Source organism: Helianthus annuus, chromosome 4, assembly GCF_002127325.2.
Source record: "Helianthus annuus cultivar XRQ/B chromosome 4, HanXRQr2.0-SUNRISE, whole genome shotgun sequence".
Lineage (NCBI taxonomy): Eukaryota > Viridiplantae > Streptophyta > Magnoliopsida > Asterales > Asteraceae > Helianthus > Helianthus annuus.
Genome location: NC_035436.2, coordinates 163196239 through 163268327, shown reverse-complemented (window position 1 = coordinate 163268327; position 72089 = coordinate 163196239). Strand labels below are relative to the sequence as shown.

Here is a 72089-nt window from a genome sequence, read left to right as displayed (position 1 = left end):
CACAAGAATCACCTTGAGATGGATTGAGGGGCTTAGTTGGTATCTTAATAGGTTTAGCATTTAAAGATCCCGGTTCCATACCAGAAAACTATCGAATAGAAATCCATTCTGAGTTAAACTTGCGTCTAGCCTAGGTAGTCTTCATGGCCACTGGTCAAAGCCTTCGTTCGAGTTCGTGTCTAGTCTTTTAGCATTATTTCAATATTTTATTTAGGACTTTTAGAAACCCCCCTTCATCAAATAAACAAATTAGTTAGTCGTGTCAGTCTTAGTCTAAAAAGAGTCTTAGTGTAGTCTTTAGAGTCTCGTGGGTTCGATACTCGGACTTACTTTAGTTATTCTACATTGATCGGTACACTTGCCGGTTGTGTGGTTTTAGTTTTAGATCGAGTCTAAGTTTATAAATTTAAAACTTAGAGAGTCTAGTTTAGGGTTTAATTTAGTTAATTTAATTAGACCACTTTCAGCACATCACCGCTAAAGGGCTCGATCTGTGTGCTTCTTCCACATTTGCTAGGGACCATTGATTAAAAATTGATCCAATGGCCACCGTCAACCTTCTGCTCAAACACAAACATACTCCCCTTATCTTATCCTCCTAAAAGACAAACCCATCTGAACACCCCTTTCAACCTTCATGTTCATCAAACTCCACCATTCACCACCAAGCTACAACCACCACCTTCAGCCACAAACCGCCACCATCAACCTCCGGCTCTCCATCGTTCACCACCCAGCAAAGTTGCTGTCATCTACCACCATCAATCACCGCCGTATCAACAACCGCTGTGACATTTGAAGCTCCACCAATCTCACCGAGCATCTTCTTCGTCACCGAGCATCTTCACAACCGAGCATCTTCTTCGTCACCGAGCATCTTCACAACCGGGCATCTTCTTCGTCACTGGTGCTCTGGCCGGTTTTTTAGTTTTCCGTGGAAAATATGCAGTGTGTAATGTTATGTAAAATGTTTTGTTTCAGTTTAAGGATGTAAGAGAGTTGAATGAAAATAGTCCGACGAGCTTTCCGACAAATTGTAGTTTCAGAGTTTTTTTGTTGAGTTTATGAATGTTTCGGTTTTTTTTTTGTTTGAGTTTATGGATGTTCAGTTTTTTTTTTGAGTTTATGAAAAATTGTAGTTTATGTTTTGTCTCCGACGAGCTTTCTAGCAATCCTCCGGCACAGGTAATAGTGGCGACAAAAAGGGCAATACTGGCCCATCAATACCGGCGACCCTTTAGTGGCCACGTGTCGCCGCTAAAGGTCAATACCGGCGACAATTGTATCAATACCGGCGACACCTGTCGCCGCTAATGGTGTCAGATTCTTGTAGCGTGAAACGGAATGTCAATATCACTTTAATTTTATTTACATACTAGGTTAGAACCCCGTGTATTACACTGGTTGAATAAATATAACTTTATATACTAAGCAATAAAATAGTTACATCTTTTAAAAACTCGTGTATTGCACAATTTGGATAAACACATCTCTTACACGAATAATGTAATCTGTTAAAACATTTAGTCATCAAAATGTGTTTTCTAACAAAAGGAACTTTGAGGTATTATTTACTTATTGTAACATCTCACTTTATTTTTTATTAGGTTAGAGAGTTGTGTATTACATGGTTTTTAACATTTTACTTTGTTTTTTTTATTTATTATTAGGTTAGAAACTTACGTATTACCTGATGTTGGATAATCAGCAGAAAAAAATGAAAAGAAATATTTTAGTAAAAAATATTAAATATACAAGAGATAAGCTGGATATTATGATTTAATATTATTATTTCATTGGAGTGTAAAACGGGATAATGGGATCCTTTATTAGAAATATGATTCTAAATATACCATGTATAAAAAATATATATATTCTACATGTATTGAATAAATTCTTTTAACGAAATAGTTGATTAAAATAATTATTTTTATTTTAATATGTGATTATCAGTTATACTTATCTTTATCATCAAAATATAAAAACAATTAAAACTACCAATTAAATAAAATCTTTATCTTTATAAATATTTAAAACGCTAATATATTTTTTTAGATTTTAATAACTAATAGATGATTATAATAATTAATATATTATTATCAGTTACCTTTGTCTTTATCATTAAAATCTCTTCTACAAATTTTAAATTTAATATTATCAATAATTGATTTTCCATAATAAATATTTAGAAAAAATAATTAAGACTGACTTATAGAACGCCATGTGTCCCTAACATGGTTTCTTTTATTATATGTATAGATATAGATTATTTTTGTTTTGTATATCATAAAATTAAATAAGATAAAATAAGTTATATGCAAATTATGTGGAGAAATAGTGGTGCGGATAACAAGATACCAATTTTCGACATCATATGAACTCAATGATTTCTATTTTTATGTCCCAAGTTACATATCGTTCCCTAGCCTTAGTTTATGTCGGAATAACAGACACAATGTAATTAACTTATCTAGATGATATATTTGTAATATGCAATGAGGACAGATACCCCTATGGAAACCTAGTCTTGTACATCAATAACACAAATCAATACAACTTACCTTTTTGAGAATATCTTGGTATCATAGCCTTCTTTTAAAGAAGGCTCTACAATTGTCAGAGACACCAGAGCTCTTCATCACGATCACGATCATAATACTACTAGAGTTTACAAAGCCATTTCATTAGAAGTCACAGTTAACCCTCTGATTTGGTTCTCATCAGAGCATACAACACTCAATTTCTACATGTTTCGGGGTTTCATCACTCTTTGGATAACATCAGATCACTAACTATTACATCAAATCGAAACCGAAACAATGGCCCTTTTGTCAACTTGATGTTTAAAATGCATTCTTACATGGAGAACCTACAGAAATAGCTTACCCTAAACGACCACTAGGCATCTTTGTCTGTTACACAAGTTGTTATATGGTCTCAAACAAGTTCCACGGACTTGGTTTCATCGTCTATCACATGCTCTTCAATCTTTGTGGTTTCTTGGTTCAAAAAGTGACCATTCTTTCTTCACTTACAAATATGGGAGAGCTCGTCTATACGTTCGTGTTTACGTGGACGACATTATGTCACCAGTAACAACACCATTGTTGTAAATCATGTCATACGATTGCTCAGCAGAGCCTTTGCTGCCAAAGAACTTGGTACACTTGACTACTTTCCGGGTATTGAACTTGTTCCCCATGACAATAATATTCTTCTTTCACAAAAGAAGTACCTCTTTGAACTCCTTTAATGCACTGATTTTGCTGGCTTTAAACTGTTTCATCCCCTATAAACACCTCACAGTCTTTGTATCTTAAAGGTAGTCCTCTTATGTAACATTTTCCAGACTTGACATCACCTTTCTAGTAATTGTTAGAAAAGTAATGGATAATTCATGTAAGCTAGTATGCTAACATCAACTTACTTGAGTTCCAATTAACCCACTTTAACCGTGTCACGTATATAACAGACTTCTTTTCAATATTCAAGCGAATAGATATGTAGCCATATTTTCATGGCATACAACTCCATTTCTATCACATGTCCACTACAAAGTTAAGTTTAAGTAATACTACAGTAATAATTTAATACGATGGAAATGTATTAAAAAATTATACGAAAACAATTGTTGTTTATGTTAAAGAAATGTTGAATTATGTAAAATCCTGTAGAAATAATCTAAAAAATCATTTTTTCAGCTACTCTTTCGACCTATTTATTCTTCCAACTACATCTACAAGGAAACTATATATTTTGATTAATAGTTTTGGCTTTAATTTTGAATCTATTATATCAATATATATTGCTTAATTATTGTGTAATCGATTGTATAGGAATAAGGAAATTATAATTGTGAAATTGATTAAAAAATTCGGTCACAATCTAAATTTTAAAGATACAAATGAATTACACCATAAATAGAAAAATCATATAGGGAAAAGTTGTTAACGAAAATTAAAAAAGGAAATTATTGTAATTGTGAACGAAGATTGAAAAAATAAATTATTAAGTATGCAATTACTTTTTTAGAATAACGCCCCATTATTTTTTCGCAAAAAGCTAAATTTAGAGGCCCTAAAAATATGACACGTGTCTCACACTTATTTTCATTTATTATATATGATAATAATAGATAATAGATAATAGATGTGTGCAATTTATATATGTCGGAGCTCAAATTGTAAACATCTTCACAAAATTGTTATTAACACAAAGATTTTGGTTTTACATTCCAAGCTACATGTCATTCCCTGACCCTAGTTTGAGAAAAAAATATTAGAAAAAATTAGGGTTGTCCAAACTGCTCGACGCTCGAGGATCGCTCGAAAAGTGCCCGAAAAATGTTTGTTCGATTCACGCTCAGTTTGTAAACAAGCCGCTCGGCTTGGTTCGATTTGAAAACGAGCCAACCATGAGCAAAGGTCCGCTCGCTCGTCGATCGCTCAGTTTCGCTCGAATTGTTTTTATTTAATTATATATATATATATATATATATATATATATATATATATATATATATATATAGGGAGCCTCTAAAATAGAAACCAACTCCAGTTGTAAGAACTGCGAGAACCACTTTCAACCAATCAGATTTTGCCACTCAAAAGGTTATTTTGGTTATTTAACACCAAATATCATTTCATCTACCTCTCTCCTCATTTAAATTTGTCAAAAGTGTCTCTCCTCTCTCCTCTCATTTAAAATTGTCATTTAACACCAAATGTCTCTCTCCACCTATTTAAAACCCCATCTCCTCTCTCCTCTTAAACCATACCTAAATTCAAACGAAACCCCCCACCATCTGATTTTTCTTGCCCGCGACCACCCCTGTAATGAAAAGAAAACCCACGATGATGATGATCGACGGTGATGATGAAACCGCCGCCCACCACTGTTTCTCTCTCTCCCACACTCGTTCATCCCTGTTTCTCTCTCTCTCTCTCACCCCTGTTTCTCTCTCTGTCACACTTGTTCACCACCATGAAAACCCTACATTTGCCCTCTAGATAACTTTGGACTAAACTGGTAAAATGGCCCAAACCACAGAATAAATAGATGAAGTTAACCAAGTGGACTAAAATGGCAACTGTGAAACCTTTTTGGACCCACAGGTTAAAAATAAAACGTTTGGACTAAACTGGCAAAATGGCCCAAACCACAGGGATTAAAATGGCATTTAACTCCACAATGTAATTAAGTTATCTAGAGGGTATATTTTATAAATATATAATGAGTGTTGATCCTCGAATACAAGCCTAGTCATGTACACCAATTACACAAATCAATACAACTTACCTTATAAGAATCTTGGTTGATGTTCTAAAACAACATAGACACAATTTAAGAGTTGTCTATATAAATACTGCCAAATTATAAATACTGCCAAATTAATAGTAAGTTCAAGTTGATAAATTTAAGTTTAGACTTTTTATTTTATTGTCTTACATAAAAACACTATATTAATAAAAAATGATATTTCTTAAATAAAGTTATAAGTTATGTATGTTTAGACATTTACACATTACTAGAAAACTGCTGCTATTTACGCGTCATTTTTTTTGTAGAAAATCTGTGGATAACTGCAGTTACCCACAAATTTCCCATGAAAATGGGATGTAGGAATTCTACTCGTGGGTAATCTTCTTGTGACGCATTTTCTACGGATTCCTACTCCTTTCCCACAAATGTTTTGTTGGAATTCTCCTATTTATTTCTCACAGAATTAATTTTCTTAATTTTCCAACGCATTTCTCACGGAAAATTTATTTTTTCAAATTTTGTGCTTAAATCAAATATAATTATATTTATTATATTTTAATTTTCTTACACAGTTCTTACGATTTTTTTTCTTGCTACACAATTCCAATGGAATGTATTCATTTTCCCTACACAGTTCCTATGAAAAATATTTTTTTCCCTACACAATTCCAACTGAATGTATTCAATTTTCCTACAAAATTAGTTTTTTTCCTACACAATTCTAACGGAATGTATTTCCTTTTCCTACACAATTTCCACGAAATTAGTTTTTTTCCTACACAATTCTAACAGAATGTATTCTTTTTTCTTACGCATTTCCTACGAAACTATCTTTTACTTCTACACAATTTCAACGGAATCTGACGAAACCTGTTTAGTATTTTTCATACAGATTTTTTACGTATACATTTAATAAAATAAAAGAAAAAATACCTGTTTTTTTTCCTGCTGAAAGATGCATATTGATAAATATGATTCGAAACATAAATTTAGCAAAAAGAAATAACATAAATTCGGAGCACGTTTAAATTACAAAATCATCCATTGTTAAACATAAAGATCCGGAATAAATAACAAAAATTCCGAGCCCGTTTCAATCACAAAACCACCATTGTTAAACATAAAGATTCGGAATAATTAAAAACTTCTGCTAATGTCTAACGGGAGGCTAAAATTTTTTCATAAAGTCTTCAAACTGTTTTGCCTCTTTTCTTCATTTTCTTTCATTTCTTTTTCCATCTGTTGCACTCTTTGCTTAAACTCTTGTCTAGCATCCCTTTCATTTGCAAGTTCATTTTCCTTTTCAACTCGAACTTTTTCAACCTAAATAATAGGTCAATAATCTATGTTATTGTTTTCTACTAATTAATTGTTAAAAACTCTATAATTTGTAGAATTGCAGTACTTTGATGAGATGTAAACAATACCTCCTCTTGTGACCTTATGGCATCAAAATATAATTTAGAATCGGTAGATGTAGACAATTTCCCAGTTATGACGAAACTAGGATCCAAAGATACTACCCCGAACATCCGGCCCTTGTTACCTCCTGCCACTCTCACCCACACATCATGATCATCCGGATGTTAGTTGAGATCCAACCCATGCAACTTGATCATATCACTTTTTTTAACTACAATTTATGGAAACAAATTTTTAGTTGTTGTATAATACACTAATGCTCTAATTATTCAAAAACAATAAAGATAACTTACAGGTTAAAAATATAAGAAAGGTACGTGAAAATCAAATTATATGTACTTATCTAATGAATGTCGATGGATGTATTTGGGCCACTAGGCATTAATTAGTTTCAGAATGATCCTGCAACATTATTATATAACATACACTCCAACCGTCCAAAACAAACTTTCGAAAATATATCCAAAACTATGATTTTAATATAAGAAAGGTACGTGAAAATCAAATTATATGTACTTATCTAAGGAATGACGATGGATGTATTTGGGCCACTAGGCATTAATTAGTTTCAGAATGATCCTGCAACATTATTATATAACATACACTCAAAGAGAAAGCAGTATGAGGATAAGAGATCGAGAAGAAACAATTTTTCTGACCTTTTAGTCGTCGGAGCGAGGGTCGGTCATGGAGCAACTAAGGATCAGTCACCGGAGCAAGGGTTAGTCATCGGAGCGGGGGTCAGTCACCGGAGCTAGGGGCGGTCGCCGGTAATCTTTCAATCGTCACTCAAGTCTCCGTCTTCACTCAATGTCGCAGACTGCAGAGTGCAAAGACACAACGACTTAGGGGGTGTTTGGGTTAGCTTATTTTGGAGCAACTTATGACTTATTGACTTATAAAAGTTAATTAGTTGTTTTTTAAGTGTTTGGGTTAGCTTATTTTGAAGAGTTTTGTGTGTGAAGAAGTCATTTCTGAGAAGTTAGAATTTCTAACTTCTCACTTATGAGTTATATAAGCTAATAAGTCACTTTTGAGAAGGAATCCCAAACACCCCCTTAGAAATTTTGGAATGGGGATTTAGTAATTAGGGTAGAAAAGTATTGAATTGGATTTGATTCTTGGGCTTTGTATTTTTATGGGCTACTTATACTTATAACTATATAAATCTTCAAAATCTTTATAACATATATATATATATATATATATATATATATATATATAGAAAGAGAGAGGAAGGTTAACGTAAATTACGGCTTAACGTACATCACGTACGACAGGTAATTACGCACGTTCATTTTAAAATCACGCACGTTATAACTCAAAAATCCAAAATCACGCATGTTGAAATACAATAATTACGCATGTTGAAAACGTTAATCACGCATGTTATATAACAAATAATGCATGTTGTTGTACGTGACGTACGTTAAGCCGTAATGTACGATATACTTTTTCTATATGGAAAACCCCATCTTTTTGAGAAAACCCTGAAAACCCATTCTCATCCATTGATTGTCTTTCATCCAAGAAGATCTATGGCTCTCATATTTTGTGTGTATATTAGATTTAAATATAATCAAAGAAGGGCATTTCTGGTAGAACAAAAAGACTTTTTGGCATTGAAAATGACAAACCCCACTTGTGTAGTACTAGTATCATCATCTCTCTCCTCTTTCTTCTAGTCAGATCTTTCAAAACACTATTATCTCTCTCCTCTTTCTTCATCATGTGAAAGAGAAAAGCGTCATGGTCTTCAATGGTGATCCTTCAATGGTGATCTGGTGCATGCTTGTGTATTTGGCAATTGCTACAACCAGCTATTCCGCTGAACCAAAATCTTCATTTGAAGATAATTTCAGCATCATGTGGTCTGAAAATCATTTCAAAAACTCTAAAGATGGTCAGATCTTCATTTGAATATTGTTGTTTTAGAGAGAGAATGACGGCAGGATGAAGGTTTTTAGAGAGAGGAATTTGTTGGTTTAGAGAGAGAAACAACAATCTTCATCATGTTCATCTATAAACACCAAGAACACACATACAAGTGTGTGAGAGAGAAGAAGTTTGAAGGTGGTAGGCGAAGGGATTTCTTTTATGTTACATTTGTGTGGTAAAAGGGATTTCTTTCCTCCTAATTCATACAGTAGGTATTTAATAATAATATATATGGCAGTAGGTTTTTGAATACAAGTTAATTTCGTCCATTCTTCTGTAAACCATGAATGCCATATCAAGTACATAAATGGCCGGTTTCATATTATACCTTACATGCTTGAATAGTTTGAATCGTTCAATTTCATTTTACACATTTCACCTTTTTTCTTTTCAGCCGATTATAGAATATGGGTTTTGAAACACGAACACCAAGTATAATAGTTAATAGTTATGTCTGGTTAACGACTTAACGGTTATCTTATCTTTTTGTTATTAGGATGGTGATGCATACAAGGGAAACAAGATCCAATTCTCGGGACCGTTGGTTTCGTCAAACGTGGATCAGATGCTTAAGGATCATGACCATGTTTATGTTACAGCACAACACAACTAACACGTGTTATAGTTTGAACTTCAGGACATGCATGTGTTACATGTGACATGAAACCCATGTATAACATAACACGTGTTAGTGCTATGTATTTTTGTTTACTAGTAATATGTAATGTGAGACTCTTCTTGTTTTCTCTAGTACACGATGTTAAAACGGTCTAGACTTAACACATTTTCTGTTGGAGGCGCCCGTATTTGTACCTCTACTGTTACAGTTACTATTAAAGTTTATGCATCCATTCTGGAAGTCTTTACACATGTTATAATAGATGCTTGACACACGTTATATCAGTATATGCACATCATAGTGTTTTGCAAACCACTTTCATATACATGAATACAAGTCAGGTTACAACAAGATTATAATGGATGCTTAACACATGTTATCATATGTATACAAGTGGGGTTACAACATTACGATATTAACTAAACTCACCATTAAACCCATCGCCTCCGTCAACTGTTTTCACCCTTATCACATGTTAAGCAACTACATGTTCCAAACAGACAGTATATACACATCATGGTGTTTTGCAAACCACTTTCATATACATGAATACAAGTCGGGATACAACAAGATTATAATGGATGCTTAACACATGTTATCATATGTATACAAGTGGGGTTACAACATTACGATATTAACTAAACTCACCATTAAACCCATCGCCTCCGTCAACTGTTTTCACCCTTATCACATGTTAAGCAACTACATGTTCCAAACATACAATATATACACATCATGGTGTTTTGTAAACCACTAGCTTATACTTGAATACTGTCACACCCCCAAAATCCACATGCGGAACACCACCGCTTGGAGGCGTGACCGACCAGGATCCAGCCACCAATTATACTGAGCAATTTAATTCATAACATAAGCAATACTCACCAACCACAAGGTTAGCAAATATCATAGTCAAAGTTCCAAAAGTTTTAAGTTTAATTAACAGTTCAGATAAGTAGCGGAAGCGTAGACAAAACAGTTTAAAACAAGTTTCTTAGTTCAAGTTTGTTAAGAACCCAACACACGGGTTAGACGACCACTACACATCCGCACGGTGCAAGCTCCTGAGTCACTGGGTACCTGCAAAGCATGCAGTAAGGTGTCAACATAAAGTTGAGCGAGTTCACTAGTTGTCCAGTTTTAGTTTTCGAAAACATAAGTGGTTTAGATAAAGCATTTATAATCACGTTGTGGGGAGCTACCCCATCTGTAAGCTCACTAAATTGTAGATACCGAAACTGTTGACGGAAAGTTGTTGTGCCCCGAGTCAATGTCTATCGTCATTGACCAAGATGCAAGGTCTACTAGATCACGCCCGATCTCCCCCGGTCACAGTGTGAGGTTGTCAAACCTAATAGCGCTATCAACTAATAACCCGTTCGCCCCCGGCGATTAATCGGTACTGTAAGCAGGGACTTAAAGTGATAGAATTTCGTTTAGCATGGCTAGTTGTGATTTATAAATAATATCCAAACGTATCTCCCCCGGAGATAGTAATTACCCATTCTGATTTCCCCCGGAAGTAATGGTTCAAAAGTATTTTTCCCAAAGTTGGCAGTTGGTCCGTGTCCCTCCACGGGACGCATGCTTTTAGTGTGTGAACTCACCTTGGGTTGCTCGGCAGATTAGGTTACTTGTCAAACGCGCTGGTCACCACGTCCTAACATGGTTACCAGTATGGGTCAGGTTTGGTGTACAAGTAATCACGTATAATCTACACATAACTAACACGTAGCATGCATACAAACATACATAGGGTTATTGGGCCGGCCCTAATATTTACACAATCAAACAGAATTTCAGCAACACATAGTCCAGTCAACAGGTAGCCCAAACTAAACATATTGTGGCCCAATAACCGAAGTGGACAGCCCATTCGAGACAAGGTGGTCTCGACTCGAGATCATGCGGTCTCGAGTCGCAACCAGGAGGTCTCGGCTTGTACTGGCTGGTTTCGAGTGGTGTAGGCTTGACTCGCAACCTCAGAGGTTCCGAGTCTGGTCTCAAGTTGTCACGAGGAGGTCTCGAGTCGCAACCGTTGCGGTCTCGAGTTGTCACGCTGTGGTCTAGAGTCGCAACCGTTGTGGTCTCGAGTCGCAATGCTGTCCTTGTCTTGTTCACGTGCAGATTCAGACATATCAGGCTAAATTGTACTATGCAATCAGGCCCCAAATCAAGAAATAACCAATGAGGTTTCACTAACAAGTTTTCCTAAACTGTGAATTAGTAAGAATGGATCAAACATTGCCCTTTTTAAATCTTCAAGTCATATTCAACAAGTTCATCTTTTAGGGTTTTCATATTCAAAGCAAACATAAACCAAATAGTCATAAATTACACACAATCATTGGTTCACCATCATATATATACACTTGTTATAACAATCTTGCATATCATCTTTAAACAACATTTCCCTACAAGAATATGTTTTGCATAAGAATCAATCATTCATCTCCAAATTACCCACCATATAGTTTAAACATTCAACTAGTCATTTTTGAACATTTTATCAAGCATCATCATATCATGGTTTACACATATTGTTAAACTCACAAGTTATACGAAAATCATGTATAACACTTCTAACTAAACACTTTCTAGTTCACTAAACACACATATATCCTATACACATAATAGAACACTAACCGGTTATGAAAAAGCACTGAATCAAGGAAGAAAATGAGAAAATGAAGTGTCCGGTTTGTAGTGATGATCTTGACCGAGTTTCTTGACCGAGATTCTTTGTTGTTGCCGGTTAGATCCAAGCTTGAACCGAGAATTTTGGGAGAGAAAGTGGTGTTGTTGAGGGTTTCTAGTGAGAGAGAAAGGAGTGTGTTTGTGTAAACAAATGAAGGAAGTGAGGAAAGGTTTGGGGTTTTATACAATGGTTTCGAATAGGCTAGGGGGTTTTCGGCCCAACCGGCTACGGCCCACTCGAGACCGAGTGGTCTCGAGTCATGGTCTCGACTCACTAGTATATACGCATAAACTTATATATAATACATACATACAACACATATCATGCAAAAAGTCACGTTTCCATTTAATAATATATATATACACAATGATATTACAAGATGTTTGTTCGGAAAAACCTAGAGTGTCACATTATCCCCAAGTTTTAAGAACTTTCGTCCCGAAAGTTAAGGCAGCCACTGTCAAGCTAGTACGTGTAAGAGTGTTTCAACGGGGTGTCATATCATCCCCCCGTTGGTTTGGAATTTCGTCCTGAAATTCGGTTGTAGCTTCAGTGCTGGGGGTTTCGTTTGGGAAAAACTGGGGATACTTGCACTTCATCTGGTCTTCCCGCTCCCAGGTAAACTCTGGGCCACGTCGTGAGTTCCAACGAACTCGCACGAGAGGTATTTGGCTACGTTTGAGGGTTTTGATCTCTCGATCCGTGATCTCTATCGGTCCCTCAGTAAAGTGTAGTTGTTCATCAATAGTGAGTTCCTTGAAGGGAATTATGAGTGTTTCATCTGACAGACACTTCTTCAGATTAGAGACGTGAAAAACATTATGCACTGCACTCAGCTCTGCAGGCAGGTTCAATCTATAAGCAACCTTACCGATTTTCTCAGTAATTTCGAATGGTCCAACATATCGCGGATTCAGCTTGCCCCGTTTACCGAAACGAACCACACCCTTCCAGGGTGAGACTTTAAGTAGAACCCGGTCCCCGACCTGGAATTCTAGCGGTTTCCTACGCTTATCAGCGTAGCTTTTCTGACGGTCACGAGCTGCCGCCATGCGTTGTCTGATCTGGGCAATCTTTTCCGTTGTATCTACCACCAGTTCTGGGCCTGTGATTTGACTGTCACCGACTTCCGCCCAGCAAAGAGGTGATCGGCATTTACGACCGTACAATGCCTCAAAAGGTGCCGCCTGAATGCTAGTGTGGTAGCTGTTATTGTAGGAGAATTCTACCAGCGGTAGATGCTTCTGCCAGTTCTTGCCAAAATCGATCACACATGCTCTAAGCATGTCTTCCAGGGTTTGGATGGTGCGTTCAGACTGCCCATCCGTTTGTGGGTGATAAGCGGTGCTCATGTCCAAACGTGAGCCAAAGGATTTGTGCATAGCTTGCCACAACTCGGAAGTAAAACGAGCGTCTCGGTCGGAAATAATGGAAGTTGGCACCCCGTGTCTCGAGACTACTTCCTTTAAGTAGACTTCTGCCAAGGTAGAAAACTTGTCTGTTTCCTTGATGGCCAGAAAGTGTGCAGACTTAGTCAATCGATCTACTATTACCCAAATAGTGTCATTCCCGCGTTGGGATCTAGGTAGCCCCGTAACAAAATCTATGGAAATTTGTTCCCATTTCCACTTCGGGATTTCTGGTTGCTGGAGTAGGCCTGCTGGTTTCTGATACTCGGTCTTGACTCTTGCGCAGGTCAAACATTTGCTAACGTATGCTGCTATGTGGGCTTTCATGCCAGGCCACCAGTAAGTGGTCCTTAAGTTGTGGTACATCTTATCTGAACCAGGATGTACTGAATAACGGGACTTATGGGCTTCGTCCATCACAAGCTCACGTAGGTCTCCGTAGAGTGGGACCCTAATGCGCCCTGCCACATAGTAAGCGACATCTTCTTTTTGTTCTAGTCGCTGTCTCGATCCCCGCAGGGACTCAGCCCTGATGTTTTCCGGTTTCAGAGCTTCGATCTGAGCATTTCAAATCTGAGTGGGGATGTTAGACTGGATGGTAAGTTGCAGCGCTCGCACGCGCTTGGGCGTAGTGTCTTTTCGGCTGAGGGCGTCTGCCACGACATTGGCCTTGCCCGGATGGTACTTGATGGCGCATTCATAATCATTCAGGAGTTCGACCCATCGACGTTGCCGCATGTTTAATTCCTTTTGCTTGAAGATATGCTCGAGACTCCTGTGATCGGTGTAAATGGTGCACTTGGTACCGTACAGGTAATGTCTCCATATCTTAAGCGCAAAGATCACTGCTCCTAGTTCCAAGTCGTGCGTTGTGTAGTTCCTTTCGTGAGTCTTAAGTTGTCGAGAGGCGTAGGCAATGACTTTTTCGCGTTGCATTAACACGCAACCGAGCCCATGAATGGATGCATCGCAGTAAACCACAAAATCGTCGGTACCTTCAGGTAACGATAGGATAGGAGCACTACAGAGGTTATCCTTTAGCTTCTGAAATGCGGTTTCCTGAGCTTCACTCCATTTATAAACCATACCCTTCTGAGTAAGAGCCGTGAGAGGCTGAGCAATCTTTGAGAATCCCATGATAAATCTTCGATAGTACCCCGCTAGTCCTAAGAATTGGCGGACTTCTGTCGGAGTCTTAGGGGTAGGCCAATTCTTTATAGAGTCGATCTTAGCTGGGTCGACGTGAATTCCATCCTTGTTAACCACGTGCCCAAGGAAATGGACTTCTCGAAGCCAGAAGTCGCATTTCGAGAACTTGGCGTACAGTTGCTCATTGCGAAGGAGTTCGAGGATAAGGCGTAGGTGCTGTTCATGCTCTTCTTGACTTTTCGAGTAGATCAGGATGTCGTCGATAAACACAATCACGAATTTGTCGAGGTAAGGTTTGCACACTCGGTTCATGAGATCCATGAATACCGCGGGCGCGTTGGTCATTCCAAAGGGCATGACAAGGAATTCATAATGACCATAACGAGTTCTGAATGCAGTTTTGGAGATGTCTTCATTACGGACTCTTAGCAGATGATAGCCTGATCGTAAGTCGATCTTAGAGTAGTAGCTCGATCCTTGCAATTGATCGAATAGGTCGTCGATTCGCGGGAGAGGGTAACGATTCTTGATGGTAACCTTGTTCAGCTCACGATAGTCGATGCACATTCGGAACGTGCCATCCTTCTTCTTAACAAAGAGTACCGGTGCTCCCCAGGGTGATGAACTAGGGCGGATAAACCCTTTATCCAATAGTTCCTGTAGTTGTGTAGAGAGTTCCTTCAATTCTGCGGGGGCTAGTCGATAAGGCGCACGAGCTATGGGCGCTGCTCCAGGAGCTAGCTCGATTTGGAATTCGACCTGACGGTGGGGAGGGAGTCCAGGTAGTTCTTCAGGAAATACCTCGGGGTAGTCACGCACTACTGGAAAATCTTCAATCCTCTTTTCCTTTTCCTGCGTGTTGGTGACAAGTGCTAAAATAGCGGTGTGCCCTTTTCGTAAACACTTCTGGGCCTTCAAGAATGAGATAACGCCTGAGATTTCTCCGCCTTTGCCACCTTGTACAATGAGGGGTTTGCCAGAACGGCGGGGAATGCGAACCATCTTTTCTTGACAGAGGATTTCCGCGCGATGCTTGGATAACCAATCCATACCGATGACGACGTCGAAGCTTCCAAGTTTGACAGGGAAAAGATCGATACTAAACGTCTGACCCGACAGTTCTAGTTTGCAGTCGTGGATCACGTGCGAGGCCTCGATGTTTCTACCATTAGCTAACTCGACGATATGATGAGAACTTAGTAACGAAAGCGGACGCTTAAGCTTCTTACTAATACGTAGGGACACATAACTAGCATCGGCTCTAGAATCAAATAATACAGAAACATAACGATCATCGAGTAGGAACTTACCCGCCACGACATTGGGATCATTCCTCGCTTCTCCAGCTCCAATCACAAAAGCCCTTCCCCTTGCACCGTTCCCAGCATTGTTGTTCTGATCGTTGTTTCCAGCTCCCTGATTGTTGTTGCGGTTCTGGTTCAGTTCAGGGCAATTCTTCTTAAAGTGCCCCTCAGCTCCACACTGGAAACAACCCTTGACGTTCCCGTGATGCTGTTGCTGCTGGTTCTGCCCCACGGGACGTGGACTCCTACAGTCCTTGGCCTCATGCCCCATCTTGTTACATCGCTGACATTGACTTTTCCCACAAGGCCCACTGTGATGTCGATTGCACTTGTTGCACTTGGGGTGGTTACCGCGATAGCCACCCTGTTGTTGAGTGCCCTTGTTGTTTTCAGTTTTCCTTTGCTGTGCTGGGGCCTGAGTGGGGTTAGCATCCTTACTTTGATTTCCTTCCCACTTACGCTTGTTGTCACTAGAAGTTCCGACAGTAGCACTGATCCTTTTGGGCAACCTGCCCTCTTCTACGGCCTGATCAGTGAGTTTGTGAGCAAGACGAACGACCGGCTGAATGGTAGTGAGGTTGGCTGCAGTCACATGGCTTCGAATTTCTGGAGCCAAACCCTTGATGTACAACTCGATTCTTCGATACATAAGTCGAGACATGTTTGGGCAAAGAGCAGCATAGTCATTGGATAGCTTGGTGTAGGTCTCAATCTCTGACCCAACCATCTTAAGCGCATAGTACTCGTTCTCAAGTTTGTGGATGTCATCCCGGTGACAGTACTCCTCCTTAATCATGTCCTTGAAATCCTCCCACGCAGTAGCATTAGCAGTTTCCAATCCAAACATCTGAATTTGCGCCTTCCACCAGGAAAGCGCGTTTCCTTCAAGCGTAGCAGTAGCAAACTTTACCCAATTCGCAGGGGGACACTCACAGACAGCAAAGACAGCTTCAACTTTCTCAATCCAGTGCAGAAGACCTATGGCACCCTCAGTGCCATTGAAAGGGAGAGGCTTGCAATCCATGAAAGTTTTGAAAGTACACACGGGTGGTTGCGCAGGTGCATGCTGACCTGTTTGTGAGAAGCGAAGCGTATAGATTTAGGGATAAAAGGCGATGCGGCGGTAGGATCTAAACATCCTAGGATAACGAGTTTACCTCCAGGGTGAGCTGCGAAAGCTGCAGCCACCGTGTTAAGCAGGTTAGTGAATTGAGCCTGAGTCATGTTAATGTTTCCTCTTCCACGTCCACTCATTGTCTTCATAACCAGAAAACACAGTATGAGTGTGATGTCGTAATGTAGCGAGAATGAGATAGAAGAGAGAGGTGTATCTATCTAATTAGACACACTAGTACGTATAGCAAAACAGGAAACATAAGGTAAGCAAACAAGTAAACACTAGTCCGAGCTATGAGGTCTAATGTGTTGAGCCTTGCACTTGGAGTGTAGTGTCGTCGCGAGTCACAGGTTATAGTCTGTTTTTTCCCAAAAAGATTTTCCCCTTTTTAAAACCAAGTTCACTATAACCAATGGCTCTGATACCAATCTGTCACACCCCCAAAATCCACAAGCGGAACACCACCGCTTGGAGGCGTGACCGACCAGGATCCAGCCACCAATTATACTGAGCAATTTAATTCATAACATAAGCAATACTCACCAACCACAAGGTTAGCAAATATCATAGTCAAAGTTCCAAAAGTTTTAAGTTTAAGTAACAGTTCAGATAAGTAGCGGAAGCGTAGACAAAACAGTTTAAAACAAGTTTCTTAGTTCAAGTTTGTTAAGAACCCAACACACGGGTTAGACGACCACTACACATCCGCACGGTGCAAGCTCCCGAGTCACTGGGTACCTGCAAAGCATGCAGTAAGGTGTCAACATAAAGTTGAGCGAGTTCACTAGTTGTCCAGTTTTAGTTTTCGAAAACATAAGTGGTTTAGATAAAGCATTTATAATCACGTTGTGGGGAGCTACCCCATCTGTAAGCTCACTAAACTGTAGATACCGAAACTGTTGACGGAAAGTTGTTGTGCCCCGAGTCAATGTCTATCGTCATTGACCAAGATGCAAGGTCTACTAGTTCACGCCCGATCTCCCCCGGTCACGGTGTGAGGTTGTCAAACCTAATAGCGCTATCAACTAATAACCCGTTCGCCCCCGGCGATTAATCGGTACTGTAAGCAGGGACTTAAAGTGATAGAGTTTCGTTTAGCATGGCTAGTTGTGATTTATAAATAATATCCAAACGTATCTCCCCCGGAGATAGTAATTACCCATTCTGATTTCCCCCGGAAGTAATGGTTCAAAAGTATTTTTCCCAAAGTTGGCAGTTGGTCCGTGTCCCTCCACGGGACGCATGCTTTTAGTGTGTGAACTCACCTTGGGTTGCTCGGCAGATTAGGTTACTTGTCAAACGCGCTGGTCACCACGTCCTAACATGGTTACCAGTATGGGTCAGGTTTGGTGTACAAGTAATCACGTATAATCTACACATAACTAACACGTAGCATGCATACAAACATACATAGGGTTATTGGGCCGGCCCTAATATTTACACAATCAAACAGAATTTCAGCAACACATAGTCAAGTCAACAGGTAGCCCAAACTAAACATATTGTGGCCCAATAACCGAAGTGGACAGCCCAGTCGAGACAAGGTGGTCTCGACTCGAGAACATGCGGTCTCGAGTCGCAACCAGGAGGTCTCGGCTTGTACTGGCTGGTTTCGAGTGGTGTAGGCTTGACTCGCAACCTCAGAGGTTCCGAGTCTGGTCTCGAGTTGTCACGAGGAGGTCTCGAGTCGCAACCGTTGCGGTCTCGAGTTGTCACGCTGTGGTCTCGAGTCGCAACCGTTGTGGTCTCGAGTCGCAATGCTGTCCTTGTCTTGTTCACGTGCAGATTCAGACATATCAGGATAAATTGTACTATGCAATCAGGCCCCAAATCAAGAAATAGTTTCACTAACAAGTTTTCCTAAACTGTCAATTAGTAAGAATGGATCAAACATTGCCCTTTTTAAATCTTCAAGTCATATTCAACAAGTTCATCTTTTAGGGTTTTCATATTCAAAGCAAACATAAACCAAATAGTCATAAATTACACACAATCATTGGTTCACCATCATATATATACACTTGTTATAACAATCTTGGATATCATCTTTAAACAACATTTCCCTACAAGAATATGTTTTGCATAAGAATCAATCATTCATCTCCAAATTACCCACCATATAGTTTAAACATTCAACTAGTCATTTTTGAACATTTTATCAAGCATCATCATATCATGGTTTACACATATTGTTAAACTCACAAGTCATACGAAAATCATGTATAACACTTCTAACTAAACACTTTCTAGTTCACTAAACACACATATATCCTATACACATAATAGAACACTAACCGGTTATGAGAAGGCACCGAATCAAGGAAGAAAATGAGAAAATGAAGTGTCCGGTTTGTAGTGATGATCTTGACCGAGTTTCTTGACCGAGATTCTTTGTTGTTGCCGGTTAGATCCAAGCTTGAACCGAGAATTTTGGGAGAGAAAGTGGTGTTGTTGAGGGTTTCTAGTGAGAGAGAAAGGAGTGTGTTTGTGTAAACAAATGAAGGAAGTGAGGAAAGGTTTGGGGTTTTATACAATGGTTTCGAATAGGCTAGGGGGTTTTCGGCCCAACCGGCTACGGCCCACTCGAGACCGAGTGGCCCACTCGAGACCGAGTGGCCCACTCGAGACCGAGTGGTCTCGAGTCATGGTCTCGACTCACTAGTATATACGCATAAACTTATATATAATACATACATACAACACATATCATGCAAAAAGTCACGTTTCCATTTAATAATATATATATACACAATGATATTACAAGATGTTTGTTCGGAAAAACCTAGAGTGTCACATACTAACTTATACATTTATTACTTGTACAAGTGTTATGCTCAGTATCCACATTATCGGATATTTTAAACATCAACAAAAATAAATAGATATTACTTGTTTTTTTTTTAAATTAACAAAGGTTAACACACGTTATATGTCATTCTAACGAGGGCTTAACACATGTTATACATGAACACATGTCAGGTTACATCATGGTAACTCATGTACCGGTAATTTTGGAATATATAATATGAAACGGGTCGTTTGTTGTGCATATTTTGAGATTTATAACATGTGTTAAGCCTCTGTTATAATCTTTTTGTAACCTGTTTGAGCTATATGGCTCAAATTGTCACTAAATGTTGTTGAAAGTTTATCAGTAGACTCATAAACTTATTGACTCCATATAAATACTATATTGAAGACTTACTGTGAAAAGTCAGCTACCTTATTTCCTCGAACAGTAACAGTTCGAGAGGTGCTGCATTAAACTTCGATACAAAATTATTGTTCGTTTATGAACAGAAGAGGAAACTATTTATTTGTATCGAATACATTTACATTCATGATATGTTTATGGATCCGATAACTAAGGTCTACACCCAAAGTCTTTTTAAGAGCTCATAATAAAGACGGGTTTTACTAAAGGCCTTACATAATAGCATATCGTACATAAGAATGATTAGTTATTTTTTCCTCAATTATACAATTTGTTTGTCTATAAGTACGTATGTGCACCTAATGACGTATAGACAAGAATTATACAAATTAATTCAAAGGGCTTACCTGAGTCATTTTGGTCTTAAATTTACGTATGTTTTGATTTGGGGTTGTAACATGATTAATGGGGGTCTTGAGTTGAAAATAACTCAATGACTGTATTTTTCTGTTATAGTTTCAATTTGAAACATTAATTAATGTTATAACTTGGCCAAACTTACTTATACTTATCATAAATAATCACTCGGCCAAGTGGGAGAATGTTAGAAATAACTCGTTGATGTGGCCTTACGGATCATTTGGAAACATTACCAATATGACATAACTAGTCCCCGACAATTATTTTATGGTAGTAATTGCAAATATTGATTAGTTCAAGGGGCAATTATGATTTCCCTTTAGGTACCATTAATAGAGAATACATAGAGTTTTTATAACGGATCACCATTCATGACCATTATTCATTGATCTTTATATATTGATGATAAGTGGTGATCAAAAACTCCAGTAGAACACCAATACAAAAATTCTCTCCAGTGTGATCCATCAACACAAGGTACCATAACGGGAATCATGGCTTCATCATCATCGTCTGCGAAGATAATCATCCCCACAAGTAAGTGCCTATAATTTCATGTTCATAATTATGTAAGGCTTGAATAAACATGATCAGGGTTCTATGTTTTTAACCCATGTTTAAAGGTATAATCAACATTTTACTCTAAGTAGTTTGCTGAATTCAATGGTATTTGCAATGTTATGGTGTCTTATATACGTTCATGGTAATTTATTGTAAAACACAACGACTTGAATCACTATACATAGACAAAACACCATGAACTAAAACATTCGATCGATATATAATTTTTTCTCTATATAAGTATAGCAATACGGTACTCATATTAAAGATAAAAAACACTCGTTATTAACGCGCCATTTTTTCAAGCGTCGATTTTACTTTTTACGTTTTACTTAAAAGTTTTTACGTTTTACGTTTTTACGTTTTACGTTAAAAAGTTTACGGTTTACGTTAAAAAGTTTACGGTTTACGTTAAAAAGTTTACGGTTTAACTTTTTTTTACAAAAACTTTTTTATGCAAAAACGAACGCAAGCAGAAATCGCAAACTCGGGAGGTGTCTCAGATATATTGTTATCATCATCGACTAGGGGGAAAAAATAAAAAATTAACATCATCAAAACATAGTGTATCTCAAAAAAAAAATATATCAAACTAATTCGTTCATCGATGATTTCGATCTCCGTCAATCACAACACGAGAACATCAAATCCACATAGATCTAAACTGAAGATTGCAATTATGTTGATTGAAAAATCAGGAATAAAAAAGAGTACAATAGAAACCTCAAATAATCCAACGAAAAAACCGCAGACCCACAGCTATATTCACAGATCCAGATTCCCACACGGTGGATTCCAAGTTTATCCAAGAATGAACACCTAGTCTCCACCTTTTCACACACCTGAAACAATTCAATCACTTAAACCAATTAAAATCATCCAAAACCTTGAAGGACTGTAAACAACTTTGAACCTACATTAGAGCTAGAAGGACCGTCAACAAACTACCTGGATTTTCGGCAGCAGAGCTAGAAGGACTGCCAACAACTTTGAACGACTTTTGGAAAACCGAGGGTAGAGCAAGCGGATGATCGAGACGGCTGTTCTGTACTTCACTGTAGATGATGAAAGACGGCGGTGACCGAGGAGACCACCCGACGGCGGCGGTAGCCGCCGGAGCCTCGTTTAGGTTCAGATCTGAGGTTTGGGTATTCAGATTCAGTCGCGAGTCATGGTTCAAGCTCAGATATGGGGCGCCGCCGTCACAGGTGATAGGGGTGTGGGTGTAGGTGACCGGCCGGAGGTAATAGGGCTGGGGGTGTGGTTTCAATTCTTGGATTTTTAAGAGAGAGGTGAGAGATAATGGGAGTTCGGTTGTTCGTCTTCAACAGAGAGGGGGAGGGAGAGGGGGTGGGCTCGAGTGGATGAAGATGATGGTGGTGAGTTATGGCTTGGGTTGAAGAAAATCTCTGGTTTTTTACAATGAGGAGAGAGACTGAAAATGAGAAATGAAAAGGAGACAAAATAGGAGAGAGGGTCTGATAGATTTAAATAAAGAGAGAGAGGGTGGGATTTGACATTTGGGATAAATGACTAAAACACCCTTTAGGTTGGCATAATCTTATTGGTTGAAAGTGGTTCTCATGGTTCTTACAACTGGGGGTGGTTTTCATTTTAGCGGCTCCATATATATATATATAGGGTAAGGTTCATGCGAGAACCACCTTTATTGCGAGAACCGCGAGAACCAATGTGAACACAACCTAAAATAGCTGAAAAAACCTAACCCCCACCCCCCCAAAAAAAAACCTAACCCCCCTCCCCCCCTATGCTAAATGCTAAAAACTAAAACCCCCAAAAAACCTAAAACAAACCTAACCCCCCTCCCCCCTAAAAACCTAAACCCCCTTCTCCTACCCCCAAAAACCTAACCCCCACCCCCCTAAAAAAAGCTAAAATGCTAAAAACTAAACCCCCAAAACATCTAAAAAAATAAAAAAAAATCTAATTTTTTTTTTGTTTTTAATATTTTTTATGTTAAAATCGCTACTTTTAGTAGCAAAAAGAAAAATGGCTACTAAAAGTAGCGATTTTTTTACAAAAAAAATATAAAAAAATGTGTGTTTTTTAGCTATTTTTAGGCATTTTTGGTTGTGTTCACATTGTTCTCGCGGTTCTCGCAATAAAGGGTGGTTCCTAATGGATCTTTGTCCTATATATATATATATATATATATAGGGTAGGGCTCCAGCGTGAACAACCTCCCAAGAGTGAACTGCGTGAACATATATGGACCCTTGATTTCCTTTTTATTTGTTAAGGGTATGATTGTAATTATATAAAAAATTAGATTTAATGTAAGACCCAGTTTATATTACCAGATTTAACAACCTAAAAACCATGCATTTAACGCCAAAATGACGACTTAACAAAAACTTTCATCGTTTAAACCCCAAAACTAACACAACACACATGTATTGTTGTTACAACCCACATTCAAGACGGTAACTACCATTAGTTTACATAGTTTTTAAAACAAAAGTTTGGATGCGGAAGCGTTCTAAAAATGTGTGTTCGGTTCGACTCGCTTGCTTGATCTTCATCCTTTACTTGGGTACCTGAGAACTAACATTTTAAACAAGCATTAGCACTATCACTCTTGGAAATTTACGTGTTCGAATCAGGTCCGAACACTGGTTCGAGAAAATGATCAAAACAAATTTTATCAAACAGGGCTCCACCGTAATTTACGGTGTCACCATAAATTACGGTGGCTTCTGGACATTTGGGGCTTACCGTAACTCAGTAGGAATCCACCGTAAAAGAATTGCAGGCCACCGTAAATTACGGTACTACCGTAATTTACGGTACTACCGTAATTTACGGTAGACCCTGCACATAACTCCCTTGTTTAAAACGCAGTTTTCTTGCTGATTCATTATGAGTCGAAACAGCATAATTTCGCATAATTCGCTAAACGGCTGGGCTAATACTTCATACTTGTGTTTTGTTTATAACATTACTCAACTATTTCTTAATCGAGCTTGTTTACGGGAACTATCTTACACGCTAAATTACAAGACTTCTAGTTAATTGTTTGTTCTATTATCTTGCATCCAATTCAAACCTTAACTCCTATAATAAGAACAAGGCTTCTAAATTGTCTATGGTGTTCGCTACACGGCCTACACCTCATGTAATATTCACACAATATAATAAAGTCATGCTTCGTGTTTATTACCAAAACTTGTTTGACCCGTTTAGGTGCTGAGATTAAACACCTTACGGATGCTCAATTTCATGTTTATAACTTGTTTAAGGCAATAGCCAAATTCATGACATAATGGAAATTCTTGGTCCTCATGCTTTCTTTCCTTTTAAGCAACGCATAAGGCTAATAATATGTATAATGTAATGAAACGATAAAATTTCATACCTTTAGAGCGCGCCTTTTCCTCGTGAATCCCCTCTGGCTTGCCCGCTAGAGGAACCGGACTCTTTGCCTAGAAAATTCAGTTTTTAACATGTTTAGAATCATTTTCATGACCATTTTCACATCAATTATGAACCATTATCAAATATGCGTTTTTATCCAAATTTCACATTTAATCCTCACTTAGGCATTTCAACAAACACCTAGTGGGTCAGATTTTTCTATATTCAAAAACAAGTTCGGGACTTGCGATTCAACATCTAATTTCACTATAATAGTAATTTTTTGCATGCATCTTGACATCATCTTTTCAGAACTTATTTCCTAATTTTCAGATTATGCAAAACGAGAGTTATAATTTCAGCATTAAACAAGCTTCTTAAAGTTCTCTAATCACCTACAATGGTGATTATGTACCCTAAAATTATCATACAAGGTTATGTCAAGAAATCATCTAGGGTTTGATCCTAATCCTCATACTCCTTCTAATTTCAGCCATGCATCAACAATCAAGCTGAATTTCTCATGTTTCACAATTAACCTAGAATTTGTGATGTAACAAAATTACTGAATTTCACATACCTTTTGATCCTTACAACGAGGTGTTTACTAATATGTGATTAGAGCTCGATTTGGAACAGATTTGGGGCTTCAATTGAAGGGACTTTGGTGTGAAACTTAGGGTTTTGGAGAACCCCTGTCGCCCCTCCTCTCTTGATCGACCAGACACACCAATTTTGGTGTGTTTGGTTTATTTATGGTCACAACTAGTAATTAACTTTTGGCTTTTGTCAAGTTTAGCCCTTTAATTATGATCCTCTCTAAGTCTTAGTTATTTTTAACCATAGTATGTATTATTTCAAGACTTGAACTTAACTAGGTTAAGTTCCTAGTTGGTAAATTCTTGTTTATCAATTCTTTGAATTTTTATGATATAAAGATTTATATTTTAGGGGTGTTACAAGTCCACCCCCCTTAAAAAGGGTTTCGTCCCCGAAACCGAATTACATACCAAATAATGTCGGGTGTAGACGTCGCATCTCCTCTTCGGATTCCCAAGTAGTGTCTGACCCTTTTCTGTGCTCCCATTTGACCTTGACTTGGGCTATCACCTTGTTCCTCAAACTTTTCTCCTTACGATCTAAAATCGCAATCGGTTTTACCACATAGTTGAGGCTGTTATCCACTTCAATATCGTCGTAGTGGATATGAGCAGTTTTGTCGGCCAAACATTTTCGAAGATGTGATACGTGGAACGTGCTATGAATTCCACTCAACTCTTCGGGTAATTCAAGTCGATAAGCTACTTTACCAACCCGTTCAACGATTCTAAATGGCCCAATAAATCTTGGGCTTAACTTCCCCCTTTTTCTGAATCTAATAATACCCTTCCATGGGGAGACTTTTAGCATGACCATATCGCCAACCTGAAATTCAATTGGCCTATTCCTTTTATCCACATATGCCTTCTGTCGGTCTTGAGCCGCTTTCAAGTGTGCCCGAACTATGTCGATTTTTGCATTTGTAGTTCGGATTACATCGGCAGGTGCTAGTCCCCGCGGACCTACTTCTCCCCAACATACCGGGGTCCGACATTTTCTGCCATATAATAGCTCATACGGGGCCATTTTAATACTCGCGTGATAGCTATTGTTATATGCAAATTCGACCAAGGGTAGATGGACATCCCAACTACCTCCAAAGTCAATAATGCAAGCCCGTAGCATATCTCCCAACGTTTGTATTGTTCTTTCACTCTGCCCATCCGTTTGTGGATGGTAAGCAGTGCTAAGGAACAATTTAGTTCCCATCTGTTCTTGGAATTCACGCCAGAATTTCGAAGTAAACCGAGTATCTCTGTCTGACACAATAGATATCGGTACCCCATGTCTTGCTATGATTTCATTGGTATAAACCTCCGACATTTTCTCAGATGTATAAGTCTCACGAATCGGAATAAAGTGAGCGCTTTTAGTTAACCTATCTACGACTACCCAAATAGTATCAAAACCACGACTTGTTTTAGGCAGTTTGGTCAATAGGTCCATCGTAATTTGCTCCCATTTCCAAACCGGGATTTCTAACGGTTGAAGTTTACCATATGGCTTTTGGTGTTCCGCCTTGACTTGAAGGCACGTCAAACACTTTTCCACGTATTTCACCGTGTCCTGCTTCATTCCGGGCCACCAATAGTTTTGCTTCAAGTCATGATACATTTTGGTCGCTCCCGGGTGAATGGAATAACGGGATTTATGAGCTTCATCAAGTAGAAGCTTCTTAACCCCACATGTGTTAGGAACCCAGATTCTATTAAAACGAGTCTTTAGGCCGTGACTGCCCACCTCAAGGTCCTTAACTTGGCCGATAATTCTTTCCTTTTTCCAGTTTTCCGCCTTTACAGCTTCATTCTGTGCTTCTCGAATTCGTTCTAGTAAACTTGAAGTCACAACCAATTGCATTGATCGTACCCGTATCGGGGTATAATCTGTTTTGCGACTCAGCGCATCGGCGACTACATTGGCCTTACCGGGGTGGTAATGTATTTCGCAATCAAAGTCCTTGACGGTTTCTAACCACCGCCTTTGCCGCATGTTTAATTCCTTCTGGTCGAAGAAATATTTCAAGCTTTTATGGTCGGTAAAGATTGTAAACTTTACTCCGTACAAGTAATGTCTCCATATCTTTAAGGCAAACACCACCACTGCCAATTCTAAGTCGTGAACCGGATATTTAATTTCATGAATCTTCAATTGCCTCGAGGCGTAGGCGATGACCTTGCCTCGTTGCATTAACACGCATCCGAGCCCCAATTGAGAAGCGTCCGAGTAAACCACCATGTCTTCGGTCCCTTCCGGTAATGTCAGTACCGGAGCGTGGGTCAATTTTTTCCTTGAGTGTTTGGAAAGCTTCTTCTTGCTTAATGCCCCACACGAACTTTTCCTCCTTACGAGTTAATTTGGTCAATGGTAAGGCAATTTTGGAGAAATCCTGTATGAATCTCCGATAATATCCCGCAAGCCCTAAAAAGCTTCGGATTTCCGAGGGATTTCTTGGAGGGCTCCATTTCGACACAGCTTCTATCTTGGACGGGTCTACTAGTACTCCATCAGCACTAATAAGATGCCCAAGAAACTGTACCTCCCGTAGCCAGAAGGCACACTTCGTGAATTTTGCATACAACTTCTCTCGTCTGAGGGTGTCTAATATTTCCCGCAAATGACACACGTGATCGGCCTCGCTCTTTGAATATATCAAAATGTCGTCGATAAATACAATTACCGACTTATCTAGCATGGGTTTGCAAACCCGGTTCATGAGGTCCATGAAAGCCGCGGGCGCATTGGTCAATCCGAAAGGCATTACGAGGAATTCATAATGCCCGTACCTCGTACGGAAAGCCGTCTTGGGTACGTCCTCCTCCTTGACTTTCAATTGGTGATAACCGGATCGGAGATCAATTTTGGAAAACCAACTTGCTCCTTGTAGTTGGTCAAATAAATCATCAATTCTTGGGAGCGGGTATCGATTCTTCACCGTGAGTTTGTTTAACTCTCGGTAATCGATACACATGCGCATACTGCCATCCTTCTTCTTCACGAATAAGACTGGTGCGCCCCACGGAGACACACTCGGTCGGATAAACCCCTTGTCAAGAAATTCCTGAATTTGAGACATCAATTCTTGTAACTCCGACGGTGCAAGCCGGCATGGCGCCTTGGCCACGGGTTTTGCGCCCGGAATCAATTCGATTCCGAACTCTACCTCCCGTTCTGGCGGTATCCCCGGTAGTTCTTCCGGGAACACGTCTTCATAATCTCGCACGACTGGTACATCCCCAATTTTGAGGAGTTCTTTTTCCGTTTCGCTTGCATATACCATAAAGGCCTTGCATCCATGTTTCATGAGCTTATGAGCTTCTAGCATTGTGCATATCACTGGGTTACCTCCTTTTTCTCCATATATCGTAACTTGTTTTCCACTAGGAGACGTTAGCTTTATTTCCTTTCGGAAACAAACCACCTTTTCGTGGTAACGGGATAGCCAATCCATTCCCACTACCACTTGAAATTCTCCCATCGACATCGGGATCAAGTCTATTGTGTATTCCTCGTCATCAATATTCATCGTGCAGTTTTCACATACATCACAGACAATAAAGCTTTTATTATTACCTATCTCTACCTCTAAAGGCATAGGTAATTTTGTTAGAACAAATGAAGGGTGTCGAATAAACCCATATGAAACAAAGGATTTATTCGCACCAGTATCAAATAACACACGTGCGGGAATTGAATTTATAGTGAATGTACCTGAGACCACGTCAGGTTCGACCTTTGCTTCAGCAGCGGTCAATTGAAAAGATCTTGCTTTGGCTTTTGTGGCTTCACCTTTTGAGTCTTGCCCTTCTTTCTTTCCTGCCAATTCTGGGCACTCCGATCTTTTGTGACCCGTTCGGTAACAGTTGTAACAAACGGTCACTTTTTCCGGGCATGATATAGCCATATGTCCCGTTTTTCGACATATAGGACAAGGCTTATCTTTGAAGCGACATTCACCCTTATGATTCTTGCCGCAGATTTTGCAACTTGGTGTACCGCCCTTTGCATCTGATTTCTTCGTCGTTTCATTCGTTCTTGCTTTCTTGGTAGGGCTTGGATTTATATCCTGTGCCTTTCGTTCACCCCGCTCTATACTCTTTTTCAACTCAATCTCCCTTTCCCGAGCAGCATTGACAATCTCGGTAAGGGTCTCATACTTTGAAGGGGTTATGAACTCCCTATATTCTGCGCTCAGCATGTTATGGTAGTAATACACTTTTTGCTCTTCGTTTGTTATCAGATCGTCACAGAACTTCATTTTGTCCATAAACATCCCCGTGATCTTGTCTATGGATTCACCCTTGTGTCTGAGTTGCATGAACTCTTCCTTGATCTTGTTTATAACCGCTTTGGGGCTATGGTGTTTAAGAAACGGCGTCTTAAACTTCTCCCACGTCATGGCCTTGGCCGCTTCGTTTCCAATCTCCTTCTTTTTATTATCCCACCAGTCCTTCGCTTGACCTCTTAACTGACCCGTACCATAAGCTACGTAGTCAGTCTCATCACAATGGGTTCTCTCGAATACTCCCTCGATATCGCCTATCCATCGCTGACACACGATTGGATCAACCTCCCCATTATATATAGGTGGTTTACAAGCTATGAATTCCTTGTATGAACAAGGTTTTCGTTCCCCAGATTTTTCCTTTGCTAGATTTGAATTATCTTCTAGCTTCTTGATTCTCTCTTCTACCACTGATAAAACCGTATTTTGGATTTTATCAATGAAGTTCGACAAACTGTTTTCGATCGCCTTTCCAACCTCTTCGGCAATCACTATTCTCATTTGTTCGGTGACTCTTGGCACCGCATCACCATCACCTCCGCTTGCCATCTTTGATACTGAAATGTTTACATACATTGTTAAACATTTCATTTGTAATACATGTTTTACTTGTTTTGATTTGATCAAGTTCGTAACTTGACTCAATCATTCTTGTTTCATGCCTTTCTTGTGTTTGAGTGTGCTTACACACTCTTGATTCTATTATTCTTGTTTCATGCTTTTCTTGTGTTTGAGTGTGTTTACACACTCTTTTCCATGCATATTTGTTCGTGAATTATTTCTATACTCCTTAAATTTTACTTAAGCAATTACTCTTACCGGATGTTGATCAAGCTTGAACCGAACACTTATTGGCAACCTTAAGCTCTGATTACCAACTTGTAAGACCCAGTTTATATTACCAGATTTAACAACCTAAAAACCATGCATTTAACGCCAAAATGACGACTTAACAAAAACTTTCATCGTTTAAACCCCAAAACTAACACAACATACATGTATTGTTGTTACAACCCACATTCAAGACGGTAACTACCATTAGTTTACATAGTTTTTAAAACAAAAGTTTGGATGCGGAAGCGTTCTAAAAATGTGTGTTCGGTTCGACTCGCTTGCTTGATCTTCATCCTTTACTTGGGTACCTGAGAACTAACATTTTAAACAAGCATTAGCACTATCACTCTTGGAAATTTACGTGTTCGAATCAGGTCCGAACACTGGTTCGAGAAAATGATCAAAACAAATTTTATCAAACAGGGCTCCACCGTAATTTACGGTGTCACCGTAAATTACGGTGGCTTCTGGACATTTGGGGCCTACCGTAACTCAGTAGGAATCCACCGTAAAAGAATTGCAGGCCACCGTAAATTACGGTACTACCGTAATTTACGGTAGACCCTGCACATAACTCCCTTGTTTAAAACGCAGTTTTCTTGCTGATTCATTATGAGTCGAAACAACATAATTTCGCATAATTCGCTAAACGGCTGGGCTAATACTTCATACTTGTGTTTTGTTTATAACATTACTCAACTATTTCTTAATCGAGCTTGTTTACGGGAACTATCTTACACGCTAAATTACAAGACTTCTAGTTAATTGTTTGTTCTATTATCTTGCATCCAATTCAAACCTTAACTCCTATAATAAGAAAAGGCTTCTAAATTGTCTTTGGTATTCGCTACACGGCCTACACCTCATGTAATATTCACACAATATAATAAAGTCATGCTTCGTGTTTATTACCAAAACTTGTTTGACCCGTTTAGGTGCTGAGATTAAACACCTTACGGATGCTCAATTTCATGTTTATAACTTGTTTAAGGCAATAGCCAAATTCATGACATAATGGAAATTCTTGGTCCTCATGCTTTCTTTCCTTTTAAGCAACGCATAAGGCTAATAATATGTATAATGTAATGAAACGATAAAATTTCATACCTTTAGAGCGCGCCTTTTCCTCGTGAATCCCCTCCGGCTTGCCCGCTAGAGGAACCGGACTCTTTGCCTAGAAAATTCAGTTTTTAACATGTTTAGAATCATTTTCATGACCATTTTCACATCAATTATGAACCATTATCAAATCTGCGTTTTTATCCAAATTTCACATTTAATCCTCACTTAGGCATTTCAACAAACACCTAGTGGGTCAGATTTTTCTATATTCAAAAACAAGTTCGGGACTTGCGATTCAACATCTAATTTCACTATAATAGTAATTTTTTGCATGCATCTTGACATCATCTTTTCAGAACTTATTTCCTAATTTTCAGATTATGCAAAACGAGAGTTATAATTTCAGCATTAAACAAGCTTCTTAAAGTTCTCTAATCACCTACAATGGTGATTATGTACCCTAAAATTATCATACAAGGTTATGTCAAGAAATCATCTAGGGTTTGATCCTAATCCTCATACTCCTTCTAATTTCAGCCATGCATCAACAATCAAGCTGAATTTCTCATGTTTCACAATTAACCTAGAATTTGTGATGTAACAAAATTACTGAATTTCACATACCTTTTGATCCTTACAACGAGGTGTTTACTAATATGTGATTAGAGCTCGATTTGGAACAGATTTGGGGCTTCAATTGAAGGGATTTTGGTGTGAAACTTAGGGTTTTGGAGAACCCCTGTCGCCCCTCCTCTCTTGATCGACCAGACACACCAATTTTGGTGTGTTTGGTTTGTTTTTGGTCACAACTAGTAATTAACTTTTGGCTTTTGTCAAGTTTAGCCCTTTAACTATGATCCTCTCTAAGTCTTAGTTATTTTTAACCATAGTATGTATTATTTCAAGACTTGAACTTAACTAGGTTAAGTTCCTAGTTGGTAAATTCTTGTTTATCAATTCTTTGAATTTTTATGATATAAAGATTTATATTTTAGGGGTGTTACATTTAAATCATTATTTTAATAATTGAATTAAGTTACATCTTTCCTAATTTAAATTCATTATCCATATTATGTTTATTTATTAATAAGATAATTATCAAAACAAACAACAAATCACCAGATTTCAATTTTAATTTTTATTTCAGATTTCATCACCAGAATTCAAATTTTGATTTTTAAGATCCACGTCACCTTCATATTTCAACGGCATACACACGTGTACTTTGATATAAATAGAACAGTACACATGTGTACTCAGCAACGTGCATATGTGTACAATAATTCACAGGTGTACATTAACATTCAATACAAATTTTTTTTTTGAGATATCACAAAAAAACAGACGATATACACATGTGTACGTCGCATTAAAAAGAGGGCAAAATCCGAATACACATGTGTACATCGCATTTAAACAAATAATTATTTTAATAATTGAATTAAGTTACATCTTTCATAATCCTTGATTTGATTTGTGAGAGATTTATGCAATCAATTTAAGAGGATAATTGATTACTTGATTTGTGAGAGATTTATGCAATCAATTTAAGAATGAAATTAGACATATACCCTTTTTGTATTTAATTAAATGGAAAAAATTAACCAAATAATTACTGTCATGCCACTCACTTTAATCTCAAGATCATAAAAATCAAGGGCCCAGATCAGTTCACGCAGTTCACTCTTGGGATTTTGTTCACGTTTGAACCTAATCCTATATATATATATACAGGGAGAGGATCATGAGAAAACTAGATATAAATGAGAAAACTAGAAAACTAACTAAAATCCACTAAAAAGGAGGGGGAGGGAGACTTTTAATGAAGGAGGGGTAAAATTGAAAAAAAAAATATATATATAACTTTTCAAACATTTCCCATTTCTCCATACGTTATCATTTTAAAACAAAAATGGCACCATAAGATCACAAATTTTCTTATCTTTCATTCAAGTATATTCGAGCATATTTTTATGAGATAAAAAAAGATTTATGGTGTCGTCTTGTTTTCAACACTATTATTATAGTAGTGCACATGTGCAATATAACATGTACTACAATTGCATTACATGCTTAAAATTAGCTTTTTGAGTCTAGTTTAGCTTTTAAGGTTAGTTTTTTTGAAGGTTTAGGATTAGGATTAGGTTTTTGGGTGTGGGGGGAGGGGGGGGGGGGTTTAGGTTTTTGGGGGGTGGGGTGGGGGGTTTAGGTTTTTTTCGGGTTTATGTTTAGGGTTTAGTTTTAGGTTTTTGGGGGGTGGGGGGTGGGGGGTTTAGGTTTTTGGGGGGGTGGGGGGGGGTTTAGGCTTTTGGTGGGAGGGTGAATTTAGGTTTTTGGGGGGTGGGGTGGGGGGGGGGGTTTAGGTTTTTGGGGGGTGTCGGTGGGGGGTGGGTTAAGTGGTTTAGGCTTTCCGTATTAGTGCACATGTGAAGTACAACAAATTTTTTTTTTTGAAAGTTTTTTTCCATACATAAAAAGTAGCGATTTTTCTTTAAAGAATTGTAAAAAAAAAATTGGTATTTTTTAGGTTTTTTTAGTTAGTTTTTTGGTTTTCTCATTTAAACTAGTTTTCTCATGATCCATCCCCTATATATATATATATATATATACTACTTTATAAAGCATATAGGAAGGATAGAAATGGTCATTTGCTACTTTACAAGTCTTTGAAACCCATTGTACAAACCTGTTAAGCACAAAGTGTTGAAAACTTGTTTTCAACACCTGATGATACCCACGCGGATCTTACCGGATCAACTTGACCCGTTTTTAGTTTGATGGATCCAATATATTCTTTCTATCACTCTCTAAACCACAACTATTTCATCCGCCGCTCCACCTTTCTCTACAAACCCTAGATCCTCCACCGCACCTCCACCTTTCATCCATGGAACCGGTCGTTGCCATCACCGTCTTCTCCCCTTTCATCCATGGAACCGGTACCGTTTTTTACCCTATCTTGTACGTTTTTTTTAAATCTTTGTCAGATCTGTGATAATACTTTTAGATCTGTGATAATACTTTTAGATCTGTGTTGGTTTTGTGATTTTTTTAATGTTCTGTGAATGGATCAACATAGAGAGTATATATTTTTGTATTGATTAGGGTTTTTGTTTTCTGGAAATTTGAATATAGTTGAAGACGAAGACCGATGAACAGGTGAAAGAGAGAACACTGCGGCTTGGTTCAAGAACCTTCAAATTCAGCCTTAGTGGTACCGTTTTTTTACCCTATCTATAGTTTTGTTTGTTAAATTTTATATCATTTAAGTTTTTTATAAACATCAAGACTGTTAAAGTGAAGAACAGTATATGAGGTTTAAATCACCAGTCTTGCAAAAATGCTAGAAAAGAAAAGAAAAAAACAACATAAATCTACACATTATAAGAAATCTACATATTAGTGAACTTGGTGCTGTTATTTGGTTTCATTTAAATTCATGTTAAGGTAAGTTAATTGGCATATTACTGTTACCCAACTTGACCCTGCGACACATCTGTTTTCCTATCTTTATTTGTATTAACCTAATTTTTTGGCTTGGTGATTTGGTGGCTACAGCCAAAACTAAGGGATATACCAGTGAGGTTCTAGAAGAGGAGGGTTGGGCTCTTGTGTATGACAAATCTGGATAAACTGAGCGGGCCTAAACTACTGAATATGTCAGAACCATCGCAGCTTATGACTGAAGACACACGGGCTGCTCTTTATGTTGCACTCCCGGTTCTTAGTCGAGGAAAGAAATGGGTCCTGCTGTACAGGTATTGCATTTGATTTTGATTGTGTTGTATGGAAGAATTTGTAGTGTTATGTTATTTTTATTTTGTATTTGGTTTTCATATGCAGTACATGGAGGCATGGTATATCTTTGTCAACTTTGTATAGAAGAAGTAATCTTTCCCCCGGGCTAAGTCTGTTGGTAAGTCCGAATTCAACCTGTTTATATCTTTGGGTCAAACTGGTCGCAAGGCGTCCAAAGTGTATATTTTAGACATAAAACCTTCTAAATTATCTTTAAACTGAAACTTGATTAACAAATTTCAGGATGTCGGAGATCATAAAGAGGCGGTGTTTGGTGGTTTAGTTGAGGCACCCTTGAAACCGTCAACTAAGAAAAGATATTAGGTATGCTTATTTGAGACCTCCAACCAAGAAAAGATATGAAATACATATTGATTAACTTCTTTTTATTTTTAATCATTCTTTCACTGGTTGGTGAATACTATACAGGGATCAAATGATACATTTGTTTTCACAAATACCCCTGGTTGTCCTGTTATATTTCGTCCAACAGGAACTGCAGTTTTTCTCAATACAGACTTTCCTTGAGATTAGTAGTGGCAAAATGGGCGGGTTGAGAAACATGTGAAAACAAATTTGGGTCAAAACAAATTTGGTAAGAATAGTTGTATTTTTCGTTTACGTGTTGTTTTGATCTGATCTGATCAGATCAAGTGTTAGTCAATGTATACTGATTGATTCGAATTCCTTAATTCATTTTGAACGTGTTTGATTTTGTTAGGTTTTGGTTATGAATATTTGCTCTATTATGTGTTGTTTTGGTGCATCTGTTTAGAAATGGAGGTCTGTTTGGCTTGATTTGTGTAGATTCAAAATTATTATCAACATAGGGCATATTTGAGATATGAAGACTGAGTGATTGGTATATGTGTTACATCTCGGAAGTCATGACAGAATGAGTGTTTGCTTTGCTCACATTATGAATTAAGAAAAGTTTTGTATGCTTATTCGGATGGACTAATCAATGTTGACTGCATGCCATGAAAAGTGGAATAAATCTGCTGGATAGCTTGCTATAGGTGGTTATGGGTTTACTCTTTATCTATAGGTGTCTGTATGACTTAAACTGTGAAACTATATATATGTGTGAGATTCAGTTTTTGTTCTTAGATTCATAGATAGAAGATGTTCTTAGATTCAATTTTTGTTCTTGAATTCATTTCTTGTTCTTAAACTCAATTTTTGTACTAAAATTATCATTAACAATATTGTTTTTATTACTAAAACAATAATTTACAAATAGAGAAGTTTTTTTTTGAAACGGTATATGAAGTCTAAATCTGTATTTTCATACGTTTTTGTTCGCTATTTGAGTCTGATCTGTTTAATACTTATACAGTGTTTGGATAGGGTTCAATGACACCGAATCGATGATTTTCTCTCTATTCGACACAAGATCCACTGGGGTTGACCCTGATGTTTTCTTTGCATTTTAGGGGGAACATGGGTGCTTCTCTCCCAGGGCATACAAAACACAGGTTATTGGCGGCAGCTCGCCATATTTAACATATAAAAAAACTTTATATGTTAAATTTGGCGGGCTTCCGCTAATAATCTGTGTTTTGTATGCCCTGTGGAGAGAAGCACCCATTTTCCCCCTAAAAAGCATAGAAAACCTTTGGCGATTCAACCCGCCGCAAGTCGAAACCGACAATGAATCAGGTAAAAACTCTAAACAGCTTTGCACTTGCATCAAATGATAACTCTTTTTAATAAACTTTTTGAATAAACTTATTGTTTGACAGATTAGATTAGCAACTTTTTGAATAAACTTATTGTTTACTTAGAATCCAACTTCAAGTTATAATCCAAAGACTTTTTCATATTCTTAATAAGTATTTAGTTAGAATAATATCTTTTAATATATCTCAACCTTTTCAGAAACCAAGTCAAGTCAGAAATGGTCTGTTTGACTTTTGTCCTTTTTGTTTTTTTACTACTTATCAGAAATAGTCATGTCATCTGTAAAGCAATATTTTACTATTAGTCTGAAAGAGAGCATGTTTCTAAAGCAAGATTAACAATATTGTTTTTATTACTAAAACAATAATTTACAAATAGAGAAGTTTTTTTATGAAAACAATTAAAACCAGTCAACTATTACCCCTTTCATATTCTTAATAAGTCTTTAGTTAGATTAAATCATATAACCCTTTTTAGTTATCGTGTCCTAAAACCCTTAAATCATGTCCTAAAAGGATTATTTCTTAAATCATGTCCTAAAAGGATTATTTCTTAAATCATATAACCCTTTCTTAAATCATGTCCTAAAAGAACTTAAATCATATAACCCTTTCTTAAATCATATAACTGGTTTCACCTGGTAAAAACTCTAAACAGCTTTGCACTTGCATCAAATGATAACTCTTTTTAATAAACTTTTTGAATAAACTTATTGTTTGACAGATTAGATCAGCAACTTTTTGAATAAACTTATTGTTTACTTAGAATCCAACTTCAAGTTATAATCCAAAGACTTTTTTCATATTCTTAATAAGTCTTTAGTTAGAATAATATCTTTTAATATATCTCAATCTTTTCAGAAACCAAGTCAAGTCAGAAATGGTCTGTTTGACTTTTGTCCTTTTTGTTTTTTTACTACTTATCAGAAATAGTCATGTCATCTGTAAAGCAATATTTTACTATTTTACTGTTGTCTGAAAGAGAGCTTGCTTGCTTCAGTCTCTATATTGACTCTTTGCATCTGGATCTTACGTTGTTTCTCGGCTCTAACATCAAGGTTTCACATTTTTTGTCGGCTTTTTACATCTGCCTCTTGCATTGTTGTAAGTTCTTCCAAATTTCTTGGTTTTTTGTAACTTTTAACTGTGTCTTTAAACTTTAGAAGGTTGTAAATGTTGAAATAACTGTGGTTTTTGGATCTGTATTGTTTAACTGCCTCTTTGTTTTTTTTTTATTAATTAGTTTTTGTTGTTGAATCCAGATGTATTGTTTAACTGCCTCTTTTTATTAAATAGTTTTTGTTGTTGAAATCCTGTCAAAATTTTATCGGTTGAAGGTTGTTTGTTTGATATAACTGTTTCCTGATTGTTTGATATAACTGTCTGATATAACTGTTTAATATAACCATTCGGTTTTTATCATTTAACGATTCGGGTCGATTCGGGTTGAAACTTAAAACTGATCATCTAAGATGAACCGTTTGTTTGATCTTTTTATCATTAATTTTTTTTATACGAACTAACGATTTAGAAGATATTTATAAAAATCAGTTTAAACTAAGAAAACATAACCCTTAAATTACCATACATGTAAACTATAGGTCGGCAACTGATTTGGTTTGTGGCTTTCCAGATTTTTTCCGATGTTAACATTAAATTTAGTATGCAAATATTCACTCAAATTAGTGTTAATATTTTTCGATTTGCACATTAATTTTTAAATACTAATACCTCTTATATTATATTTATTATACTACATATACATTTATCAAGTTGGTTATAGTGTTATAGACAACACCTTTCATTCCAGTTTGTACATATTAGTTTGATGGATAACATATTAAATTGTTGGCCTTTGATATAAAAAACAGTTCCACCACTTCATTCAAAAAAAAATATGATTAGCATCATGTAATATACAATTAGAACTAGAACTGCATCCATTCATAGAGCGAGTTTGATTGACCCAGAATTTTCATAAACATACAAAAATAAAATTCAAACAGTTAGAAATAACTAAACTGATAAATTACATAACAAAATTACCATTAACAACTTGATAAAAATCTGTTACATTGTGTTCATATAATGTTTCTCAAGTTGCACATTAATTTTTAAATACTAATACCTCTTATTTACTGTTTTATTTTCATATGTTTTCTGGGTAATTTTTCATTTACTATTGTCTGCGTGGTTTATTACCAATTCAAGAAAACCCATAATACAGTGTTTCCTAAAGTTACATAAATTTTATTAACAACCAATGGGCAAAATATTTACGAAGATTGATTGGTTCGATTAAAGTTAAATAAATGAATATGAAGGTGTTACTTTAGTGTGCGTTTGCATCTCTAAAATTATAGAAGTAAACTTTATATTAGAGTGATTTAGCTTATCTAAATGTAAAAAAACAAATAAAAGAAAAAGGCGTTAAGAAAAAAAAGAATTACATTTTGGTTAGTTAAAAAGTAAATAAAATATAAAGAGTAGTTGTTTGGAGATAAATAGAATTATAAAAATTGTATGTTTCAGTTTACACAATCCTTTTTTTATATTTAACCAAACTATTTTTATTTGCTTTAAAATTGATCTTTATATCCAATCAAAATTGTATTTTTCAGTTTATAAATCACTCCAAACAAATATCAATTGAGAGGTATGGGTGGTGGTTATCCAATTCCCGTTGAACCACAAGGGTCAACAAACCATGGACGATCATCCCGTCGCCATTTAAACCTTCCTGATTCAAACCCTCTAACTTCAAACCCTGAAGTTAGAAACCCTTTTCGTCCGATGGCAAACCCACCTCCGATGTCAAACCCACCTCCGGTGGCAAACCCTCATCCGGTGACAAACGCTGAACATGATGATCCATTTGGTTGGACGGATGAAGAGTTGAATTGGGCGTATGACTATACATTCGCTCAACTACAATTTGGTGGACTACAAATTGAGGAGGGGCATCATCGTCCGGTGGCAAACACTCCTATACTGCCTATGCATCCTCCACCTTCAAACCCCCCTTATGTGGAAAACCACAGTCAAATACAAGAACTATCGAGCTGGGCTGAAGGGTACGAAACTGACCTTGGGGCGGTTTACGGACCACCATTGGATGAAGAAATGGTTTGGGAACCTTAGAACAACTTTGATGATGACTGTAGTTTTTTTTTCTCGAATCAGTTTGAATCTTAATTATGTATTAGTTTAATTTTAAATTTGTTGTTTAATTTTAATCATGTTTTAGTTTAAGTTTAAGTTTCTGGAGTTTTTATTTTTTTTAGTTAACTAACATTAAACACTTAATAGGATATGTCTGATCATTTTTCCGTTGAAGAATTTTCATCATTGAGAAATGATAGAGCATGGTATAATATAATCTTTGTTAAGGTGGAGTTTATTTGGCATGACGTCGATGAAAAGAGATTAGTGGTTATTTTTCTTGATCAACACGTAAGAACATTATTTTAATTTACTTTGTGTTGTACGAGTAAGCGTTTTTCCACCACTAAATTTCTTTTCTTTTTAGAGACAAAAAATTGTTGCGTTCGTCCCACAACATTTGATACACATATATAATGACGCGGCATTGATGGGTGGTTTTTTTTTTCCTTGAATCATTTCCAAATTGAGAATCTCAACTATCATGAGTGCCCAAAATACCAGAATTACGTGTTAGTTTGGTCCGAGAAAAAAAATTGTCATCAACGAATATACAAAGCTTTCTTCACTTATGCTTACGATTCCAAGGGTGCTTCTTTATATCCATTGGTCCATTCCATTATAGAATTGAAGCATGACAGGAGACCTCAAATGGATATTGTTGGTACATATAAATTCTCTATCTATATTTTTTATTAAATATATAAAACTTTATATATGTATGTATAATATATGGTGTATACGATTTGTAAAAATTTTGTTATAGATGTGGTTGGGAGAATAATAGAAGGCAAACGTGATCGATGTTGTTTTGAACTTTCTCTTCAAGACAAGATGTAAGTTATTATTTATTATTAACATATTACAAACATAATATTTACATTATATGTAAGAAAATATTATTATTAGAAGAACTTTAACACAAAATCGTAATATACAGTGGTCACACAATACAATTGTTTTTGTCTGCCCTGAAGCCTTCCGATGTTATACGTTCCATTCGAGCTGTGCAACAAAGGTCTATCATATATGTATCACGTGTCAAGTTGGTTCATCTACCAGATAGTATGTTATGCTTTAGACATGAACATTCTAAAAATTAGTTAGATTTAATGGCTCATGTAATTTAATAAAAATTATATTTTATTTGTTATTTCAGTTAATATTTTGAAGTCTACGGAGTTGAGTACGATTACGTACGAACCAGATATGGTCGAGGCACGGGATATTTAAATTATGGATCGTTATCCAAGTTTGTGTTTAAGTTAGAAACATTTGGTGTTGTTTTATGTTTAGTTGTTGAATATTAAAGTCTCTCTTGGTGTTTCGTGTTTTGCTTTTTGTTTCCCTCATATTGAAGTAATTGTAGAAGTATGCTTTACTTTGTTATTACAAGTATGTTATATTGCTTGATTTACATGTAATGGTTACACCTATGTTTCACCAAACTATAATCTTCTTAGATTGGACAACTAAATAATCATTATCTGTGTTAAACAAAGGTATAACCATGGCTGACCTTCCTGTTCATACAATCGTGTTTGAGATATTAACGAGGGTGCCAGCGAAGGATGTAGGTCGTTCTAAGAGTGTATGTAAGCAATGGTATGCGTTACTGTCAACACAAGATTTCGTAAGGATACATTGTTCTCGCTCATTAGTTTCATCTAACCAGAGAGTTCTACTAATTGACGACCTAACATGCTCTGTTCGTCCGATCATCTCTAAATCCAATGACTATGGGCCAGGCTCCATAGTTATATTTCCATTCTATCACCAAAATAATGATGTCTCAATACTTTCACATTTGAATGGATTGTTGTGTGTTTGCTTGAATCATACATACGAGCTGCTTCTTTGGAATCCAACAACTACTGCTTTCAAGCGTTTGTCAACTCCTGATTCTCATGGATTCTATATAAATAACCTTGATGCCGTTGGTTTGTACGTTGACGCTGACGATGATTACAAGGTCTTGCATATAAAGCATAGGAGTGGTGTACTTGGTGTCTATGTTTATTCTAGGGAAGTAGACTCTTGGAGAAATATTCCTTTCATAACAAGATAAGAGTACCTAAGCCCTCATTTCAATTGGTCAGCTGGCACATTTTGTGGTAGTACTCTATATTTCACTGTTTGCGAATGTTGGCTTGGAGGTACGAAAAGGGTGATTTGTTTTGATGTTAATTCGGAGCAGTTCAAGGAGATAAGCTTTCCACCCGTTCCTTCTATAGGAATGGTTCAAGGTGTTTTAGTGAATGTAAAAAATGAGCTTCACATGTTTGCTAGCACTGGCATGTTTGAGATGACAATTGACCTATGGACGCTACAAGGGGATTACTGGATTAAGGTCTTATCATGTCCTCCGATCCCCCCGATATCATTGTCATTGTGGTGCGATATAACACATTATGTGACAAATGGTAATTGGTTTGTGATGACAAAATTAGGGAAGTTGTTTACAATTGAAATGGATATGAAGCCCTTCGACTGTTTTTATCCCGTTTCTTGGTTTCGAGGTTTTAAGGGTGCGGTGTTTGTGGAGACCATTGTTTCACCAAGTATTTAGATTGGCTTTCACTTAATGTTATCATTATGTATGTCAATGTTTTAAGGATTTGTGTTTTTTTTCTCTAAGTCACGATATTCGGTTTAAGTCATGTATTTTAATGTTATCATTATGTATTTCAATGATATCATTCGGTTTGTTTTTCTGTAAGTTATGTGTTGGAATGTTGTAATGATTTGAGAATTTCATCATCTATGATAACTCTCTTTTATTTAATTTGCAAGGTATTTGTCATTTTATCAATTTACAATGACTAATGGACAACCAAACCCTCGTAATCATGCTTCTAGCTCGAGTGCATCTACTAAAGCTGAAAAACGAAAAGAGTATCAAAAAAGATACTATGCTGCATGCATAGAAAATAACAAAGTATCTAAATTTGGGAGTGGTGATGCCTCCCAAAGTGCTTCATCAATATCTTTAATGAGTAATAGGTCAACAGAAAGGACACCGTTAAGAAGTTTACAAACTAATATTACTCAATTTACACAAACAACAAATGAGAACGCCTCAAGTGTTTCTACTATAAAACGCAAGGAGTACAATGAAGGATGTTCTAATACACGAAACGATAATGGAATGCGTATATCAAATGGCAGTCAAGTCAACCAAACCCCGATAGATGATGTTACGCCGACAACCACATTCCCATCTGTAATTGACGTAGTCAGGCATAGAACATCACGAGGTTTCTATTTATTTAACAATGATTTCTTTTTCGAACTCGACATCTTTTACAACCTTCATTACTTAATACACCAATTTTTTTAGGTATTCGAATTCATCCGCGTACTTTATAACCCCAATTTGCTGAAGTAGTTGATCAACCTTCCTTCCAAGATGGGAGCGTACAAGATGATCCTTATAATTTTGTTTACAATGGTGTACCTGGAGAACATCATGTTTTAAAGGAACGAGGTGCATGTCCTAATTGTGGAGCAAAACGATTTCAGTATGCATTTGATACCTTTTGTTGTATGAGTGGGAAAACTGTGTTAGCAAACTTAGAAATTCCAGAGGAATTGTACCGACTTTTCACGTCTCAAGATGAAATTGGAGATATGTTTAGGCAAAACATCCGTGCTTATAACACCAATTTTTCTTTTGCCTCAATGGGTGTGACATTGGATGATACATTGAACAATATGAGAGACGGCGTATATACTTTTCGTGCACATAAAGGAATATATCACAGAATCGACCAATTAGTTCCGAGGGATGGGACCCCTAGGTACTTGCAGTTGTATTTTTACGATCCTGATACTGAGTTAGATCACAGACTCCGATGGCCAAATCTTGATCGGCGTATTACTCAGATTTTAACACGTGTTCTTTCTACAAACCCATATGTCGATACATTTAGAAGACTTGCGGAACTAGGACCTCTGGACAACTATAGAGTCACTTTGAATACTTCGGTTGAACTTGACCAAAGGGTGTACAACCGACCAACGACATCGGAGGTATATATAATATTATATTAATTGCAATTATTTAATAGTATTGCTTATTTTACTTACTTATAGTTCACAATTATATAGGTTGCTGGTATTTGGGTTGAAGGTAATGACAATATCACTTCGTATAAACGAAGTATTGTTGTGTACGGTAGGTCTGAATATAGTCAAACTATTCAGCCGTACTTCAGTTGTTACGATCCATTGTCGTATCCTCTATTTTTTTCCTAATGGTGAGTCGGGTTGGCATGGTAACATACCACGTCACGGAGTATCAATCAATGAGGTTCGCAACAATGACAACATCGAAGGAGAAATGGAAGGTACCAACAATTTGTTATCCTTTTTTAAGTGAAGATCATAAAAATAGTGTAATGCGTTTTATTTTTATTAACTGTTTGTTTTTAATACATCTTCATCGTTCAGAGGCAAACACACCAAGTAGTAGAATAACCGTGGCTATGCGAGAGTACTACTTGTTTTGGTCAAAAATCACACAAGGATAATGCAACCAAACTCTCTGTAACGGGGAATGATGCTTGAAATGATGAATAAAGATAAGGATCACTTAGATGTAAATTGCACAAGTGACACAAAGATTTATACGAGGAAAAAGCCCTTGATCAATGAATGATCTCCGGCATAAAAAACCTCGGGTGATGGAAACTACCGATCACCAAGCTCAAATATAATAAACAATGTTTACAACTTCGGATAGTAACGAGCTAGGTACAAGGATCACTATGGTGTAGTATGCTAGAGCGTGTAAGAAATGTGTCGTCCTCTCCAAATGCTCGAGAGTGTCGTTTATATAAGAGTGTGTGGTTGAATTTAGGCAAGTCACCTAACTACTAGCTCGTTACCCCTTTTAGAAATAGAAGTAAATTTAGCCTAACAAATTATCCGTAATTTGTGCTAAGTTTCCATATTCTCCACAACATCCATTTCCGCTTATGCATGTGCGAAATTAGCGTGGAAGATTCATTAATGACGTTGCCAAGACCAGGTCCAACTTGTAATTCCGGCAAAACAACATGAAATTCAAAGAGAACAATCGTTAGTATGAGGATCCTTAGGATGATCCATGATCCTGATCCTGAAGCTCTTCTGAGGATCACTATCTGCCACAGAAACAAGGATCACTGTTAGGATATCATGTAAGGATCACAGGTCATTAAAAATCCTGCCCTAACAATTGCCCCCAAAAATAAGGAGTAATTATATAATATTAACGAGTTATATTTTGCTGATCTTATCCGTAACTAACTTAACGGATATATAGCCGTTGTAAGTGAACTATCCGTTGCAATGCTGACGTCACGGAAGTGACAACCCTGCACAAATCATGATTATAAATAGAGATAGGGATAGGATCGTTTGCATTTAAAATCAAGAACTTCTCCCTTTATAACCGCATTCGGAGGATTTGAACAGGTATTTTCCCCTTCATCTTCTTTCTTGCTTGCTCTATTTTTCTTCTCGTATCTATTTCGTTCAAAATGTTGCTCCGGAATTCCTCTGCCAAGGATCACCAGAAAGAAAGCCCCTCAAGAGTCAAGGGATCATTACAGACTCTGCTAAAGAACGCTGCATCTTCACTGATCCTCAAATTGACAGGATTCGGTGCTGTTTTCCTGCAAATACTGTGTTCAAACCCTATGATCCTTCTGCCCTGAGCGATCACACTTCTGATTCATGGGTTGCTTTCCCTGTGACCCCGTTTGCCATAGGTTACACGTATCCCTTTCCAGCCTTCACCCAAGCCTTCTTCTCCTTGACCGGCATATCATACATCCAGGCCATGCCGATGATCTGGAGGGTTTTGTATACCCTTGAGAGGATCATCGAGCAAGAGGGGATAGACTTAGGTTCCCATTGTTATCTGTTCAAACGTAGACCTGGGGAGGAGCATCCGATCTTCAAGGCTACCAAGAATGATACTAACTGGAAGCAGCGATTCTTTTTTGTGAGGAGAGATACCATCCCTAATGGGAAGGATTTACCCAAGAAGTGGGCTACCCATGGTAGGATAGAGGATCCTGGGAAGGAACACCGTAGAACTTATCCTTTAGTATAAGGATCACTGACATTCTTTTGTTTTCTTGTTGTGCAGCTATCTACGTTTCACATCTTAGGTTGACTCCTGCTGCAAAAGAGAGACTCTTGGCCTTCAAGAAGCTTGATCCTGAAATAAGAACTTTCAAGATTACCACCCAGGATTCTCAGGAAGTATCCTCTGCTTCTGTCACAATGTCAAGTAAGTATCCTTATTTAAAGAGTAATTATATACTGGAATTCAAATTAAGTTAAAATACTTATCTTGTTTTGGTTGTGTAGGTGCTGGAAAATCCACCAAGTCTGCCTCGAAATTCAGCATCACTGATCTCACCAACGTCAGATCCTCTAAGAAGAAGACTCCTGCTGCTAGCCCAACTGCTTCAGTCCCTAAAGCACCCCTCAGAGGAAAGGGAGGCAAGAAGAGAAAGACCTCCGAGGCTGAGGATCTGCAAGGCCTTCCCTTGATCCGCCAACAGTTCCTGGAGTACTTTAATGAGGTAAGGATCACTGTCCCAGCTTATATATCCTACTCGTTTTGAGGATCACTTGGTTCTGATGTTATCCCTTGTTTTCCTTGCAGAAATTTGCTGAGATAGAGACATATGTTGGCCATGTTGAGGATCAGGATCGCCAGATTGCTGATCTTCAACAGGTTGCTGTGTTGAAGGATCTCAAGATAGCTGATCTTGAGAAGGATCTCCAGAATGCCAGGAATGAGGCTGCCAAGATGCTGATCAACTTTGACTATGAGAGGCACGAGATCACCGAGGATGCCAAGGTCTCTGCTGCCATAGCAATGTATAAGACTCAGCTGCAAATGGCCATAGGAGCACATGGGACGTGGAGGGCTGGAAGGCGAGGCTGGCAGAGCTGGATGATGAAGAAGAGGCTGAGGAGATCCTGACACTTGAGGCTGGAGGCACTGGCAAGGATCAGGGTGGTGAGGCAAGTGGAGCTGGTGGTGATGATGCAGCGAAGGATTAAGCTGCAGGATTGGGCGATGAAGGAAATTTCTAGACATAGCCGGAGCCCAATTTTTTTGTTTGTTTGTTTGGTGGTTGTTTGAACAATTTATGGTATGTACTTATGAACAATAGTTTTAGGGTTAAGGATCAAGGATCCTTCAGACAATAGGTAGGATTGCATATGGTGGAGGGATCCTCTGTTTGGGGGATGAAACCATTGTGATCCTGCCGCCTTTATTTTCCTGCACAACTTGAAAACTATTATCATGGACACCCTTTACCTACCCCAGCGGACGGGCCACGTATTGCTGGTAGATGCTCGGGGTAGGTAATTTTGACAACCTATGAAGGGTTAGTCTTTATGCTTAATAAATAAAATCTTAACTTTTGTCGCTTATCATGTGTTGTTATCCTTTAAGTTCTTTTAATTTTTAATTGTCTTGATGTATACTTATTAAATAGGTTACTTTGAATAACTCAGATTGAAAGCATTTAGGATATGATCCATGATCAAATATCCTATAGTCGAAAAATCCCAAAAAGTAGTGTATGTTTTAAGGATCATAAGTTCAGTTGTCAAAGTATAAGGGTTATTCAAATAAACAATGAATAAGATAAAAATAGTTAAGGATCATACCTGAGGATCCAAGTTAGGATCCTAACCATAATCAGGATAACTATAAGATAAACTTTTAGAGAGAAATAAGGATCAGGGATCCTTAGTTGTTTAACTTCAAGGACCTGAAATAGAGGATAACTTGGGACTAAGCCAATATAAGATAAGAGTTAGTAACTGGGGACAAGCCCAAGGATAACTGGGGACAAGCCCAAGGATAACTGGGGACAAGCCCAAGGATAACTGGGGACAAGCCCAAGAATAACTGGGGACAAGCCCAAGGATCGTATGTAAACTGGAGTATGGCCCTTACTGGCGACTATCCAAACTTAGTGACATGATAATGCCAAAACCTTAGCTAACATGAAAACGTTAGAAACCTTAGGAACGGATGTATGGTACGTCTACCATTATACGTAGGATCCTAGGTATAGCTAGTACAATGGAATTATCAGCCCCTAAAGCGAGTACTGGTCCCAAAGACTTGAACTATACCAGGATCATCGTGCGCTATAGGCGAAACTGGGGACAAGCCCAAGGATAACTGGGGACAAGCCCAAACAACTGGGGTTAAACCCAAGGATCTGAATTGCTTCTGAAGATTATCAACAATATGCTAAGGATACCTGGACTATCAAAACTCAAAATCTTGTGAGAGAAGGATAAAGGATACATGATCCTTATCCTTAAATAAGAAAATAAGAAAATGAAATAGTTCAAGATTAGGATATTACCAGAGTAAGGATCATTGACACCTTAAGGATCCTTCAAGGATACCTCTAATGTAAGGATCATATGTGCCAGGAGGATCCTGCTCACATGAAATATTTCTTCAAGTGGACAACATTCCAGGCTCTTGGTAGCAAATCACCTTCCATGGTTAGCAATCTATATGCCCCCTTTCCTGCTTCAGCTTCAATCAAATAAGGGCCTTCCCATTTTGGTGCCAATTTTCCATCAGCAGGATTGGTGGTATTCTGGAATGCTTTTCTCAATACCTTATCCCCAACTTGGAATTTCCTTATCCTGACATTTTTGTTGTAAGCACCAGCCATTCTTTGTTGGTAGCTAGCCATCCTTATCCTAGCCAAATCCCTGATTTCCTCAATAGTATCCAAGTCTTAAACCAGGTTCTCATCATTTTCCTCAGGATCACGGGTACTTGTTCTAGCAGTTGGAACCACCATTTCTATTGGGATCACTGATTCTGCCCCAAATACCAAAGAGAATGGTGTTTGACCAGTAGCATTCTTGGGGGTTGTCCTATCAGCCCAAAGCACATAAGGTAATTCTTCTGCCCATTTCCCCTTCTTGGATCCAAGTTTCTTCTTCAAATTGTTGATGATGATCTTGTTGGATGATTCTGCTTGACCATTAGCTTGTGGGTGGACTGGTGTTGATGTTATCATCTTAATCCCCCAGCTGTCACAAAAGTTAGTAGTTCTGCCCCCAATAAATTGGGAACCATTATCAGATATAATTTCAGAAGGAATGCTAAATCTAGTTATAATATTTCTCTTAATAAAGGATATAACTTCCTTCTCTCTGACTTGGGCAAAAGCTTCAGCCTCTATCCACTTGGAGAAGTAATCAGTCATAGCAAGCATGAACACTTTTCCACCAGGTGACTTAGGGAGCTTGCCAACTATATCCATCCCCCATCTCATAAATGGCCAAGAGGAGGATATAGGATGTAGAAATTCAGCCGGCTGATGAAGGATATTGTTGTGTCTTTGACAAGGATCACACTTCTTAGCATACTCCACAGCATCCCTTTTCATAGTTGGCCAGTAGTATCCTGTCCTTAAGATCCTTGAGAACAATGCCCTGCCCCCAGTGTGGTTTCCACAATCTCCTTCATGGAAGTCTTTTAAAACTTCTTGAACTTCAGGATCCTCGATACATCTTAAATATGGTCCTGCAAGAGATCGCTTATACAACATATTATTTAAGATTGTGAATTGAGATACCTTAATTCTGAAAGCCCTAGGGTTTTCTCCCATAGGAATCTCTCTGTGTTGTAAGTATCTCATGATTGGTGAGATCCATGATCCTGAACAAGATTGAGTATCCTCACTAGGGATCATTGCAGAATCCTCTTCTATTTCCATGGCCACTTGATTTTCAATAGCAGGAGCCAGGATATGGATGATGGGGATACTTATAACCTCTGGGATCTTCAAAGATGATCCTAGATTAGCCAATGCATCAGCTTCTGTATTTTCTTCCCTTGGTACCTGTGTCAAACTAAAGAAAACAAAGGAGAGTGTCAATTCTTTGACTATCTCTAAATATTTAGTTAGTTTTTCACCTTTAACAGCATAGGATCCATTAAAGTGATTAATGATTAACAATGAATCCACGTATACCTCAAGATACCTGATCCCCATATGCTTAGCAATTTGCAAACCAGCAATCAAGGCTTCATATTCAGCCTCATTGTTAGTGGCTTGGAACTCACAAGCTATGGAGTGGGGTATTATGTCCCCCTGTGGCGATTTTAGTAGTATACCAAGCCCTGTGCCTTTGACATTTGAGGATCCATCAGTATGTAGTATCCAAGGATCCTTGGTCTCCTCCAGCTGCTGGACTTCCAATTCGGCTTCCTTTTGTAAATCACTACTGAAATCAGCCACAAAGTCTGCTAATGCTTGGGATTTGATGGCTGTTCTAGGCTCATATCTTATATCATAGGCACTAAGCTTTACTGCCCACTTAGCCATTCTTCCGGACATCTCTGGTTTCCTAAGGACATTCTTAATTGGAAAATTAGTTCTAACAACAATAACATGAGTTTCAAAATAATGTCTTAACTTATGTTAGGGCAGGATTTTAATGACCTGTGATCCTTACATAATATCCTAACAAGTGATCCTTGTTTCTTTGGCAGATAGTGATCCTCAGAAGAGCTTCAGGATCAGGATCATGGATCATCCTAAGGATCCTCATACTAACGATTACTCTCTTTGAATTTAATATTGTTTTGCAGGAATTACGAGTTGGATCTGGTCTTAGCAACGTTATCAAGGAATCTGTCACGCTGATTTCGCACATGCATAACCAAGAATAGACGTTATGAAGAATATGGAAACTTAGCACAAATTACGGGCAATTAGTTAGGCTAAATTTACTTCTATTCCTAAAGGGGTAACGAGCTAGTAGTTAGGTGATTTGCCTAAAATACGACCACACACACTTATATAAAGGGCATTCTTCAGCACTCGGAAGACACAACACATTTCTCACACGCTCTAGCATACGATACTATAGTGATCCTTGTACCTAGCTCGTTACCATCGAAAGTTGTAAACATTGTTTGTTATATTGAAGTTTGGTGATCGGTAGTTTCCATCACCCGAGGTTTTTTATGCCGGAGATCATTCATTGATCAAGGGCTTTTTCCTCGTATAAATCCTTGTGTCACTTGTGCAATTTTCGTCTAAGTAATCCTTATCTTTGTTCATCATACCAAGCATCATTCCCCGTTTACAAAGAGTTTGGTTGCATTATCCTTGTGTGATTTTTGACCAAAACAGTTTGGCGCCCACCGTGGGGCAATTGGTGCTTCATTCATAAGAAAGTTTTTCTGTTGGTGATCATCCCGGAGTGTTGCATGGCTTCATCATTGAAGAATACCTCCACAGCGATGTCTGCAGTCAATTCATCTAATGGCATTCCACCTTTGCCTCCACCACCAGCTGGATCTCAGAAAAATGCTGAGAAGAGACCAACTCCTATCTTCTCTAAACCTTCATCTTCTGCTCTAACTTCTTCTGCTCCCAGTACTAGTGATATATTTACTTTGATTTTGCAGATGAGGGATCGTATGCAGCAGCAGGATGAAACTAATGACAGGATCCTCAAAGAAATCGGAGATCTCAAAAGGCAAAAGAAAACGGCAGAGGATCATTCCCCACTGATGCCTAAATCTTTGAATTTTGATACTCCGATGATTACTTCTCAGCCATCAGAGGTCCCAGACATTCAACATATGGGTGGATCAAGAGGAGTGCATTTCAGCCCAGCAATAGTGACTCAGGCATCAGGATCATATTTCCAACCGACTGGATCCTATACTCAGCATATGAGATCCTTCATGAACTCAGGATCCTCCTTCGTTCCAGGATTATCCCAGGTTCAAGGATCCTCCTTCGTTCCAGGATCATCCGAGGTTTAAGGATCCTCCTTTGTTCCAGGATCATCCCATGTTAAGGGATCCCTTCAGATACCAGGATCCTTGAAGAATTTGCAAACAGGAAGTCCAGATGTCCATCAAGGAGATTTTATTCCAATGCAGACCATTGCTTCCATTGGTCCCTCCATCATCCCAGAATCCAAGCAATATGGATTCACATCCAATGTGCCTAACTTGAACCCGATGGGAGGTAACACTTTTAATAATTCTCTTACCACTAACCATGGATTCATGCAGGATACAGGTATCAACCATGCTATGGCCAGAGAACTACAGAAACTGAAGGATATGATATCAAGTGTTCCAGGGGTAATCAAACCTATCCCGAAGATTGCAGATGGAAGCCAAAGGTATCTCGTTTTGCACCACCAATTTGTGATGCTGAGATACCCAAAAGATTCCATATCCCTACTATGAAGCTGTATGATGGTACAACGGATCCTGAGGAATACATAGCACAATACAGGGAGAGGATGGAGATCAATCCAATTCTAGAAAGGTTAAAAGAAGCATGCTTGTGCAAGGGATTTGGATCCACTCTTACTGGATCAGCTCTTAAATGGCTGCTAAGTCTTCCCCCTTACTCTATTATTTCGTTTGCTAATTTAGTTAACTTATTCAATAATCAATTTTCTTGTAGCAGAAAATTTGAACGATTGACTAGTGATTTATATAGGATAACTCAGGGTCATAATGAATCATTAAGGGATTATATAACCAAATTTAGTAAAGAATCCTTGGACATTCCCAACTTGGATGTGGCCACAGCTGTTGAGGCCTTCAAAATGGGATTGCTTAGGGATTCATTGTTCTATGATGATCTTGTTTTGACACCATGCAGGAACCTAGACGAAGTAAGGACTCGGGCACTCAGGTTCATCCGGCTAGAGGATGACAAGAGGATCCAGGAGAGACAAGTAGGATCCTCAAAACAAGAGAGACAAGGATCCTCTTTCAAAAGCAACAAATTCAAATCCTATAACAGAGCTGACAACCAGAATGTGCATGCTGTTGACCAAGAAGAGGATGATGAGCATTATCCTCCGATTTCTGAATGCTGTTTTTCCGTTGATAACCATGAACTAATCCTTGCAATGCAGAATCTAGGAGAAAAATCCAGATGGCCCAGAAAAAATGACAAACCAGCCGCAGCTAAAGATAAATCAAAGTGGTGTGCATACCATGAGGATTTTGGGCATTTGACAGAGGAATGCATCGCATTAAGAAAGGAAATTGGATATCTGCTGAGCAAGGGGCATCTGAAAGAATTGTTGGGAAGAAAAAAGCAAAGGACTCAAGATCCTGAATGGATCCCTGAAAAAGCTCCAGCCCCTCCAGCAGATGCACAAGTGATAAACTTTATTTCCGGAGGATCAGACATTTATGGTACATTCTTTTCAGCAGCTAAGAGGCATGCAAAGGAAGCTAAAATCGATAACGGAGAAAGACCTATTCGAACATCAAGTGTCTCGGAAGGAAAAATCATAACCTTTGATGAGGATGATAGAATTAACATCCAGGATCCTCATCATGATAGTTTAGTTATTACTCTCTTTATTTCCAACCATTTTGTCCGCAGGATCCTTATAGACGGAGGAAGTCCGGTAAACATTATCCAACTTGATGTTCTGAAGAAAATGGATATTCCTGATTCAGACATCACACCAAGATCCTCCGTGCTTGTGGGATTTAGTGGTGAAACTAAGAAAACCCTGGGGGACATCAAGCTACCAATTTACGTGGAATGATTACATAATTATCAGAAATTTTGTGTTATTGACTGTTTGTCCTGTTGTAATGTTATCCTTGGCAGGCCCTGGATACACGATATGAAGGCAGTCCCATCCACCCACCATCAATGTGTGAAGCTCCCTAGCCCTTGGGGAATAATCAAGATCGATAGTGATCAACAGGAAGCTAAGGATTGTTACACCTCATCAATGAAACCAGCCTCGAGATCAAGGAAGCAATAGCAATTAAAGTATCCTCCAAGGGGTGTCTTGGAGGCAAGAGAGCAGGATGTGGACGAAATCCTCTTGGATCCTGATGATCCTGAATCCAAAATCTATATCGGATCAGGGATCCTTGGACAAATGAAAGAAGACATCGTATCCTTCCTCAAAAGAAGAAAATCTACCTTTGCATGGAAACATGAGGATATGACAGGTATATCTAAGGATATTATCACTCATAAACTTGGCATTGACAGGTCAGTTAAACCAATCCATCAAAAAGGAGGAAGTTTGCACTAGAAAGAAATGCCATTATCCAGGAAGAGGTAGAAAGATTACTACGAGCAGGTATGATTAGAGAACTAAAGTATCCAAAATGGCTGGCCAATGTGGTTGTTGTTCAAAAGAAAAATGGAAAGTGGAGGGTATGTGTCGATTTCACTGATTTGAACAAGGCATGTCCCAAGGATCCTTTCCCGTTACCCCACATTGACTCCATGGTGGATGCAACGGCGGGTCATGAACTGTTAACCTTTATGGATGCATCATCTGGATTCCAACAAATTCAGACGGAACCATCTAACCAAGAGGATACGGCTTTTATGACCCCAACCGGTTTATATTGTTATATTGCTATGCCATTTGGATTAAGAAATGCAGGTGCAACATATCAAAGGCTGGTGAATATGATGTTCAAAGATCAAATTGGACAAACTATGGAAGTATACATAGACGATATGGTGGTGAAATCCAAAAAAGCTGAGGATCACCTAAGGGACTTGGAGGAAGCATTTGATATCCTTGATAATTATAACATGAAGCTTAATCCTTCAAAATGTCACTTTGGTGTTAAAGCAGGTAAATTCTTAGGATATATGGTAACCCAGAGGGGCATTGAAGCAAGTCCATAACAAATCAAAGCATTGGTGAATATCAAATCCCCTGCCAACGCTAAGGATGTGCAAAGGCTAACAGGCAGGATAGCAGCTCTAAACAGATTTATATCCAAATCCTCAGAAAGGTGTAAAGAGTTCTATGATATCCTAAGAAAGAACAAAAAATTCGAATGGACTGAAAAGCACGAGAATGCTTTACAAGCCATCAAAGAATACATGTCCTCAGCTCCAGCATTGATGAAACCAGAAAAAAGGAGATGTGTTATCCTTATATCTTGCGGTATCCTCAAAAGCAGTAAGTGCAGTCCTTGTTAAGGATCATGAAGGTACACAATATCCTGTCTATTATGTAAGTAAGAGTTTACTTGATGCTGAATCCAGGTATTCACACCTTGAAAAACTTATTCTTGCACTAATTATGGCATCTACTAAACTAAGACATTATTTTGAAACCCATGTTATTGTTGTTAGAACTAATTTTCCAATTAAGAATGTCCTCAGGAAACCAGAGATGTCCGGAAGGATGGCTAAGTGGGCAGTAAAGCTTAGTGCCCATGATATAATATATGAGCCTAGAACAACCATCAAATCTCAAGCATTAGCAGACTTTGTGGCTGATTTCAGTAGTGATTTACAAAAGGAAGCCGAACTGGAAGTCCAGCAGCTGGATGAAACCAAGGATCCTTGGATACTACATACTGATGGATCCTCAAATGTTAAAGGCACGGGGCTTGGTATACTACTAAAATCGCCACAGGGGGACATAATTGTTAGGGCTGGATTTTTATAATACATGATCCTTACATGTGATCCTAACCAATGATCCTTGTTTCTTTGGCAGATAGTGATCCTCAGCAGAGTTCCAGGATCAGGATCACGGACCATCATAGGATCCTCATGCTAACAGTTGCTTTCATTGAACTTAATGTCATTTTGCAGGAATGTCTAGCAGGATCCGCTCTTAGCATCACAATCAAGGGACGCGTCTTTACAACTTTGGCATATGCTTAATCAGAGATGAACGTTGTGAAGGATATGGAAACTTGGCATGATTTAAGGGCGATAATTTAGGCTAGATTTACTTTTATTTCTAAAGGGGTAATGAGCTGATTATTAGTTTGTTTACCTAAAATAGGCCACTCACACTTGTATATATAACACTCTTCCCCATTCGGAAGACACACAACACATTTCTCACACGCTTAGACACTCGCTACTATAGTGATCCTTGTACTCAGCTCATTATCATCCGAAGTTGTAACCATTTTTTGTTATATTAAAGTTTGGTGATCGGTAGTTGCCATCACCCGAGGTTTTTTATGCCGGAGATCATACATTGATCAAGGGCTTTTTCCTCGTATAAATCCTTGTGTCACTTGCATATTTCTTACTAAAGTGATCCTTTACTTTTTCAACAAACCAAGCATCATTCCCCGTTTACTTAGAGTTTGGTTGCATTATCCTTGTGTGATTTTTGACCAAAACAGTTTGGCGCCCACCGTGGGGCAACTGGTGCTTCATTCATAAGAAAACTTTCTGTTCGAAATCATTTCAAAGAGTTACATGGCTTCATCATTGAAGAATACATCCACAGCGATGTCGGCAGTCAATTCATCTACTGGCATTCCACCTTTGCCTCCACCACCAGCTGGATCTCAGAAAAATGCTGAGAAGAGACCAACTTCTATCTCCTCTAAACCAACATCTTCTGCTCTAACTTCTTCTGTTCCCAGTACTAGTGATATATTTACTTTGATTTTGCAGATGAGGGATCGTATGCAGCAGCAGGATGAAACTAATGACAGGATCCTCAGAGAAATCGGAGATCTCAAAAGGCAAAAGAAAACGGCAGAGGATCATTCCCCACTAATGCCCAAATCTTTGAATTTTGATACTCCAATGATTACTTCTCAGCCATCAGAGGTCCCAGAGATTCAATATATGGGTGGATCAAGAGGAGTGCATTTCAGCCCAGCAACAATGACTCAGGCATCAGGATCATATTTCCAACCGGCGGGATCCTACGCCCAGCATTTGGGATCCTTCATGAGCTTAGGATCCTCCTTTGTTCCAGGATCATCCCAGGTTCAAGAATCCTCCTTCGTCCCAGGATCATCCCAGATTCAAGAATCCCTACAGATACCAGGATCCTTGAAGAATTTACAAACAGGAAGCCTAGATGTCCATCAAGGAGATTTTATTCCAATGCAGACCATTGCTTCCACTGGTCCATCCATTATCCCAGAATCCCAGCAATATGGATTCACACCCAATGTTCCTAACTTGAACCCGATGGGAGGTAACACCTTAAATAATTATCTTACCACTAACCATGGATTCGTGCAGGATACAGGTATCAATCATGCTATGGCCAGGGAGTTACAGAAGCTGAAGGATATGATCTCAAGTGTTCCAGGGGTAGTCAAGCCTATCCCGGAGATTGCAGATGGAAGCCATAAGGTATCTCGTTTTGCACCACCAATTTGTGATGCAGAGGTACCCAAAAGGTTCCATATCCCTACTATGAAGCTGTATGATGGTACAACGGATCCTGAGGAGCACATAGCACAATACAGGGAGAGGATGGAGATCAATCCAATCCCAGAAAAGTTAAAGGAAGCATGCCTATGTAAAGGATTTGGATCCACCCTTACTGGATCAGCTCTTAAATGGCTGCTATGTCTTCCCCCTTACTCTATCACTTCATTTGCTAATTTAGTTAATCTGTTCAATAATCAATTCTCTTGTAGTAGAAAATTTGAAAGATTAACTAGTGATTTATATAGGGTAACTCAAAGTCATAATGAATCATTAAGGGATTATATAACTAAATTCAGTAAAGAATCCTTGGACATTCCCAACTTGGATATGGCCACGGCTGTTGAGGCCTTCAAAATGGGACTGCTTAAGGATTCATTGTTCTATGATGATCTTGTTATGACACCGTGCAGGAACCTAGATGAAGTAAGAACTCGGGCACTCAGGTTCATCCGGCTAGAGGATGACAAGAGGATCCAGGAGAGGCAAGTAGGATCCTCAAAACAGGAAAAACAAGGATCCTCTTTCAAGAACAATAAGCTCAAATCCTACCATAGAAATGACAACCAGAATGTGCATGCTGTTGACCAGGAAGAGGATGATGAGGATTATCCTCCGATTTCTGAATATTGTTTTTCTGTTGACAATCATGAACTAATCCTTGCAATGCAGAATCTAGGAGAAAATGCCAGATGGCCCAGAAAGAATGACAAACCATCCGGGACTAAAGACAAGTCAAAGTGGTGTGCATACCACGAGGATTTCGGGCATCTAATTGAAGAATGCATAGCATTAAGAAAAGAAATTGGATATCTGTTAAGCAAGGGGTATCTAAAAGAATTGTTGGGAAGAAAAAAGCAAAGGACTCAGGATCCTGAAAGGATCCCTGAAAAGGCTCCAGCCCCTCCGGCGAATGCACAAGTGATCAACTTTATTTCCGGAGGATCAGATATTTGTGGTACATCCTTCTCGGCAGCCAAAAGGCATGCAAAGGAAGCAAAAATGGATAATGGAGAAAGACCTATTCGAACATCAAGTGTCTCGGAAGGAAAGACGATAACGTTTGATGAGGATGATCGCATTAACATCCAGGATCCTCATCATGATAGTTTAGTTATTACTCTCTTTATTTCTAACCATTTTGTCCGCAGGGTCCTTATCGACGGAGGAAGCTCAGTAAACATTATCCAGCTTGATGTTCTAAAGAAAATGGGTATCCCAGAATCAGACATCACACCAAGATCCTCCGTGCTTGTGGGATTCAGTGGAGAAACGAAGAAAACTCTGGGGGACATCAAACTCCCAATCTACGTGGAAGGATTACATAATTATCAAAAATTTTGTGTTATTGACTGTTTATCTTGTTGCAATGTTATCCTTGGCAGGCCCTGGATACATGATATGAAAGCAGTCCCATCCACCTACCATCAATGTGTGAAACTCCCTAGCCCATGGGGGATAATCAAGAACGACAGTGATCAGCAGGAGGCTAAGGATTGTTATACCTCATCCATGAAGCCAACCTCGAAGCCAAGGGAACAATAGCAATTACGGATTCCTCCAAGGAGTGTCTTGGAGGCAAGGGAACAAGATGTGGACGAAATCCTCTTGGATCCTAGTGATCCTGAATCAAAAATCTATATCGGATCAGGGATCCTTGGCAAGATGAAAGAAGACATAATATCCTTCCTCAAAAGAAGAAAATCTACCTTTGCATGGAAACATGAAGATATGACAGGTATATCTAAGGATATTATCACTCATAAACTTGGCATTGACAGGTCTATCAAACCAATCCATCAAAAAAGGAGGAAGTTTGCACCAGAAAGGAATGCCATTATCCAAGAAGAAGTAGAGAGACTACTTCGAGCAGGTATGATCAGAGAGGTAAAATATCCAAAATGGTTAGCCAATGTGGTTGTTGTCCAAAAGAAAAACGGAAAGTGGAGGGTATGTGTCGATTTCACTGATCTGAATAAGGCATGTCCCAAGGATCCTTTCCGACTACCCCACATTGACTCCATGGTGGATGCAACGGCGGGGCATGAACTGTTGACCTTTATGGATGCATCATCTGGATTCCAATAAATTCAGATGGAACCATCTGACCAATAGGATACAGCCTTTATGACCCCAACCGGTTTATATTGTTATATTGCCATGCCTTTTGGACTAAGAAATGCAGTTGCAACATATCAAAGGCTGGTGAATATGATGTTCAAAGATCAAATAGGACAAACTATGGAAGTATACATAGATGATATGGTAGTCAAGTCAAAGAAAGCTGAGGATCACCTAAGGGACTTGGAGGAAGCATTTGATATCCTTGATAATTATAACATGAAGCTTAATCCTTCAAAATGCCACTTTGGTGTTAAAGCAGGTAAATTTCTAGGATATATGGTAACTCAGAGGGGCATCGAAGCAAGCCCGGAGCAAATTAAAGCACTAGTGAATATCAAGTCCCCTGCCAATGCTAAGGATGTGCAAAGGCTAACAGGCAGGATAGCAGCTCTAAACAGGTTCATATCAAAATCCTCAGAAAGATGTAAAGAATTTTACGATATCTTAAGGAAAAACAAGAAGTTTGAATGGACTGAAAAACACGAGAATGCTTTACAAGCCCTTAAAGAATATATGTCCTCAGCACCAGCATTAATGAAACCCGGAAAAGGAGATGTGTTATCCTTATACCTGGCGGTATCCTCAACCGCTGTAAGTGCTGTCCTTGTTAAGGATCACGAAGGTACACAACATCCTATTTACTATGTAAGTAAGAGTTTACTTGATGCAGAATCCAGGTACTCACACCTTGAGAAACTTATTCTCGCATTAATTATGGCATCAACTAAGTTAAGACATTATTTTGAAACCCACACTATTGTTGTTAGAACTAATTTTCCAATCAAGAATGTCCTCAGGAAACCAGAGATGTCCAGAAGAATGGCTAAGTGGGCAGTAAAGCTTAGTGCCCATGATATAAGATATGAGCCTAGAACAGCCATTAAATCCCAAGCACTAGCTGACTTTGTGGCTGATTTCAGTAGTGATCTACAAAAGGAAGCGGAATTGGAAGTCCAGCAGCTGGATGAGACCAAGGATCCTTGGATACTACACACTGATGGATCCTCAAATGTCAAGGGCACAGGGCTCGGGATACTACTAAAATCGCCACAGGGGGACATAATACCCCACTCCATAGCCTGTGAGTTCCAAGCAACCAACAATGAGGCTGAATATGAAGCCTTAATTGCTGGTTTACAAATTGCTAAGGATATGGGGGTCAGATACCTTAAAGTATACGTAGACTCATTACTAATCACTAATCACTTTAATGGATCCTATGCTGTTAAAGGAGAAAAACTAACCAAATATTTAGAGATAGTCAAAGAATTGGCACTCTCTTTTGTTTCCTTCAGTTTAACACAGGTACCAAGGGAGGAAAATACAGAAGCTGATGCATTGGCCAATCTAGGATCATCCTTGAAGATCCCAGAGGATATAAGTATCCCAATCATCCATATCCTAGCTCCTGCTATTGAAAATCAGGTGGCCATGGAAATAGAAGAGGATACTGCAATGATCCCTAGTGAAGAAACTCAATCTTATTCAGGATCATGGATCTCACCAATCATGAGATACTTACAACACGGGGAGATTCCTATGGGAGAAAATCCTAGAGCTTTCAGGATTAAGGTATCTCAATTCACAATCTTAAATAATGTATTATATAAACGATCTCTTGCAGGACCATATTTAAGATGTATCGAGGATCCTGAAATTCAAGAAGTGTTGAGAGACTTCCATGAAGGAGATTGTGGAAACCATACTGGGGGCAGGGCATTGTTCTCAAGGATCCTTAGAACAGGATACTACTGGCCAACTATGAAAAGGGATGCTGTAGAATATGCTAAGAAATGTGATCCTTGTCAAAGACACAGCAATATCCTTCATCAGCCAGCTGAATTTTTGCATCCAATACCATCCTCTTGGCCATTCATGAGATGGGGGATGGATATAGTTGGCAAGCTCCCTAAAGCACCTGGTGGAAAAGTATTTATGCTTGCCATGACCGACTACTTCTCCAAGTGGATAGAAGCTGAAGCTTTTGCTCAAGTAAGAGAAAAGGAAGTTATATCCTTTATTAAGAGAAACATTATAACCAGATTTGGCATTCCCTCTGAAATTATATGTGATAATGGTTCCCAATTCATTGGGAGCAGAACCACTAACTTTTGTGACAGTTGGGGAATTAAGATGATAACGTCAACACCAGTCCATCCACAAGCCAATGGTCAAGCAGAATCATCCAACAAGATCATCATCAACAACCTGAAGAAGAAATTAGGATCCAAGAAGGGGAAATGGGCAGAGGAATTGCCTTATGTGCTGTGGGCTGATAGGACAACTCCCAAGAATGCCACTGGTCAAACACCCTTCTCTTTAGTATTTGGGGCAGAAGCAGTGATCCCAACAGAAATGGTGATTCCAACTGCTAGAACAAGTACTCGTGATCCTGAAGAGAATGCTGCAAACCTAGCTCAAGACTTGGATACTATTGAGGAAATCAGGGATCTGGCTAGGATAAGGATGGCAAGCTACGAACAAAGAATGGCTGGTGCCTACAACAAAAATGTCAGGATAAGGAAGTTCCAAGTCGGGGATATGGTGTTGAGAAAAGCATTCCAAAACACCATCAATCCTGCTGACGGAAAATTGGCACCAAAATGGGAAGGCCCTTACTTGATTGAAGCCGAAGTAGGAAAGGGGGCATACAGATTGCTAACCGTGGAAGGAAATTTGTTACCAAGAGCCTGGAATGCTATTCACTTAAAGAAGTATTTCATGTGAACAGGATCCTTCAAGCATATGATCCTTACATCGGAAGCATCCTCGAAGGATCCCGGCGACATCAGTGATCCTTTACTCAGGTAAAGTCCTTATCTCAAAACTTTTCCATTTTCTTATTTTTACCTAAGGATAAGGATCACGTATCCTTCATCCTTCTCTCACGAGAATTTGAGTTCTGATAGTCCAGGTATCCTCAGCATATTATCGATAGTCTTCAAAAGCATCTCAGATCCTTGGGTTCAACCCCAGTTATCCTTGGGCTTGTCCCCAGTTTTCGCCCGTAGCGCACGATGATCCTGGTATAGTTCACGTCTTTGGGACCAGTACCCACTTTAGGGGCTGACAACCTCATCGTACTGGCTATATCTAGGATCCTACGTATAATGGTAGACGTACCATACATCCGTTCCTAAGGTTTCTAACGTTTTCACATTAGCTAAGGTTTTGACATTTTCATGTCACCAAGTTTGGATAGTCGCCAGTAAGGGCCATACTCCAGTTTACATACGATCCTTGGGCTTGTCCCCAGTTATCCTTTGGGCTTGTCCCCAGTGATCCTTTGGGCTTGTCCCCAGTTATCCTTTGGGCATGTCCCCAGCTATTAATTTATCTTTTACATTGGCTTAGTCCCAAGTTATGTTCCATTTTTCAGGTTTTCGAAGTTAAACAAATAAGGATCCTTAATCCTTATTATCCGTTAAAATTTCACTTATGGTTATCTTGATTAAAGGTTAGGATCCTAACTTGGATTCTCAGGTATGATCCTTGACTATTTTGATTATACTTGTTATTTTGAATAACTCTTACACTTTGACAACTAAACCTATGATCCTCGATCATAAACTATTTTTGAAATTTTTTCGATTACAGGATATTTGATCCAGGATCATATCTTAAAATGATTGAACATGATTTGCTTAACAATTGGAAAATAAAAGGATAAGCAAAGGATAACAACACGAGATAAGCCAGAAAGATTAAAGTTATTTTATTAACAAAGGATTTTAAACCCTTTCAAAAGTTGTCAAAATTTGTCAAAATTTGCCAACCCACGTTTCTACCAGGAAAACGTGGCCCGTCCACATGGGTTGGCAAAGGGTGTCCATTGTTTATGCGGTCATAGCAGGTGCAGGAAAGTAAGAGCGGCAGGATCACAAAGGCTTCATCCCCCAAACAGAGGATCCCTCCACCATTTGCGATCCTACCTATTGTCCAAAGGATCCAGGATCCTTAACCCTAAAAACTATTGTTTGAGTTACAGACCATAAATTGTTTCAAAACATCACAACCACAAAAAACCACTACCAAATTTTAAAAAAATTGGGCTCCGGCTATGTCTAGAAATTTCCATCATTGCCCAATCCTGCAGCTCAAACCTTCGCTGCACCATCACCACCAGCTCCACTTGCTTCTCCACCCTGATCCTTGCCAGCATCACCACCTTCAAGCATAGGGATCTCCTCGGCCTCATCATCATCCTCCAACTCTGCCAGCCTTGCCTTCCAGCCCTCCACATCCCATGTGCTCTTGTCAAAGGCAGGATCCTGAGCCTCCGCAGCCATCTGCAATTGGATCTTATACATAGCTATTGCGGCAGAGACCTTGGCATCCTGGGTGATCTCCTGCTTCTCACAATCCATGTTGATCAGCATTTGAGCAGCTTCATCCTTGGTAGCCCGGAGTTCCTTCTCAAGATCAGCTATCTTGAGATCCTTCAGCACGCCCATTTGTTGGAGGTCGGCGATTTGGCGGTCCTGATCCTCAACATGGCCAAGGTAGGTCTCTATTTCAGCAAGTTTCTGCAGAAAGGGAAAGAGGTAAGTTCAGGACCAGGTGATCCTCAAACAAGCAGGATATACGAGCAGAATACACAAGCAAGAGCAATGATCCTTACTTCATTAACATAATCAAGAAACTGTTGGCGGAGCAGGGGAAATCCTTGAAGATCCTCAGAAGCCTTTCTCTTCTTTCCCTTACCCCTAATAGGTACTTTAGGGGCTGAAGCAGATGGACTAGCAGCAGGGGTCTTCTTCCTCGCAGATTTGACATTAGCAAGATCATCAATGCCAAACTTGGAGGCAGACTTGACAGATTTCCCAGCGCCTACACAATCAAAATAAGATAAGTACTCTAACTAATTTAAAAATCTTACATAGAACTACTTTTTAAATGAGGATACTTACTTGACATTGTGGCAGATGCGGAGGATACTTCCTGTGAATCTTGAATGGCAACTTGAAAACTTCTGATTTCAGGATCAAGCTTTCTGAAGGCTAGAACTCTCTCTCTTGCAGCAGGGGTCAACTTGAGATGAGCAACGGATATAGCTGCACAAAAGACAAAGAAGACATTAGTGATCCTCATCATAAGGAACAAGTCTGATGGTGATCCTTCCAGGATCCTCTATCCTACCATGAGTAGCCCACTCCTTGGGCAGATCCTTCCCATTAGGGATGGTATCCCTCCTAACAAAGAAGAATCGTCGCTTCCAGTTCGTATCATTTTTGGTAACCTTAAGAACAGGGTGATCCTCCCCAGCTTTCCGTTTCAATAAATATCGACAGGATCCAAACGTTGTGAGATCATACATCTCAGCCAGCTCCACCATTCCTAAATCAATCCCTTCTTGCTCAATGATCCTTTCCAGGGTATACAAAACCCTCCAGATCATCGGCATGGCTTGAATATAAGACATGCCGGTCAGGGAAAAGAAAGATTGGGTGAAAGCTGGAAAGGGATACGAATATCCTATGGTGAACGGAGTTGCAGGAAAAGCTACCCATGTGTCAGAAACAAAATCGCTTAAAGCAGTGGGAGTGAAAGGCTTGAAGATAGCATCCGCCGGAAAACAGTGACGGATCCTATCGATGTGAGCATCGGTGAAGCAGCACCTCTCGGTGGGAGAGTCTTTAATGATCCCTTGACCTTTCAAAGGGCTATTCTTCTTGTGATCCTTGTGAGGAGAATTCCGGAGCAACATATTCGCGGTGGAATGAAAAGAGAAAGAAAAACAGAGAAAGAGAAGGAAAGAAGAGAGGAAGAATACCTGATCGATCTTTTGGACGAGATTATAAAGGGAGTAGCTCTTGAATTTAAATGCAAATTGATCCTATCTCTATCTCCTATTTATAATGATGATCTGCAGGATTGTCACTTCAATGAAGTAAGGGTTGCAACGGCTAGTCCGACTTTAACGGCTAGTTATCCGAGTCGCCCGTTGCAGATAAGATCAAAGCAAAATATAACTCGTCAATTTACAATATAACTCCTTATATTTTGGGGGCAATTGTTAGGGCTGGATTTTTATAATACATGATCCTTACATGTGATCCTAACCAGTGATCCTTGTTTCTTTGGCAGATAGTGATCCTCAGCAGAGTTCCAGGATCAGGATCACGGACCATCATAGGATCCTCATGCTAACAGTTGCTTTCATTGAACTTAATGTCATTTTGCAGGAATGTCTAGCAGGATCCGCTCTTAGCATCACAATCAAGGGACGCGTCTTTACAACTTTGGCATATGCTTAATCAGAGATGAACGTTGTGAAGGATATGGAAACTTGGCATGATTTAAGGGCGATAATTTAGGCTAGATTTACTTTTATTTCTAAAGGGGTAATGAGCTGATTATTAGTTTGTTTACCTAAAATAGGCCACTCACACTTGTATATATAACACTCTTCCCCATTCGAAAGACACACAACACATTTCTCACACGCTTAGACACTCGCTACTATAGTGATCCTTGTACTCAGCTCATTATCATCCGAAGTTGTAACCATTTTTTGTTATATTAAAGTTTGGTGATCGGTAGTTGCCATCACCCGAGGTTTTTTATGCCGGAGATCATACATTGATCTAGGGCTTTTTCCTCGTATAAATCCTTGTGTCACTTGCATATTTCTTACTAAAGTGATCCTTTACTTTTTCAACAAACCAAGCATCATTCCCCGTTTACTTAGAGTTTGGTTGCATTATCCTTGTGTGATTTTTGACCAAAACAATAATACCCCACTCCATAGCTTGTGAGTTCCAAGCCACTAATAATAAGGCTGAATATGAAGCCTTAATTGCTGGTTTGCAAATTGCTAAGCATATGGGGATCAGGTATCTTGAGGTATACATGGATTCATTGATAATCACTAATCACTTTAATGGATCCTATGCTGTTAAAGGTGAAAAACTAACCAAATATTTAGAGATAGTCAAAGAATTGGCACTCTCCTTTGCTTTCTTCAGTTTGACACAGGTACCAAGGGAAGAAAATACAGAAGCTGATGCACTGGCCAATCTAGGATCATCTTTGAAGATCCCAGAGGATATAAGTATCCCCATCATCCATATCCTGGCTCCTGCTATTGAAAATCAGGTGGCCATGGAAATAGAAGAGGATTCTGCAATGATCCCTAGTGAGGATACTCAATCTTGTTCAGGATCAAGGATCTCACCAATCATGAGATACTTACAACACGGAGAGATTCCTATGGGAGAAAACCCTAGGGCTTTCAGAATTAAGGTATCTCAATTCACAATCTTAAATAATATGCTGTATAAGCGATCTCTTGCAGGACCATATTTAAGATGTATCGAGGATCCTGAAATTCAAGAAGTTTTAAAAGATTTCCATGAAGGAGATTGTGGAAACCACACTGGGGGCAGGGCATTGTTCTCAAGGATCTTAAGGATAGGATACTACTGGCTAACTATGAAAAGGGATGTTGTGGAGTATGCTAAGAAGTGTGATCCTTGCCAAAGACACAGCAATATCCTTCATCAGCCAGCTGAATTTCTACATCCTATACCGTCCTCTTGGCCATTCATGAGATGGGGGATGGATATAGTTGGCAAGCTCCCTAAAGCACCTGGTGGAAAATTATTCATGCTTGCTATGACTGACTACTTCTCCAAGTGGATAGAGGCTGAAGCTTTTGCCCAAGTCAGAGAGAAGGAAGTTATATCCTTTATTAAGAGAAATATTATAACTAGATTTGGCATTCCTTCCGAAATTGTATGTGATAACGGTTCCCAATTTATTGGGAGCAGGACTACGAACTGTTTTGGTCAAAAATCACACAAGGATAATGCAACCAAACTCTTTGTAAACGGGGAATGATGCTTGGTATGGTGAACAAAGAGAAGGATCACTTAAATGAAAATTGCACAAGTGACACAAGGATTTATACGAGGAAAAAGCCCTTGATCAATGAATGATCTCCGGCATAAAAAACCTCAGGTGATGGAAACTACTGATCACCAAACTTCAATATAACAAACAGTGTTTACAACTTCGGATGGTAACGAGCTAGGTACAAGGATCACTATAGTATCGTATGCTAAAGCGTGTGAGAAATGTGTTGTGTTTTCCAAATGCTGAAGAATGCCCTTTATATAAGTGTGTGTGGTCGTATTTTAGGCAAGTCACCTAACTACTAGCTCGTTACCCCTTTAGGAATAGAAGTAAATTTAGCCTAACTAATTGCCCGTAAATTGTGCTAAGTTTCCATATTCTTCATAACGTCTATTCTTGGTTATGCATGTGCGAAATCAGCATGACAGATTCCTTGATAACATTGCTAAGACCAGATCCAACTCGTAATTCCTGCAAAACAGTATTAAATTCAAAGAGAGTAATCGTTAGTATGAGGATCCTTAGGATGATCCATGATCCTGATCCTGAAGCTCTTCTGAGGATCACTATCTGCCAAAGAAACAAGGATCACTTGTTAGGATATTATGTAAGGATCACAGGCCACTAAAATCCTACCCTAACAATTGCCCCCAAAATATAAGGAGTAATTATGTAATATTAACGAGTTATATTTTGCCGAATCTTATCTATAACTAACTCAACGGATATATAGCCGTTAAGAATGGACTATCCGTTGCGATCTGACGTCATGGAGATGACAGCCCTGCACAAATCATCATTATAAATAGAAATAGGGATAGGATCGTTTGCATTTAAATTCAAGAACTCTTCCCTTTATAATCGCGACCAGAGGATTGAACAGGTATTCCCCTTTATCTTCTCTCTTGCTTGCTCTGTTTTTCTTTCTCTTTCCATCCTTCTGTAAAAAATGTTGCTCCGGAACTCTCCTAGCAAGGATCCTAAGAAGGACAGTCCCTTGAAGGGTCAAGGGATCATCAAGGATTCTCCCACCGAGAGGTGTTGTTTTACTGATCCTCAAATTGACAAAATCCGTCATTGTTTTCCAGCGAATACCCTCTTTAAATCTTTTAGCCCTACCGCTCTGAGCGATTACATCTCTGAGACTTGGGTAGCTTTCCCAGTCACTCCTTTCATGATAGGATACTCGTATCCTTTCCCTCAGTTCACCGAGTCCTATTTCTCTCTTACCGGCATCTGCTATATCCAGGCTATGCCGATGATCTGAAGGGTTTTATACACCCTTGAAAGGATCATCGAACAAGAAGGAATTGATCTGGGTATGGCGGAGCTGGCTGAGATGTATGATCTCACAACTTTTGGATCCCACCGATACTTGTTCAAACGAAAGGCTGGAGAAGAGCACCCTGTTCTCAAAGTTACCAAAAATGATATGAACTGGAAGCGGCGGTTCTTTTTTGTGAGGAGAGATATCATCCCTGATGGGAAGGATTTGCCCAAGAAGTGGGCTACTCATGGTAGGATAGAGGATCCTGGAAGGATCACCATAGAACTTATTCCTTAGCATAAGGATCACTGACTTTTTTATGTTTCCTTATTATGCAGCTATATCCATTTCTCATCTTAGGTTAACTCCTGCTGCAAAAAAGAGACTCCTGGCCTTTAAGAAGCTTGATCCTGAAATAAGAACTTTCTAGGTTACCACCCAAGATTCTCAGGAAGTATCCTCTGCCTCTGCCACAATGTCGAGTAAGTATCCTTATTAAGAAGCAATTCTATGTGGGAATTCGAATTAAGTTAAAATACTTATCTTATTTTGGTTGTGTAGGTGCTGGAAAATCCTCTAAGTCTGCTTTGAAGTTCGGTATTGCTGAACTTACTAATGTCAAATCCTCAAGGAAGAAGACTCCTGCTAGCCCAAGTGCTTCAGCCCCTAAAGCACCTATCAGGGGAAAAGGAAGCAAGAAGAGAAAGGCCTCTGAGGATTTGCAAGGTCTGCCCCTGCTTCGCCAACAGTGTCTGGATTACATCAGCGAGGTAAGGATTACTGTCCTGCTTGTGTATCCTGATGGTCTAAGGATCACTTGGTTTATGACATTATTCCTTGTCTTCCTTGTAGAAATTTGCTGAAGTAGAGACATATGTTGGCCATGTTAAGGATCAGGATCGCCAGATTGCTGACCTTCAACAGGTTGGGGTGTTGAAGGATCTCAAGATAGCCGATCTTCAGAAGGAGCTCCAGGCCACCAAGAATGATGCTGCCAAGATGCTGATCAACTTTGACTATGAGAAGCACGAGATCACCCAGGATGCCAAGGTCTCTGCCGCGATAACTATGTACAAGATCCAGCAGCAAATGGCCATGGAAGCTCAGGATCCTGCTTTTGACAAGAGCACCTGGGATGTCGAAGGCTGGAAGGCTAGGCTGGCTGAACTGGAGGATGACGAGGAGGCTGAGGAGATCCCGATGCTTGAGGGTGGAGACGTTGGCAAGGATCAGGGTGGAGAGGCAAGTGGAGCCGGTGGTGATGGTGCAGCGAAGGATTGAGCTGCAGGATTCGGCAATGATGGAAATTTCGAGACTTAGCCGGAGCCCAATTTTTTTTGTTTGGTGGTTGTGATGTTTTAAAACAATTATGGTCTGTATTTGAACAATAGTTTAGGGTTGAGGATCTAGGACCCTGTGAACAATAGGTAGGATTGCATATGGTGGAGAGATCCTCTGTTTAGGGGATGAAGCCATTGTGATCCTGCCGCCTTTAATTTCCTGCACTTGCTATGACCGCATGAACAATGGACACCCTTTGCCAACCCATGTGGACGGGCCACGTTTTGCTGGTAGAAACGTGGGTTGGCAATTTTGACAACTTTGAAGGGTTTAAACTTTTGTTAATAAAATAACTCTAATCTTTTTGGCTTATCTTGTGTTGTTATCCTTGTTTATCCTTTTAATTTCCAATTGTTTTGATATATATTTGTCTGAATAAGAAAAGTTAAGCAAATTATGTTTAAGAAATTTAGGATACGATCCAGGATCAAGTATCCTATAGTTGAAAACTTCCAAAAAGTAGTTCATTTTAAGAATTATAGGTTCAGTTGTCAAGGTGTAAGGGTTATTCAAAATAATGAATGTAATCAAAACAGTTAAGGATCATACCTGAGAATCCAAGTTAGGATCCTAACCTTTAACCAGGATAACCATAAGAAAAACTTTAATGGATAATAAGGATTGAGGATCCTTAATTGTTTAACTTCGAAAACCTGAAAAATAGAATATAACTTGGGACTAAGCCAATATAAAAGATAAGTTAGTAACTGGAGACAAGCCCAAAGGATAACTGGGGACAAGCCTAAGGATAACTGGGGACAAGCCCAAGGATAACTGGGGACAAGCCCAAGGATAACCGGGGACAAGCCCAAGGATAACTGGGGACAAGCCCAAGGATCGTGTGTAAACTGGAGTATGGCCCTCACTGGCGACTATCCAAACTTAGTGACATGAAAATGCCAAAACCTTAGCTAACGTGAAAACGTTAGAAACCTTAGGAACGGATGTATGGTACGTCTACCATTATACGTAGGATCCTAGGTATAGCCAGTACGATGGAATTATCAGCCCCTAAAGCGAGTACTGGTCCCAAAGACGTGAACTATACCAGGATCATCGTGCGCTACAGGCGAAACTGGGGACAAGCCCAAATAACTGGGGTTGAACCCAAGGATCTGAGTTGCTTCTGAAGATTGTCGACAATATGCTAAGGATACCTGGATTATCAGAACTCAAAATCTCGTGAGAGAAGGATGAAGGATACATGATCCTTATCTTTAAATAAGAAAATATGTCAATAAGAGTTCAAGCTTAGGATATTACCAGAGTAAGGATCGTCTATACTTCAGGGATCCTTGAAGGATACTTCTAATGTAAGGATCATATGTGCCAGAAGGATCCTGCTCACATGAAATATTTCTTCAAGTGGACAGCATTCCAGGCTCTTGGTAACAAATTACCCTCCATGGTCAGCTGTCTATATGCCCCCTTTCCTGCTTCGGCTTCGATCAAATAAGGGCCTTCCCATTTTGGTGCCAATTTCCCATCAGCAGGATTGGTGGTATTCTGGAATGCTTTTCTCAATACCATATCCCCAACTTGGAATTTCTTTATTCTGACATTTTTGTTATAAGCACCAGCCATTCTTTGTTGGTAGCTAGCCATCCTTATCCTAGCCAAGTCTCTGATTTCCTCAATAGTATCCAAGTCTTGAACCAAGTTCTGATCATTTTCCTCAGGATCACGGGTACTTGTTCTAGCAGTTGGAACCACCATTTCTGTTGGGATCACTGATTCTTCCCCAAACACCAAAGAGAAGGGTGTTTGACCAGTAGCATTCTTGGGAGTTGTCCTATCAGCCCAAAGCACATAAGGCAATTCCTCTGCCCATTTCCCCTTCTTGGATCCAAGTTTCTTCTTCAGATTGTTGATGATGATCTTGTTAGATGATTCTGCTTGACCATTAGCTTGTGGGTGGACTGGTGTTGATGTTATCATCTTAATCCCCCAGCTGTCACAAAAGTTAGTAGTTCTGCTCCCAATAAATTGGGAACCATTATCACATACAATTTCAGAAGGAATGCCAAATCTAGTTATAATATTTCTCTTAATAAAGGATATAACTTCCTTTTCTCTGACTTGGGCAAAAGCTTCAGCCTCTATCCACTTGGAGAAGTAGTCAGTCATAGCAAGCATAAACACTTTTCCACCAGGTGCCTTAGGGAGCTTGCCGACTATATCCATCCCCCATCTCATAAATGGCCAAGAGGATGGTATAGGATGTAGAAATTCAGCCGGCTGATGAAGGATATTGCTGTGTCTTTGACAAGGATCACACTTCTTAGCATACTCCACAGCATCCCTTTTCATAGTTGGCCAGTAGTATCCTGTCCTTAAGATCCTTGAGAACAATGCCCTGCCCCCAGTGTGGTTTCCACAATCTCCTTCATGGAAATCTTTTAAAAC

General features: G+C 38.8%; 1 protein-coding gene and 2 long non-coding RNA genes across 5 annotated transcripts; 2 read left to right on the top strand and 1 right to left on the bottom strand.

The window, feature by feature from the left end:
- Positions 1-30239: 30239 nt before the first annotated feature.
- Positions 30240-31970, bottom strand: LOC110935027. The gene is made up of 3 exons (XR_002588808.2): positions 31831-31970; positions 31252-31318; positions 30240-30459 (listed from the first exon to the last, which is right to left on the bottom strand). It is a non-coding gene; the product is annotated as an uncharacterized LOC110935027 (long non-coding RNA).
- A 2055-nt stretch (positions 31971-34025) lies between these two features.
- On the top strand, positions 34026-34784 carry LOC118491114. Its single transcript, XR_004890418.1, has 3 exons — positions 34026-34145; positions 34342-34420; positions 34765-34784. It is a non-coding gene; the product is annotated as an uncharacterized LOC118491114 (long non-coding RNA).
- A 33-nt stretch (positions 34785-34817) lies between these two features.
- Positions 34818-35592, top strand: LOC110935025 (oxidation resistance protein 1-like). Of its 3 annotated transcripts, none has more exons than XR_004890417.1 (4): positions 34818-34964; positions 35050-35122; positions 35267-35328; positions 35434-35592. XR_004890417.1 is itself a non-coding variant. In XM_035988581.1 (3 exons), exons 1-3 carry the CDS (start codon positions 34822-34824, stop codon positions 35530-35532), a joined length of 315 nt encoding a protein of 104 aa, XP_035844474.1. In that variant the 5' UTR covers positions 34818-34821; the 3' UTR covers positions 35533-35592. The 3 variants fall into 3 exon arrangements, 1 of the variants encoding a protein (XP_035844474.1); XR_002588807.2 differs by having other exon boundaries at positions 35258-35328; XM_035988581.1 differs by lacking the exon at positions 35267-35328.
- Positions 35593-72089: the final 36497 nt, after the last annotated feature.

Coding starts and splice junctions, on each gene's coding strand:
- LOC110935025 (XM_035988581.1), top strand. CDS start 34,822: ATGACAAATCTGGATAAACTGAGCGGGCCTAAACTACTGAATATGTCA. Junction 34,965..35,049: donor AAATGGGTCCTGCTGTACAG/GTATTGCATTTG, acceptor TTTCATATGCAG/TACATGGAGGCATGGTATAT. Junction 35,123..35,433: donor CCCCCGGGCTAAGTCTGTTG/GTAAGTCCGAAT, acceptor AATACTATACAG/GGATCAAATGATACATTTGT.